The 68,512-nt window shown below is 50.4% G+C and overlaps 3 protein-coding genes and 2 long non-coding RNA genes across 9 annotated transcripts in view; 2 read left to right on the top strand and 3 right to left on the bottom strand.

Annotated features, from left to right (window-relative positions):
* FOXC2 (forkhead box C2) overlaps window positions 1–3,467 on the bottom strand; it is a 16,364-nt gene extending 12,897 nt beyond the window's left edge. The window contains exon 1 of the mRNA XM_068693559.1: window positions 1,115–3,467. Coding sequence (XP_068549660.1) covers window positions 1,115–2,479 — 1,365 coding nt within the window. The 5' untranslated portion in view covers window positions 2,480–3,467. The remainder of the gene's footprint in view (window positions 1–1,114) is intronic.
* Window positions 3,468–8,928: 5,461 nt separating this feature from the next.
* On the top strand, window positions 8,929–30,721 carry MTHFSD (methenyltetrahydrofolate synthetase domain containing). Of its 3 annotated transcripts, XM_068693080.1 has the most exons (10): window positions 8,929–9,033; window positions 9,204–9,307; window positions 10,190–10,249; window positions 10,350–10,463; window positions 11,058–11,171; window positions 13,243–13,333; window positions 14,180–14,292; window positions 14,457–14,582; window positions 22,637–22,836; window positions 30,332–30,721. In XM_068693080.1, exons 1-10 carry the CDS (start codon window positions 9,006–9,008, stop codon window positions 30,519–30,521), a joined length of 1,140 nt encoding a protein of 379 aa, XP_068549181.1. In that variant the 5' UTR covers window positions 8,929–9,005; the 3' UTR covers window positions 30,522–30,721. The 3 variants fall into 3 exon arrangements, with proteins under 3 accessions (XP_068549181.1, XP_068549179.1, XP_068549180.1); XM_068693078.1 differs by lacking the exons at window positions 10,190–10,249; window positions 30,332–30,721 and having other exon boundaries at window positions 22,637–25,286; XM_068693079.1 differs by lacking the exons at window positions 10,350–10,463; window positions 30,332–30,721 and having other exon boundaries at window positions 10,190–10,303; window positions 22,637–25,286.
* Window positions 24,738–33,314, bottom strand: LOC137861695 (uncharacterized). Of its 3 annotated transcripts, none has more exons than XR_011099782.1 (3): window positions 32,976–33,314; window positions 31,271–31,379; window positions 24,738–31,079 (listed from the first exon to the last, which is right to left on the bottom strand). It is a non-coding gene; the product is annotated as an uncharacterized lncRNA (long non-coding RNA). The 3 variants fall into 3 exon arrangements; XR_011099783.1 differs by having other exon boundaries at window positions 24,738–31,076; XR_011099784.1 differs by having other exon boundaries at window positions 31,293–31,379.
* A 784-nt stretch (window positions 33,315–34,098) lies between these two features.
* FOXF1 (forkhead box F1) lies at window positions 34,099–38,616 on the bottom strand. Its single transcript, XM_068693076.1, has 2 exons — window positions 37,416–38,616; window positions 34,099–35,561 (listed from the first exon to the last, which is right to left on the bottom strand). The coding sequence occupies exons 1-2, from the start codon at window positions 38,476–38,478 to the stop codon at window positions 35,401–35,403; spliced, it is 1,224 nt and encodes a 407-aa protein (XP_068549177.1). The 5' UTR covers window positions 38,479–38,616; the 3' UTR covers window positions 34,099–35,400.
* A 637-nt stretch (window positions 38,617–39,253) lies between these two features.
* On the top strand, window positions 39,254–59,653 carry LOC137861696 (uncharacterized). The gene is made up of 3 exons (XR_011099785.1): window positions 39,254–40,024; window positions 56,705–56,856; window positions 57,888–59,653. It is a non-coding gene; the product is annotated as an uncharacterized lncRNA (long non-coding RNA).
* Window positions 59,654–68,512: the final 8,859 nt, after the last annotated feature.

Here is a 68,512-nt window from a genome sequence, read left to right as displayed (position 1 = left end):
CACAACGAGTGCCACGTTTTTCCGCGTGAAGGAAAGGTGGAGGGAGAAAACTTGCAAAAAACACGTATATACACACACAAGCGCCAGACTTGGAGCAGAAAAAACAGCATGGATTTATTTTAAGGTAAGTACAACAATTAAGACCACATAAGACAAACGAACTTTGAAGCAGGTTAAAGCAAATAGTCCTTAGGAATGGTCAAGGTGAAATCTATTATACAAAACATCACACGTCGTAAATAATAATAAAAAAGTATCAGATACTTTGTCTTTTTCTTTCAAAAAATCCACCAGCAAAAAATAAATTATTTCCTCGTCTTGCGCAAAGAAGAGCTCTAAAACGAAAGAAACTCTATTGCATAATTGTACAGAGAAGAAGAAGAAATCACTTGTCATTAATTTGGAAGTTAGGAATCGTTGGGCGCGACAAAAAATAATCCAGTGAACTCAACTTTAAATATTATATTAATGGCTCTGAAAATTAGCCTGATTAGAAATCCACACATTTTTTACAGCACAACAGAGAACTTAAAAAATACCCAGGACATATATTTATATATATATATTTATATACCTTTTTTCTTTAAAATCGTATAAATGGTCGTTGCGATATTGGTCCATAACTTATTTTCTGAGACCCCCTATACTTTAGCATATAAAATTTGCCACTTTGTTTAGATAGACATATATATATATAATTTGTTTTATTTTTTTTTTAATTTTATGTTTTAGGAGAGATCCCCTTTTCAAGTAAAATTTACTTGCATTTCAGGAGGCCCGAAGAGGGGGGGGAAAGGAGGGGGGCTTGGGATCTCCCAACGCCGTGGCTCGCAGGTCCACAGAGAGGCTGTGAGGTCTGTCCTCAGTCTGAAGGGTTTGGTGTGGTTTTATTTCACCTGATTTTTGATTTTTGGGGGGAAGTGTTATTATCGATTTTTTCCTATTTTTTTTTTCCTTTCTCTCATTTTTGGGGTTTTGTTTTGAGGATTGCCCTAGAGGGAGGGGGGTTGGTGGCTACTCAGTACTTAGTGCAGTCGTAGGAGTAGGGGGCGGCGTGGCGATATAGGGACGGCGCGGACCTGTAGGGGAGCTGACAGGCGGAGTTGCTGCTCACCTGGTGCTCGCTGAGCGAGGCGCTCTCCATGCCGAGCCGGTGCGACGTGAACATTTCCCGGACGTTGGGGAAAGTCTGCTGCTGGGTGCCGAAAGTGTGCCCGGGCAGGTGGCTCAGCTCGGCTCCGTGATTGAGGTACCACGAGGCTGCGGGCTGCGCCGCCCCCCCGCCGTGAGGATGCCCGGCTCCCAGCGCTCCCTCCTGCCCCGACGGCAGGCTCAGGGCGCCCAGGGGCGACGGGGCGCCCGTGGGGTGCTCGGCCAGGCCTTCCTCCAGCGGCGCTGGGGGCACGCACATGTGGCCCGGCCTCTCGCCGCTGTACAGGCTCATGGCCCTCATGCTGCAGTGGTAGCTCCCACTAGCGTCCAGCGCCTGGCTGCACGCCGCGCTGTAACCCGACGGCTGCCCCGACGGCGGGTAGCCCAGCGGCATTGCGGCCCCCGTCCGGCCCGAGGCGGCACTCACCGGGCTCAGATCCCCCGGGGGGGAAGTCCGCAGGGTCATGATGTTCTCCACGCTGAACCCCCCCGGCAGCCCGTTGCCGGCGGGGTGATGCTCGGGCAGGGAGCCCTCGGGGGAGGCGGCGGGAGGCGAGGCGGCGCTGCGGGGGCTGTCCCGCAGGGCCCCGCCGCTGGCCGGGCTCAGCGTCTCCACCTTGGTGATCACCGGCAGCTCCGGCGATGCCGTCTCGCTCTTGATCACCACCTTCTTCTCGGAGGCCGGAGCCGAGGCGGAGGAAGAGGAGGAGGAGGAGGCTTCCTTGGAGAGCTCGGAGCCGGGCAGCCCGGGGGGTTTGGGCTGCTCCTTCAGCAGCCTCTCGCGGGCCTCCTCCTTCTCCTTGGACACGTCCTTCTTCTTGAAGCGGCGCCGGCGGCGCAGGAAGCTGCCGTTCTCGAACATGTTGTAGGAGTCGGGGTCCAGGGTCCAGTAGCTGCCCTTGCCCGGCTTCTTGTCGTCGCGGGGCACCTTGACGAAGCACTCGTTGAGCGAGAGGTTGTGGCGGATGCTGTTCTGCCAGCCCTGCTTGTTCTCGCGGTAGAAGGGGAAGCGGTCCATGATGAACTGGTAAATCCCATTGAGCGTGATCTTCTTGTCGGGGGCGTTCTGGATGGCCATGGTGATGAGGGCGATGTAGCTGTAGGGCGGCTTCACCAGGTCCTTGGGGGCTGCGGGCTGGTGCGGGTGGTAGGGCCCGTAGGAGCGCCCCATGCCCGCCGCGTACTGCTCGGCGTGGCCCGAATAGACGCTCATGGGGTTGCCCATGCCGCCGTACGTCCCCGCCGTCCGGTAGTAGTTCTGCTCGCTCAAATAGGGCACCACTCCCAGGGCGTTGGGGTCCGAGACGGAGTAGCGAGCCTGCATCATGGAGAGGGCTGCCCGCGGGGAGCGGAGCCGCGGGGGAGAGGAAGAGGAGGAGGAGGAAGAGGGGCGCGGGTGGAAGGGCCTCACCCTCGGCAGGGACCCCTCTGCGGATCAAGGAAGAGGGGAGAGAGGGAGAGAGCGAGTCCCGGACACGAGCTGAATCCCAGCGTGTCCTCTAGCAGCGGCGCCGCAGCAGCATCCTTCGGGTCGCCGGGGGCAGGGTGGTCTCTGGCGGCCTCTCCCTCCCTCTTTATGACTGTGATTCTGACCTACACACCTAGCAGTACCCCGCGGCGGCGGCGGGCGCTGCTGCGGAGCGGGATGCCGGCGGGAGGGGAGGGGGAAATACGATATTCTCGCGGAAAAATAATTAAAAAAAAAAAAAAATCGAATAAAAAAAAAAATAAAAAAGGGGGAGAAAAAAAAATTAAAAAAAAGAAGAAAAAGCAGCCTTGCGGAAACCCAGTTCTGCTGACAACCAAACCGCCCGAACTCTTCCCGGAGCCAGCAGCAGGAGCAGCGGCGGCTCCCGGCGGGCGGCGAGGGGTGCGCGGAGCCGCCGAGCTCCCGGCCGCGCTGCGCAGCGTTCAAACCCCGGCCCGCCGCCGCCGCGCTTTTACTCCCCGCTCGCCCCGCCCCGCGCCGCCGCCGCCAGCCAATGGCGTGCCGCGCCGCCGCCGCCGCAGCCAATGGGAGGGCGGCCCCGGGATGCGGTGGCGCGCCGGGCATGGCGCGCGGGCGCGCGCCCCGACGCGCGCGGCCACCCCGGCCGTGCTGTAATCTATACATCCAGCCCTATAGATATATTTTTTTTCCTCCACTTTTGATGTCTTTTCTTTTGAATTTGTTTCTTATCAAAATGTCTTTATTCTTGTTAAAATGTTTTATGCTTATTGAAGTATTTTATTCTTATTAAAATATTTTATTTGTGTCTTAATCTTTTATTACTATTATTACTATTATTTATTATTATTTCATTAAAAGGGTCCCCGCTTTGCTCCCTCCTCGCCCTCCGCCCGCACTCCACCATCCCATTTTTTTAACTTTTAAGATCATTTTCAGCTCCGTGGCTCCCCAGGACCGCGGTTGGGGATCCCACCTCGTCGCGCTCCGTGCCGGCCGGCTCTGCCCCTGCCTCGATAAATTTGTTTGCGGTGAAATAGCCCCGCGGCTCCCCGCCTCGGTCCGCCGAAGGCCAGCGGTTCCCTCCCCGGTGGCGGCGGAGAAAGGACCCGGCCCCTGGTTTGTCCCCGCTTTGTCCCCTCTTTGTCCCCCGTTCCCGGCCCGATGCCCCCCGGGCACCGTTTTTGGGGGCTCAGAGGTTCCTCGGCCTCTCCGGGACACTTTGAGGGGGGCATTTAGTTTTTCCACTGCTCTTAGGTGTTTTTTTTCGTTCCGGCCGTTGAGGCGGATTTTCTCGTGCATGTGAAATCCGCCCCTCTGCCTCTCTCTAATGATTTCATTAGAGGCAATCAGAGCGGGACAATTAGGGACGCATGGTGGCCAAGTGTAAACTCGGGTGCTTGGGGTTGCTGCTGCGAGGTGCCCCGGGCTGCCTGAGCGGAGACATGAAGGTGGGAAAGAGCCAGTTCCCCCCTCCCTGCTCGGCCACGAAAATAGTCACTGCAAAATCGATTCGAGCCCGGTGGGAGCAGATGAGACCGGAGTGAATTCGCTGTCACCTCGGTGGGGCTCCTTCCCTGTGCTTCCCCCAGCCCGGTTGCTCCTGAGCTGATTTCTGAGCTGGGAATTTTTTTGCTTTCTCACCCTATAATTCCGCCTTTCCCTCTTTGCGATTTGTGGGGCACCGTGAGGCTTTAAAAAAAAAAAAAAATTGATTTTTTTTTCCCAAAGTCAGAGAGGGATTTTGCTGGCTGAAATGTCCCTTCCCCGCTTCCAGCCACCGCGGACGGGGCGAGACCGCAGCCGGCTGCGGCCGTGGGAACGCGGCGGGGCCGCCGATTGTCGGTGATTTTTTTCGTACCAAAGGAAACGATTTTTTGCGATTGCCGAAAAAAGAAAATCAGGGGCAGCTCCCCTGCAAGGAGGTATCGCTAAAAATTATCTGCGATGGAAAAGTGGTCGGGAAGTTTTCGTCGGACGCTTCGAAATTGTTATTCGATTTTGATGGAAATAAACGGAAATTTAGCCGGAGGGTTTCATCAACTGTGCAAACTTGCAGGATATTTTTTGGGAAAAAGAAATAGTAAATTCTGCGAGATCTGGTTATATTTTTTTTTGTTAATCTACGACTATTGAGAAAACTTTTTTTTTTTTTTTCTGGAATAATTTGCGAACGACTTCATATTTTCATCTTCAGTTTTCAAACAAGTCATATTTCTCATTAAAAAACTGGGGCGTTTTCTAAGCCTAGATAAGCACACGGGATTTTTTAAACAATGCCACTTTTTAAAAGCCAGCAATTTTTAACTGCAAAAGCTTGACCAAAGCAACCCCGTCCTGCGGCGTCCTAGAGCTGTCCCTTCCTAGAAGCCTGCTCCGCTCTCGAGAAATAACCTGGGTTGAATCTTACCTCTCCTCAGCTGAAAACTTTACCGAGATGAATTGCTACAGAAAACCGAGGAGCGGCCGCGGGGCTTTGCTCGCTGCAGCTGGGAACTTTAGAGAGACTAACAACAAGCTCACAAAAGCCCGAACTTCAACCGCGGGGAGGAAAAAAAAAATAAAAAAGAAAAATCAGCGTTATGAAAAAAAATGCTTCCGAAAAAGGAGAGAACAGAGAGGAATCCCTGCAGGCACCAGGCAGGGGCAAGCATTCGCCCCCCGGGCATGGCCCTTTTTTCTTTTCTCCCCCCTCCGGGGCTCCGGTAGCGCCGTTTGCCCGAGTTCAGCGGCCCCCCGGTTTTGCTGCCGGTTTTTCTTTGCCTTTTTGTCCCGGAGCCGAGAGCCTCAGCCCCGTCGGTGCCTCCCGTCGGGGAATTTTCCCAGCCCGGCTTCCCCCGGCCCGGCCCCACCGCCCGGTGCCGGCGCTGCCCGGTGCCGGTGCTCGGCGCTGCCCGGTGCCGGCGGGCGCTCACCTGCCCGGCGGGAGCACTGCGCGGCGTGTGCTGCCCCCCAGGGGGCACCGGGGGCTCTGCACCGCCCGTCCAGCACCGCACCGGCACCGGCTGCCCGTGGGAGCCGGAGCTGTGCTGCGGGAGAGGAGCCGGAGGGTGAGGGATGGGGAGGAAGGAGAGAGGGGAAAGGAGAAGCAGAGGGAGATGGGGGGAGAGAGGGAGAGAGAAAGAGGAAGGAAGGGTGAGAGGGAAAGGGAATGGAGAAGGAAAAACGGGCAGATGTGGGACAGTGGCAGAGGGGAGAGAGAAAGATGAGAAAGGGAGGAAGAAAAGGAATAGGGAAAAAGAGGAAAAAGAAGGAAAAAAGGAAAGGAAGAAAGAGAGAGAGAGAGAAAAGGAAACAGAAAGAAAGAAAGAGAGAGAGAAGGAAAAAGAAGGAAAGAAGGAACGAAAGGAAAAGAAAGAGAAAGAGAAAGAGAAAGAGAAAGAGAAAGAGAAAGAGAAAGAGAAAGAGAAAGAGAAAGAGAAAGAGAAAGAGAAAGAGAAAGAGAAAGAGGAAAAGGAAAAGTGAAAAAGAAAAAGAAAAAGAAAAAGAAAAAGAAAAAGAAAAAGAAAAAGAAAAAGAAAAAGAAAAAGAAAAAGAAAAAGAAAAGAAAAAGAAAAAGAAAAGAAAAAGAAAAAGAAGAAGAAAGCTTTGCCTTGGCAATGCAAACAGTGGCACCACCCCGGAAAGCCCCACTGATCCTCCTGGCTGTACACTCACACCCCAGTGTCACCTCTGTGCTGGGGACTGACGCCAGGAAGGGAACCAGGGCACTGACACAAACCCCACGGCTGTTCGCAGCAGCGGGTAGGGATGCTGGGCTCAGGCAGGTTGGTCCAGGCCAAGACACCAGCCCCAACATCCCTCCTTTGGGGGGTTATTTAGTAAGCGCAGTGACTCGGTCACAGGCTGTTTATTCACACGTGGAAATCCATTTCACAGTGGTCAGAAATTGCCAATACCCCAGTTAATGCACCTGCAAGAATGAATTTATCATCAAAACAGCTTGCCTTAAAAACTTGCAGCTGATTTTTAATTTCAATATTGAAAGATGAACATACATAGATTAGCATTCATTTTCGGGTACATTTTGTCCATTTTCTGTGGCTGCCCTTACACGTTCAGTCTGTACTCCAGGCAAAGACTGCTGCAGCACAAGGAGTTTCTTTCTGCATTGTCCGCAGTGCACCCCAGGGTCTGTAATCCCAGCCTGCGAGAGGCAGGCACTCCCTTTTCTAGGATTTTCATAAATTGTGAGTGCTGCAAGCAAGAGCTTTGTCTTCCGTATGAAATGCTTGGATCCATTTTTGACTTCTTTCTAGGGGTCAAACCAGAGTTTTTTATTCAGTTGTGCAAAATGAAATCTAGAAGTGATGCAGTCACCTCGAGTAGACTAACTCCAGTAACACGGGGTGTTGGTGGCCCTGCTACAAAGGGACTTCCCAGTGACATCTGTGCGAGCCACGTGAGGCTGTGAGAGCTAATGGGAAAGGCTGCACCAAAAAAAAAAAAAAAAAAAAAAAAAAAGATGCCCTGGAAATGCAATTTGGAGTACACAGGATTTCAGAGCCATGGAATCAAAGCGGAGAATTGAAGCAGTTGAAATAAACGTCACCCAGCAGCAGAGTCCTAGGGCAAATATCCCGATTGCTGCAGGGCCAGCTCATTTTGGGAAGGCAAATCCACATGTGGGACTGAGCGGCCTGCAGGGAGGTTGGAGGGAGCTGTAGGTGGTTTGGAAGCCTCCCCTGACCACTAACGCATTAATTATCATGATGCAGTTGCTCTCACTCAATTTCCCTTCCTCATAGGAGAGGAGGAAGAGTATGGCAGAGCCGCATCCATCCCGGGAGCTGCAGCGTGGTGATTTTGGGGTGACAACGGACAGTGCTGGCTCTTGTAGCCCCGATGGACACGAGGAGAGCTAAATGCCACCCCGTGTCCCAGCACGGTGAGCCCACGTGAGGTCCCTGTGCCCTCCCGGGAAGGAGGACGACGCTTCCATTTCCTCTGCCGGCAGCGCAAATTGCGAGGCCGGCTTACAGAGAGGCCGTAAATGGCTCACCAAAGGCCCAATCCCGAACTCCCCGCTGAGATATCAAAGTCGCTGGGAGTTTTCCGTGAGTAGGAAGTGGAGGAATGAGCTTCAAACATTTAGGCCCAGCTCCACATGGGTGGTCTATTATGCCTGGACGGATTCCCACTGGCTCCAGCAGCACTCGGAGGTAGTGAAAAGGCTCCTCCTCAGCGCACCCCATTGCGGAACCAGGGCTCCGCGTTCTTTCTCCAAATGCTGACGAGGGGTTTCAGTGGGAAGGTGAAGCCCAAGGCACACCACAACGTTTAGCCGACGTCCACAGTATCGGTCTGAGCTTGAAAAACACATCGCTGGAGGGGGAAAGGCTCCCGGGCCCAGCGGAGCCGTGGCCTTTGCTTTGCACTGTGAAAAAAACAGCCCAGCAACCGACAGCAGCCCCAGAAAGAAAATGCGCTCGCATCTGCCCGGCGATACATCTGCAACTATTCAGAGAAGAGCATCCTAATTTGTTCCGCTTTTTTGGCTGGCAGAGCAACAGTCAGCTCCGGCCGTGGACGTGTATCGGCAGCGCCTGAGCTGAGCAGAGCAGAAACCGAACCCCAAAGCCATGTCCCATCCTTTTCTGACAGGATTTAAGACAAAGCTGCATCTCGTCGCTCCCACGGCCCTCCTGTCCCGCTCTGCTCTGCTCGGGGTGGTTGGGGAATGTGTCTGTCCCGTAAATAATAAATCGGATGAATAAATCGTTTGCTGTCCCGTTAAATGTGGGAGCGAATTGTGCTTTGTGGGTGCTGGCGGGCCTGCAATGCCACGTAAAGGCTGGGTCGTGCTTCATGTATGACTGGGTGACTTCAAATGGAAAAATAACTGATTAAATGACTGATTTGGGAGTTTATTTTATGAGAAGCGTGCTTTTTTTCCAGGTATAACACATGACTGAAAGGAAGCCTATAGGATCCTTGGGGGCTGTGCCATGCTGTTCCCGTACAGAAGCTCTCCCTGATTTCTGCTCTGAGCTTTACGTCAAGATGTGGCCCCTCGGGGGCTGGCAAGGCACGGGGACGTGGCTGGGATTTGGGGGCACATCCTGGGGAAAGGCCCCTGGGTTGGGGCTGGCATTTTCCTCACAGCATGTAGCACTGCAGAGGGGGCTATGGCGGGAGAGGGGGGTTGTTTTGGGGGCATCCCTATCCCTATCCCTATCCCTATCCCTATCCCTATCCCTATCCCTATCCCTATCCCTATCCCTATCCCTATCCCTATCCCTATCCCTATCCCTATCCCTATCCCTATCCCTATCCCTATTCCCCCCCCCCATTTCCCCTTCGCCCTCGAACCTTTTTGTCCCCTCCGCCCCACCGTAGCCTCCGGGAGCGGCGGGTGGAACCAAGCCGTACCCGGAAGCCCCTCCTGTGGGCGGCCCTGGCCGCCATGCAGGGGGGCGCGGGGCCGCGCGTGGGTGAGCGGCGGGGGGCGGGGCGTGACGTCACGGCGCGGGGCGTGACGTCACGGGGGGGCGCGTTACGTCACGGGGAGGCGCGAGGGCGACCGTTGGGGGGCGACGGTTGGGCTGAGGGGAGGGGATGGGGGGGGGCGGTGGGGGCTGAGCGCTGCCCCCCGGCCCCTCAGGGACATCCAAGGGCGGCGTCCGGGAGCTGGTGTGGGGCTACCTGGAGAGCAGCGGCCTGGCGGACGCACCACGGCCCGTGCATGGCCGCATCCCCAACTTCAAGGTGCGGGGGGCGAGTTTGGGGGGTGGGGGGGTGTGAGGAGGGGCTGGGGGTGTGCGGGCTGCCAAAGGGAAGCAGGCAGGGAGAGCTCGCTGCAGGGTTTCAGTGCTACAAGGGGTGAAAAATAGGGTGGAAGGGGGCTCTGCTTGGGCAGGTAGTGGTAGGATGAGGGGGAAGGGCCTTAAACTGGAAGAGGAAAGATTTATACTAGGTGTTAGGAGGAAATTCTGCACTGTAAGGGTGGTGAGGCACAGGGTGCCCAGGGGATGTGGCTGCCCCATCCCTGCAGGTGCCCAAGGCCAGGCTGGATGGGGCCCTGGCCAGCCTGATCCTCTGGGTGGTGTCACTGCCTGTGGCAGGGGGTTGGACCTGGATGATCTTTGAGGTCCCTTCCAACCCTATTCAACACATGCTGTGGCAGGTGTGCGCTGCGTTTTGTTCATGCCTCACCGGGTTTTTGCACCTCACTCTAAGAACTTAATTTCTTGAGTTCAGTGTACATGTAGTCTCTGCAAAGAGCGACTCATCCAGAAAGTGGTTCATCCAAAACCAGCCTCTGTGTCTTGTGTTTAAAGGAACCTGTTTGTATTTGTCGACTATGAAGGGAAATTGCCCTTGAGCTTTGAATCGGTTGTGAACGGGACCAACTTAGGCAAAGTGAGCATACCCAGATCCCCTTTTTTTTCTGTGCCCTGCAAGATGTTAGTCAAGTCTTCAGCCACTGTTGGTACACGTTTCCTTCCCATAGAAAAGATCACAAATTTAGCAGTGTGTCCCTCGTGTTTCAAATCTGGGGAAGTTAGCGTCTCTACAGGATGAAAGAGTAAAAATTTCCCCTCTCTGCTTTGAACTCCTTGGTGATGCACGGTTATTTTATGAAAACAGGGTGCCTCTCATGCTGCGACAAGGCTTCTGGCTTTACAGGAGTTCAAAGCTGCCAGTACTGTAAAAATAAATCCCGATGCTCCCCAGAAGAATGCTCGCTTTCTAACACTAGAAGTAAGTGAATGCATTCCCTTCTCTCCCAATTCCTTTCTTCACACAGGGGTCCCACCAGGCTTGCTGCTCCATTAAAGAGCTCGATGCATTCAGCAGAGCAAGTGTGATCAAAGTGGATCCTGATAAGCCTCTGGAAGGTGTTCGGCTAGCCGCACTGCAGGTAACTGAGCGCCTTGACCCCTGAGGAAGAGGAGGAGAGTGGGACAACGGTGGGGTGCTTGGCAGCACCTCGTGGCCAGCTCCTGCCATTTTTCCTGCAGGAGTTTTACCGGTCCTGAGCTCCACAGGGCTGATTATGTCACTGTGTCCTTGCCTTTTGGGCAAACTGCAAAGGTGCACATAGAGTTTTGGTAAAGTAGTACACTTCTGCAGACCGACAGCTGTTCCCATGGTTTTGTGGTCTAATTCCCAGAAACACATCAGGTGGCCTTGCCTCAAATTGCCATACATTTATCACAGGACGTATGTCAGACCTATGACTGTTTGCTAGCTTATTATCATGAGTAGCTTATTTGTGCACACATACTTTAGACCAACAGACGTGTCTTGCCCTGTATTTTTTAAATAGATCCTTGTCTGAAGCTGTACTGTAGTGGAGAGGATTCATCAACCACCACTACACAGTCACCGATGCTAACAACTCGTAGCAAATAAGATGACTGGCCACATGGAGATCTATGGGACAGTAAAAATGTTTCTTTGGTGTAAAACGAGCCTGCCTCATTTTAATGTGGTAACTTTTTCTGTTTCACAGGCAAGGAAGACTTTGCTGGTTCCCACCCCGCGGCTGAGAAGTGGCCTGTTCAATAGGATTGTTCCACCTGCAGGTGCCACCAAGGAGATTCTGCGGATATGTTCTACGTCTCGAGTAGGGACACAAAATGGGCAACATCTGAATTAGCATGTGGGAGAGTGTTGTGTTATGACAGTCCAACTAGGAGTTGGAATACCAGCTGCTACCTGACAGCTTGTTCTGTTAGGGTGTTGCTCCTGGTGGTGTGTACACAACCACACATCTTTTGGCAGTATTTAAGTCATGATGCAATTTATTTTTTTCAGGTCTACTTAATTTATGAATAGAACAGCATATTTTGTGAATGCTTTTTGGAACATTATGAACAACTTTCATAGGTGGCTTGGATCTTTAAGCTTCTAATAAATATTATTCCTTTATTATTTCTGCAGTTTTAAGCTAGTAAACCCTATAAGGAGTATGTTAGTGTTTATGGATTTTGCCTGATCTGGTCAATAAAATATTAGGAGTTACTCAGTAGGAAACATCGGTTCTTCCACGGTCTTAAGTTTAAAGAAACAATAATTCTGTGTTTTGCCTCAACTGACGGTATAAAAATGTGTATGTAGTGGGTGCGTGGTGGTGTTCTTTGAAACGTGGTGTGTTGCTGCCCTCTGGTGTTAAAATGTCATACTGCACAGCTAAAGTCACTTGGCAGGGAAACCTGTGTTGGTTTACATGCATCGTTACTTGATGTGATAATTTAACTTTTACAGAAGGAATAGTTCTGCTATATAGTTTTATTCCCTTCTTTATCTCCTCTGAAGGCAATAAAATTCTAGAGTAACCTAGAATACAACCAAGGTTTGTAAGTGGATGGTAATTAGTAGCAGCTTTCTTTGCTGGAAGTTCTATTAAGGTCATTAATTACGCTTTTCAGGATTGAAGAGCACCTTTTTGAAAGGGACCTTTCTTTTGACCTGCTTCAGGCCTCATGCCTGATCTAGGATCTTACCACCACGTCTGTTTCTTCCCCAAACAGGCTTACTAATAAATAAATGCTATTAGCAGTTTATATTGACAAAGCACTGTGCAAACTGATCTTGGTACACTACTGTGAAGTGGATAGTGAGCCTTATTACTTGGAGTAATACAAAAATTACCAATTTCCTTGGTTTTATGCTTCACCCTGAAAATATTTGGTTTTTTATATTGTGAGGATTAACTTAGCACAAGGTTGAATTGGTGTGAAGAGGATTTTTTTATGCTGTACACATATATTAAGAGTGAATGAATACCGAGATATCTTTTAAGTTCTAAACATCTGACGTTTGAAAATTAAAATAAAGCTCTGTTTTTAATTTCTGCAACTCTGGACAGAATTTTATTAGGACATGTCCTTTAGAGAGGATCCTGAAGGGGGCGAGGGGGCAAGAGGAATTAAAGAAGGTTGACAGGGCTATGTAAGGGTTTTTTTTTTCCTCACTTGTCAGGAACAATGTGTTTTTCTGTTCATCAGTGTTGTAGTTAGGAAGTTTGGGTAAAGATAGCTTAGCTTGGCAGTGGTACATCCTGAATGATGATCACACAGCAAAGCGTTGAGGAATACAGTCTCAGGGAACACATAGGCATCTTGAGAATGTGCTTTTAAAGATTTGTGTCTGGAGATGCTGGTAGTGCTGTGTATACAGTGTGAAAAAGAGAGTAATCCAGCATCTGTACCTTGTTGTGCATTTTGGGTACAGTTTAACGTCTTCAGGCTGTAGCCGTCTGTCTAAATTAACCTTGTGATTTGTATGTGAGAGTTAATTTAAGAATTTGTACTGCTCTGGCATTGCTCGTGAACATGAATCTATATCTTATGTAGGAGGGTAAGTTTCATTTGCCCTCATTTTCAGAAATAGATGCTGAATCAAGGGATTCAAATGTAAGGTTTTGATCCTAAAAAAGCAACCTTGTTTAGAAAATGGCCCACCTCCCTTAGCTCTCCCTGAAGTGTGCCAGAATCCTTGTCACTGTAGTAGAAAATGTATTCTAGGATTCCCTAGAGGGAATCCCTTTCCAGACATTTACAACTTGGCTATACATGGAAGAAACACTTAGAAACATGGGGAGTCACTTGGATTTATCAAAATGCTTTGGATTTTGGCCTCACTGGTTGGAAGACTCTGCAGTGTGTGAACCTAAAGCTATGTTTTTCTTGCAGGGTATAAAAGAATACAGTGTGCCTGTAGGTCTTGATGGGAAAGTACGAGTGGACCTGGTTGTTGTAGGATCAGTGGCTGTCTCTGAAAAAGGTAAGATAAAACCTTGTAAGCTTTTCAGGAGGAGGGTGTTAAGGTTGTGATTCACAGTGTTATATCTTCATTTTGGCAGACCTGAAAATCTCCTTGGAGCTTAATTGTGGCCTTAAGTTCTGTCTTTTCTGTGTGTCAAATCACTGATCCCAGTCCAAGCAGGAAGATTCAACGCCTGGTTTACAACAATGCTGCAGAGACTTGATGGGCAGGCAGCAGTGTGGTTTAGAGCATGCAGGCCACTGTTCTGGCCTTCAGGAGAATTACTCAGGCAAGCTTTTCTTTCTTTCTTTTAAGGAAGAAGGGAGACCAATGTGTTCAGAGACCTGTGCTGCTCTAACAGGGTGTATAAAAGGATGGGTGTTGCAGCTGCTGATTCAGTACCTATTTGGGGATGAGATTTTGCATTTTCTAGTCTTTTGAAGAACCACTGGTGGTGAAAAAATATCTGTTGACTTGACCCGTTGCGTAAAAATAAAATGCACTTTGTATGTGACCCAGATTCCTCTTTACTTACATGAAGTTAAACTGTGCTTGATGTGAGTAGGTGGTTCTAATTACAGTGGGTAAATAGGTTGCTGTGTTAACCAAATTAGATTGGATTTGGTTTGTTCTCAGTGGAGGGATCCTGGCATCTTCCAAGTGTTTGTTGAAACTAATGTTTAACTTTAATTTCAGTTTTAATTCCAAGTAAAGTTGCATTCTGTGAAAGACATTCATCTGAATTCTTGCTAAGTTACAACTCTGTTGCAGGCTGCAGAGTTTAATCACATGCTTTTGACAGTTACCATTCGTTCCACTGTGCTGTTTGTGTCTACCATCACCTTTTGCTTTTGTGTGTTTTAGGCTGGAGAATTGGAAAAGGTGAAGGCTATGCAGACATGGAATATGCAATGATGGTGTCAATGGGAGCAGTGAAGGAGGAGACACCTGTAGTTACAATTGTGCATGACTGCCAGGTAAGATAAAATATCTGCTCTGAAGTGACAACTTGGAATGATTTTGGGGTAGCAGCTTTACTTTGTTTCCAGGGTCACTACTAGATTTGCATATGTTACAAGACATCAGGAATTATGCACAATTTTAATGAATTTGTTTTTAACAAATCTCTTTCTTCCTGTAGGTGCTTGACATATCAGAAGAGCTTCTTGATGATCATGATTTAACCGTTGATTATATACTCACACCAACAAGAACTATCAAGACTAATTGCAAACGACCGAAACCACAGGGAATAATATGGCATAAGGCAAGTTACCTCTGTTAACAATGGCTTACTGGTACCAACACTCTGTTGATAATTTCTCCATTTTTAGTCCTGTAGGGAAAATTACATATAAACACATTTGTTACTTTGGAAATACTTGGAAAAGGAACAAATGTGTTTGTTAGATGAAACAAAAATACAGTGTAAATGTTCAGTGGTTTGTAGATGGTGATAGTGATGAAGTATATTATTGAAGCTGAAGTTTTGGTATCAAATGAATTATAGGGTGAGAGTTGCCAAAACCATCGTTCGTGGAGTTTTAAGAGAGGCATCATTTCTTGTAGTTGTTTGCAATATAACAGCTTATGTAAGCCGAGGGACTTCTCCATTTTGTTTTATATCTAATTCTTGAGTGCTTAATAAAACTGCCTGCCTTCAATTTATGAAGGCAGTACTTTGGAGACAACTTTATGGCATTAGACTGTGCGGAATGGGTGGAATACTCGCTGCTCCAGTTCTAAAAGAAAAGCATGACTTAGTGGCTGGTACATTGCTGTTTACATAGCGAATGTATGGGGTTGGCTTCCAGAGGACAGAGCTCATTTTCAGGTGGAGGAACAGTGACTTAATACTGCTTTAAATCACGTATCATTATTTATTGACAATGATTGTATTATGCATTTGGATTTCTTTGTTGTTTTTTTTTTTTTTTCTTCTTCTGGTAATTGTCAGAAACTTCAGTGGTTTCAAAAACGGTTTTGGAAAAGCATTTAGGAAATTATTCTACTGGAATTGCATTCTGGGAAAACGTTTTCTTTGTCATTAGATTTTCATTCCAAAAGCCATCCGGTTAGGGAGAAGACCTAATCCTGCACGACTGGGTAGCAGTATAAATGTTAAAACGAGGCATAGCGTACCCTTTCTCTGCAGAAAGCTCTGGAGGAATACCGCTGAATACTTCTAGGGAAATCAGTTGTTTGGCAAGCAGTGAACAAAGTAAAAAGTTGCATTTGTTAAGGTAATGTATCTACAACAAACAATTCTAGCCAGTACTATTTTTATTCCGATGGTGAGAGAGTGATTTACCCTGACTGTGGTTGAGGATTTGAGGTTAAAATTAAATAAATAAAAGCTTTCTCTGTTCTAGTGCATTTTTTCCATTGAATTATTTTTGAATTATAATTTTTAGGGTATTATTGAATGTAATTGTTTTGAAGGCCTATTCCTTGTGCTCCATCCATCTTGCCAACATACTTTTGATTATAGTCTGTCTCTCTTAGTGTCAGACCAGTCTCAGTAAGCGGCCTTACTAATGCTTCCCCCTCCACCTCCTGTCTCCTTCCTTTTGCTAGAAACATTATTTAAGGGTCTGGGGCACAGTCTCTTGCAGTGGCCCTTGAATCTTTTGTGTGGCTTTTGCCACTGGTAGAAAGTGAAGTCAGTCCCCAAGCAATTTATCAAATTCAATGTTTCTTTTGCATTTCTTTGCTTTGCAAAGAAAAAGTCGAGATTTGTGTTACAGAATGTTGCTCAAAAGCTTACCAAGTATTTGTCTCAACCCCTTGTTCCTAAAGCTTGAGGAGATGCTTAGTAGAGTTTTATCTAAAGCCTGCACCACATTGACTTCAGCTAGTTTGTGTCTCGTAGTGAAATTTTTTTTCTGTACTAATCTCTGCGTTAGTGGTGGTGTCTGAAAAATGCAGCTCTCACTGAACTTTTTACAGCTTTTACTGAGAACAGAGCTCTTTACATGACCAAGCTTTAAGTGTTTGAGTGTTAATTTAACATATAAAACAGCTTTTGGCTGTTCTTCAGAGCTTGTGTTGACTAGATAATATCAGAGAACACTAGTCAGTGGGGATCATTATGTTTCTGTTGTTTTGGGACAACAACAAAGTGTTGTCTGTATGAAGAAGAAATAATTTAGCATTATTCACGCACAGGGAACTGAACAACTTGTATACGTGTTGTTTGTGGCTGTGGAGGTAACTGTGATCGACTCCTGCACAGAGGGTCTTGGAGGTGGGAGGTCTAGTTAATTGTCAGGTTGCTAAAAAGGTAGGATTTGGTTGGGGCTATTTAAGTGTTTGTCCATCAGCTTTACCTGGATGCTACTACATTATTTTCTCATCCTTTTCTCTACATCCTTTTCTCCTTCAAATCCTGGCTTTGCTGTTGTATTCCTGTTCCTCCCTGCAAAACTAAACGAATCAAGAGGTAGTCAGTAAATAAATACCCCACTTCTGAATATGGTGTTTTGTCAACAGAAAGTAGCTTAACTGCTTTCAGGTGGGTGATGTGTAAAGTACATTGCAAAAAAAAAAATCATCCTTCACTGGATCAAGCAGAGACAATGACTTACAAAATGAATTAAAGGTGTTTGCAAACATGGGATTACTGCTAAGAATTGCTGCAAAGGATGTGCTTTCCTAAAGCTGTTAGGATAAATAGCCATTAATAGGTACCCTCTGTTTTCAGCTCATAATGAGGTAAAAGGGTACCTGCAGAGTAAACAAAATGCATATCTCCAGGCTAGGTTTCTGTGCTCAAAGAGGCACTGTGTTTTCTTGGAGTGTTTGTGGTCCTTATGTGCTGTGTGGGAAGGAAGTAGTGAGTCAAGTATGGGAACAGGTGCAAATAATTACATACTGTGATTTTTGTCGTAGAAATGCTGATTTTTTAAAGACTTCAAAGGACGTATAAGAGCTACAGTGTTAGTACCAGGGAAGCATTATCAAAATAAGTACTAGGCACTCTAGAAACACATCTAAATTACGAAGGCAATACTGGAACTTGTATACAGGTAAGCTTTCTGCACTGGAGTTGAGGGGTTTGAAAAACGTGTAAGTGCTCTTGGAGGGCAGCAAGAGCCGCTAAGAGCTGAGCACTCTGGAAAACTTTATTTGGATACCAGTGGAGAGTTATTTGGCTTCATCTGCCTAGAAAATCCAACCCATTGTTTCTGGGAACTCTAAATTCATGAACCAACTTACTTTCTCATTTAGTATTTTGTATGGGTAGCTGTGATCTTTATCTGCAACGCTGTCAATTATGTGTGTCACAATTGTGAAGTTATTTGTGCTGTGCTTATTTTAAATTGAAACTGTACAGACCAATTAAAATACTTGGGGGTATGAAGAGAGAAATGAGAATGGTTGGTAGAAAAATCACTAGATTCTAGCAAGCATTTCCTTCTGTTTTTTTTTTTTTTTTGTGGTGTTTTTTTTAATCACTCTTTTGCTGAGAATTTTATAGAAGTAGGAAAAAATTTTCCCAAAATTTAATGAACTAGGAGCATCCCTGTGTCTGATGTTGGAAGAGTTTAATATGCAGTGGCAGAGAGACACTGACAACAAACAGCTTTTGATTTGGATCTGTGATAGAATGTTTGGAAAGTAAAATAATGCTGGTTCAGAGCTCAAAAAATTCACACACTCAAGCTGGCAAAATCTTTAGCAGGGACACATTGCCATCAGAAAAAAATTACTGTTGGTTTAGCTCAGGCTTTTTGTTTTGTTTTTGGGGTGGGCTTGTTTTGAGGGATGGCGTGAGCAGGGCAGGCTTCCACGCGTGGTTAAACATCTCGACACCTTTGCAAATCTGACCCTTGCTGCAGAGTCCATGGACTCGGTTTTTGCTGATGGATTCCAAATGTGGGTTGCATAAGTTTCTCCTGAGGGACGCTCGCAGACTTCATGGGCTGCCAGCTCCCAGAAATATGCCCTCGGATTGCGTGCACATATTTGGACATTTTATCATTCATTTGCACAAAATGTTCGACTGTGCTGGCCCGTCCTAGCTGTCTTGGCTTTGTGCTTTAAACCCCTGTGAGCAGAGCACTCCTTGAAACAAGCAGCTGATGAAGGAGACAACGTGAGAAGTGGGCTCTGTTCTGGAGGCCTTTATGAGGAGTCTTGGGTCAGGCATCGCCCAGGGCAGAAATTAATCTTGTAAACATTTTTGGCCTTCCAGCCTTGGTACTTGGAAGGGTTGGTAGATCTGCTCTACTAAAGATCATTTGGTCTTGCCCTCAGCCTTGCAGGGCAGGGCAGCAACACCTGTATCCATCGTGAGCCACGTGTTCCTCTATCATTTGGTGTGGCCAGATGGGTAGCTATGAGAAGCAGAATTAAATAACAGACTAAGCATCCTCTGCGATCTATAACTGTCCTTGCCTTATGGGCCCTACATCAGAACTGCACTGCCTTTGCTGCCAGGGAAATCAAAGTGGTGTTTGGCTTGGCCTGCACTGTATCAGGGGTCAGCATTACTCATTCTGTCAGAGGACAAACACATCTTTCATTTTCTCCAGCAAAATATTGAAAGTGGCTACATTTGCTCTTCTGGAATAACAGTGGCTGAGGAGAGCCCCGACGTTCCAGCAGAGGCTTTCCAGAAGTCCATCTGCCACTACGTTGTTTTGGGACCAAACCAGGTGTCGTAAGAGTGGATGCTCAGGGTTAAGTGCTGGGAGATTTTTATTGGCAGGCAGCATCCCAGAGTCTGTTTGCTTCAGGTTTCTGTCAGAGAGGGGCCACATTTCCCTTCTCAGCTCCTTTCCCATAGCCCGGTAATTGTGTGCCAGAAGAATTCATCTACCCTGCTGTCCTCTTTCCCCAAGGCTCTCCCAGCCATGGCAGGGAGTAGGCAGGATTGTTAAATGATTAATTGCCTTTGGTGGAGTTATTTTTAACCTGAATCACTTCAGTTACTGAGTTCATAGCACAGCCCCAGAAGCGCTTCTGGTGTCCGAGCCCAGAAGGCTGAAGCGTGGAAGCGGCCTGGGAATTGGTGGTCAAGGGATAATAGGAAACTTCTTCAGCTGGCTTCGCTGCCAAAGCCAATCATCTAAATCCCAACACTCAATACGAAGTTTACAAACATCAATAAATGGCTTGGCTCTGACTTTATAGGGAAAGGGGGAGCGAGGGAAGGAGCTTCCGCCACTGGGGTTGCCCAGGTCTGCATAATGGGATCAACAAAACGCGGGGCAGAGCCCGAGTCCCTTGTGTCCTGGCTTAGCTCTAAGTGCTAAGCAAGGCTAGGGAGGAGTGACCAGCCGGCACAGGACCAAGAAACGTGCAGCTTGTTTGAAAAAGAGAAGGAATATCTTTGGACTCTCTCCACATGGAAATAAATCATTGCAATCCTCCCCAGCTCACAAGACAAAAGAAACTTTTTTTTCGTGATCGTAATTAGCAACACATTGTACTACCACAAAGGAGTTCTTTTGTTTGGTATTTTGCAACAGAGCAGAGCAAGTTTTTTCCCCTCCTGTGCCACCCACTGCCCCTTTTGCCCTTTTGTCTCTCACCCCCTGCGCCCCAAAAAAGGTGGTGAAATGATATTCTGAATTCCCAAACTGAGTTTTTCTGCCATTCTTTGACATAAAAGGAGCGAAAAATAGAGAAGGATTTGAAAGCTTTGGCCCAGATGAAAATGTCTCCTAGACTCCAGGGAAAATAGTCTTAAAGGTAAATTCTCTGTCACTCTGTGACAGAAAGATGTCAGTTGACAGTATCAGAACTAGTTTAATGTATTTTTTTGGTTGGTTGGTTGGTGGGTTTTTTGTTTGTTTTTTACAAACAAATCTAAGTGCCAAATCAACTGCCTTGGCTGCTTAGAGGTTTCTCACTGGTATGCCTACCCAGGGCTTTATTTCAGGTAATGATAGGTTTGCTTTGTGGTGTTTTTTGATGATCAGAACTTCAGCTCTTAGAGAAAATTAGTTCATAGTCCTTCTGAAGACATACATGCTATTGCAAGTACATCTACCTGAAGCTGCAGGGACCCTGAACCAGGAGCTCCAGGCAGACACCAAAAACTGCTGGTCACTCCAGTGAGAAGAGAGACTGTACTGCAGCCTGGCCAGTTGAACTCTCCTTTAGAAAGTATGCTGACCCTGGATTATCTAAATCTTCTCTTCAGTTTGTCCTTCAGAGACTGGGAGTTCCAGCTCCATCCTCTGAATGGCCCTGCTCATCAATTCCCTTAATCTGCTAAGCGGGTGAGATCTCACTCTTGGTAGTATTGCTCTTTCTTGCTAAACCCCCATCCATGCCTTAGGAGCTGAATTTAATTTCAGGGCGAAAGGAACTGTGCACACACTTGGTAATAGGTTAAGGTTGTTCTTTGGGTCCAGGAGTGATTAGTTGCATGAGAATAGAAAAATGTTTTTCCTGTTTGGTTTAATTAGCATAGAGCTTACGTTTCACATAGAAATGTGACAGAGGACAACAAATGTTCCTAATTGTTGGCCAGTAAAAACAAAGTAAGATGGCTTCAGCCATTGGTTTGATGTTGTATCGCCCAGGGAAGGGGAGTTTGCCATCAAACCCAGCAGTCTGAATTCCTGGCTGAGAAAAACAAATTAGTCCAGGAATCCACAGAGCAATAAGTCTTCAAAATCTGAAAATGGCATGTACCTTTCAGAGTGCTGAGGCTCCCAGAGCCCCAGAGGAAGTCCTTGCCTCTCTGTACTGGCTGCCAGATCAGGCCAGATTTGTACAGAAATTATTCTCAGCCGTAAAGTTTGCTTGTGTAAAGGGCCTGATCCCAAACACCTTGACTCTGGGTCTGCAGTGTGGCAGAATGGAGGTTGCCTCTGCCCGTGATGGTTAGCTCTGCTGTTTGATATTATATTAACGAGGCGGAGCTGGGCTGTATGGAAATGTATGTATTTAATTTCAGCCTGAAGTCAAGCTTGCTTGTTTGCTCCTCAGAAGAGGAGTCCTGCCTGGAAACATTTAAGGAACTCCTGCTGACTGCCTTTCCTGTTACCTAAGCCTAGCATTGCCCCCACCCTGTCTTCAATTTTACTCCAGTCACGTCAGACTTGGGTTCCTTTCCCTAGAGATCTGTGAATTTTAGACTTCTTGTGGTGCAGTCAGATTGAAGCTCCCCCTGACAGAATTGTAGAACCAGGAGTTCAGGAGCTCTGAGCTGAGCCCTGCAGGTATATTTTGGCCAGGGTACACTGGTGCTGGTCCAGGACAGCCTGCTGAGGTCGTGGCTCATACTCTTGGGCACAACACCCTGCGAGAGTGGCTTGCTCGCACTGTGTGGGCTACTAGCTTGGGACTCTGCTAGCTCAGGCATCACTTCCCCAGGCTCTGTTTTGCTCCCTAAATTTAAGAATTGGATCTTGTGTTGATGGATGTTCTGCTTGTCCAGCAGCCAAGTACGAATTACTGCTGCTTCCAACTGCAGTCTGCAAGCCAAGAGCTAGACCACATTAGCTAGGGAACCACTGCGTTTCCTGCCAGTCACTGAGTGCAGCCTGGGGCATCTCATGCCTGAGATGGATAGGGTTCAGCTGTTGAGAGGAAGAGCCCTTCCAGAAAAGCTGCTTATGAACTGGGGCTGGATGGAGGGACAGAGAGTTCACAGTTTTGAAGTAAGTGTTTGGACACTCTTCCGTTCTGTGATCCAGCCCAGCAGAGTGGTGTGGGATCTGATGAGTAGCTGCGGGTGGTGCGTGAGGTCAAATGGCAAGAGAGGGGCTGTGGTGATGTGCCACAACCAGAGAACGTGCCTCCAGCTGGGCCCACACTCGTAGGAGCCCCGCTACAAGGCACGCTCCCCAGCTGCAAGCTAACACCATGGTCCCTCCCCATTGTACGACCCAGCCTACGGGATATCCTGTTTTGGGGGGAAAAGAAAGCAAGGAGGTCTGCAGAATGAAAGTGCCTGATGGTCTGATGAATTGTAGGCATGTAAGATTCTGCCAGAGCAGGAGCACAGGCCCTCGGTCAAAGCAAATATTAAGGGATAACAATGAGAATGCAAATCTGAAAACGCCCTGATAAATAAATGTCAAAATCACATAGCTCTGGGTTTGGTTTTGATTTTCCTGCTGGATCTACATTGTATTGCTTGCTTAAAGAGTAACTAATGTTTATTTTTGTCCTGCAGTGTGTATTTAGGGAGCATCTTCAGAATCCAGCCAACAATTAGTAACATTGTGAATGCTCTGGCACTTCAAATGGCAGCAATATAATAAAGTTCCGCTCTTTTTATGGTACAAATGGGCCCTGATGGTCATCTTTTTCTGGAAGAAAAATCTCATAATTGTATCTGTCTTCCTCCTTTTTTAGGTCAGCTATGAGATGCTGGCAAAAATCCCCATCCTAAAGAGTCTTCGATACAAAGAGAAACAGACAGGCAAGGATGTTACCCTCCAAGACGAACATCCAGACTTGGCAAACGCCAACGAGTCAACAGCGTTAAATGAGAAGGCAATGCCTGGAAATACAAGACCACAGGCTGCAATGGGCTCGGCTCAGCTGGGACAACAGTATGTTGAAAGTGATTCTTTAAGTCCCAGATTAGAGGGATCTGGCACGATTACTACTGTGTATGTGGGGAACATACCTCCCAACGTAAGAGTGAGCGAGCTGAAATATGCTTTAAGGGAATTCCATGCAACTCCTTTAAAAGTGAATTGGCAGGGAGCACAGCACAGGGCTTTTCTCGATTACAAGGATAAAGCAGCCGCAGAGAGTGCTGTATCCTCTTTGAAAGGCTTGAGCCTTGGGGGTAATACTTTGCGAGTTGAGCTGGCCAAGAATCAGAGAAACAAAGGGCAAGTAGAAATCAATAGTCAGAAATTAATTTGAATGGAGGAAAAAAAAAAAGGCGTGTTTTTATTGTTTTGCAAGAAGCTGACCTAAGTTTTCAAGGTTATTAGTATATGCGCTGATCTCTGCAGGCCAAACAACAAAGGCAAAGCCAGCTTTTCAAACAAATGAGGCATACATCTCACAGCTGACTTGCCTGCCCCATTCCTGCAGTTGTACATGCAAAGTGCGTTTGTCAAGATGGATGACAGAGGAGCCTTTTCTCTAAATGGTTGTCCACAAACTACCCACGTTGCGTATATTTGTTTTTCATTGGCCCTGGTTTGATTTGCTGTTCAGAGTGTACATCTGTTAGGCCTGGATCAAAAACCTGCCCTTTGGTAGCTGCGTGCAGCCACATGGAGCGAGGTGGTTATGTTCTGTCATCTACAGATTGTACCTGCAGATTTGTGCTTGTGAGCTTTAAAGCCAGCTGCAGAAAATCTGTCTTAAAGGTTACAGTTATGTTTACTAAGAAACGGTGTTTGCCTGATGCGAGTTTTCAGCATATTTTTCGTAAAAATGGGGGAAGGGACCTTGGCCTATTTGTGCTCTTGAAGAACTGCTGTAAAAACACTGGCTCAGCCCCCAAGTTCTAGTAATAACTATTAACATCAGGTGGAAGAGAAGGTAGCCCCCTTCTCAGGTTTGTTTTGTTAATTCAGCCCTCTCTAAACTTTGTATGTTTTATTTCAGTCTGGGAGAGGAAACTTTTTCTCTCCTACTTCTCCCCAAAACACTTCAGGTGCCTTTTTGATTGATGTAGATAATTATAAAACAGATTCTTTTCCTGATTGTCTTGTCTCTTGTAATGTGGTGTGATTCCATTGCCTCTGTGAAATTACATTAATAGATGCTCATTGTAGTGGAAATGAAAAGCAGACAAACCACAGTCAAAACTTGTTGATGATTAGTCCTAGTTCTTTGAAAAGTTGTTGGAGATAGCAGCAAAGCCCGGTCTTGCTGTGTTTTTGTCACCACCAGTGTGGTCTTCCTGCACCCACAGCAGCAGACAGCGATGAGCATTAGGGAGCAGCACTGACAAATTTTATTTGCAGAAGTGCTATCAACTACTAGCTTAAAGTAAGTTTTTAGACGCACATGAACACTTCCAGTGTAGAGGAGAATGATGATTTATGTGGTATGGCTTTTATTATAATTTTTGTTCAGTTCTTCATTCCTGAAAAACAAGCTGAATTTTGGCTGAACCATCCTTTCTAAACAGAAGCAGTTTTGCCATTGATGCTGGGCACATAGTCAAAGTAAGCATCCAAATGGATTTTTTTTTTTAATGTATAAGTTGGAAACTCTTTTTAGCCAGAGGGTACTGTTAAGTATATTTTAAGTACATTATTATGCCTCAAGGGTCAGACATTTCATACAGTATTAAATAAAAAATTCTGTTATCATGTGCTCTGCACAGGAGGGACTCAAGGAAAGCATTGCTTCAACTTCCTGTAAGGTCAACGTAGGATAGGTTTCTGAAGTAGTGCTGTGCTCTGCTGAGCTCTCTTTTCCTCCAGCTCAAAATTATTTTCAGTGTCACTTAGTATGAATTCAGACATGAGCACTTCAGGGGCCTCTGCATCTTGTTTCAGTAGTTGCATGCTTCAAGGATAGGAGTCAGGGGTTATGCTACTACTGCAACATACTCATTACATCATTGGCTTAGAAAGCAGAGGAAAGAAAAACAAAAAATAATTACACATCACTGCCTTCCTCTTCCAAATGATGGCGAATTAAGTAATATGATCATGTGATGTTCTTTTTGACTCTTGCAATACTGCTTGCGTTGGTGATGACGCCCTGGTGACCTCAGCAGTTAAAAAGCATTATTCTGCCAGGGAAAACTTCAGTTGTCTTGAACTTCCCCTGTTATATTGCAGGTTGAACCAGCCTTCTATGGTCTGTGAGAATTTCATCCTCTGATTTTTTTTTTTTTTTTTTCTTTTAATCTCTGAAGTTTCAGTGCAGATAAGAATAACCACTGTTGACCGCTTAGGGTTTTTGGGGAGGAAAATAATGTTTTTTTGCTTTTCACTGAGGCAGAATGAGTTAAAAGAAATTTATAAGTGATAAATGATTTGTATGCATGTGTAAATAAATACTTGAAGGTATTCCTAAGATATTTTTTTTGCTAACCTTGGTCATCTGTTTTTTGATTGCCAGAAACCACAACATATAGTTCCAGGTCAGCTGACCTCCAAAGGTAATGGGAAAAAAAGGCATTCATACGGGTTTTCTCTGTCTTCTGCAAGTAAAATCTTACATTATGCCAAGGGATTTATGTTTGTGGTTCCATCGCATAAGCTGTGCTAGATCTATATCCATGTAGCCAACCTCTGTAGTTATCTTCCAGCCTGTCACTTTTTTCAGTCTTATGCTTTGTGAGGCCACATTTCACAGCAATACGTAATAACTTGTTACTTTCCCAAAAGGCAATTAACAGTCCAAACCACACTACTGGGAAGATATTAACTAGACAGAGATATGTAACTGCAGTTAGGCTCTGAGAAGAAAAATAATTACTGTACGCTTAAGATAATGGACCATTCATTAGCAGTTTGAATGAACTGGAATAATATTGATGCTGTGATAATATCCAATTTAAGTAGTCAGTTTTGATCCAGGTTGTTAATAAATGGCAAGGTCCTTTGGGCCTTGGCATCGTAAAGTCATTAAAACTTGTTTTTAATTCAAGGTAGCAGCTGCTCCAGGCTAGAGTTTGGCAGCCCACTGCAAATCCATCTGTATCAGCAGCTTCAGCAAATCAGTAGTAGCTAGCATGGGTACAAACTCTTGATGCAGAGATGACAAATGAACAACATCATGCAGGAACAAATCAGTACAGGCAGCTGCTGAAAACAGAACCTGCTGCTACAGAAAGCTCACCAGGGTTCAGAGCCTCTGTGGAGGGTTTAGCAGTAAGAGGTTGTTACATGAAGGCAGAGCAGCAGTCATCAGAACTCAAGTGTGGTCTCCACAGTCCTGCAGGCTTAGCGTGGGTGCTTTACTTTCACCAGGGTTTTCTGTTGGCAAATATGACTCAAGAACATAACCTCTCCCTTTTAGAGATGAAAAATCGTCATGAGTCCCAGCACATCTACGGATTGATATAGGATTCCCACAGTGAGAACCAGAAGTGATGTTGTAGGAACTTAAGTATTTACATTTTGAAAAGGAAAAAAAAAAAAAAGCAGCATGACTTGCAGCAAAGCTGTTCTGCAAGCTAACCTGTGAGGTACACCACGGAATAGCTCATGCTGTTTGGAATGCATCATATATTAACACATTCAGCAGGAGTTTGACCTTGCACATGCTGAAGTCAATGTGATTCCTGTCTTGGCCAGCAAGAGAAGCAGTGACAAGGATGGTACCCTTACTGCCACTTGGGAAGTTGCTCATCTTTTGCTAAGAGACATTTCAATGCAAGATGCTAAATTGCTGTTTAATTAAGTAATGTAAGACTGCCCAAGGCACACGCCTACATGGCTTTCTGGCATCTCTAGCTGTATAATGTGGATTTTTTCTTGCAGGCTGACCAAAATTCTACTTGGGGAGACAGCAGATTTTGAAGAAAAAGTGAATGGGGCAGTTTGCATCTCCTTAGATCTATTGTTTCAGGCTCTCTGCACGCTCAGGAAGACATCAGTTATACATGAGTCACTTCTGACTTTTCTCTGAATCCACAAAACTGAAATGTAATGCTTTTTAGTGAATCCTTAGACTCTGATCTCATAATGAAACTCGAGGAACCGAAGCCTGCTTATGTTTCACTTTGGCCAGATCAGGACTACACAAGATATTTTAGCAACAATCAAACCACAAAGTCCATGCCCTGAAGAATTTACAGTCTGAATTAACAAGCTTTAAAGATGAGAACCTTTACTAAAGTAGTAACTCTTCATTTTCTGCTGGTTATATTTGTGGCCCTGCTGCTAGCACCTAGGATGAACTTGGCTACATACACATAGATAGGGTTTGTGCCTAATCTCAGGTGGATATTGGCCCCTGAAGTCCCTCTTTGTTGCTGTGACTGAAGCACTAGTCTAGGGCTGCAGAAGCCTCAGTGCTTCAACCCTGTTCTCTGTAATTGCCTTTTGGTGACCACTCATGGCCAGAACAATGGAGGGAATGTAATTCTAGGCGCTTAACCCCCAGCCTCCTCCTGTATGAATGGTGGGATATCCTTGCTTTTTATGACTCTCATGATAAAAACATTTACAATGAGAAAGAAGTGCCTGGGTGCTGAAGAAAAAGAAGTCTAAAATGCCTGTGATAGATGTGCAGTCTGCATTTAATAGGAAATGAAGTGATCCCTAACACAGACTTGATTTTAGTTCACTTGCAGCAGCAGAAGAGCCTGTGTTTCACTGCTGTGTGATGAGAAGAAAAGTTCAGCAGTACAATGGGAAATACTTTACTGAGCCAACTTTGTTCAGAAGTAATTAAAAATGAGGTCTTTCTATTCTCTGTGCAGCCTGATGTCCTCGCTTGTCATGTGGTTCGATGCATTCTTTCCAGCTCCTTTCATGGCACAAACAAGTTAGGATGTTGTTATTGCATGCCCCTCTTTTTAAGGGTTCAATGGGGAAAGATGCTGAACAGCTCCGGAGGCTGGTCAGCGTGAGCAAACCCAGCTCAACTTCCATGGCAGCTGAGAGGGTGCAGAGTCCGGCAGCGACCACCCTAGGTGTTACAGCGTGTGTATGAGCTTCCCGGAGCAATTCTGCCCCCTCTGCTCCTCCTCTATCCCCACTTGTGGGAGAGATGCAGAGAAAACAGTATCGGATGAATGGAGCCTCCACCAGCTCCACTAGGCTGGAGAACATGGTCACTTTGGAGGGGTTTTTCTTTTGTTGAATGATATTAGTCACAGCGTGGTGTGTGGCACAGAGCAGCGAGGCAGCATTGTGATCTGCTAACAATAAAAACGAGGTGGCTAAATGCCACTCGGCACTGAAAACTATACAATCATGAGGGTTTTCCTTCAGACAGCTATGTCCATGCATTTCCTGGAACAAGGACAAGGCCACACAGCTTCAAGCCACCAAAGACAGCAGCGAGTAAACAAGCCATCTTGCTGTGGAGTCTCCTCTGAGTGACAAGAGTCAGAGATTGTTTGTTTCCATGGAGAGAAAAGGAAGAAAAAGTCTCAACATCAGGGTGGGAAGACAGCAAATCCTGCTCCTGTGTCACAGCCAGGTCCCCATCCAGCCCTCCAGCGCCTCCATTCACATTTGTCCCTGGTTCCCTCCCAGAAAGCAGTCTTTAAGGACAGAGGACTTAGCTCATTATCATTGGAGACCAATAAAATATCTGGGGAAAGGGATGGTTAAATACTGGCTTCAAGTCATGTCTTTTTTTTGTTTTAAATTTAATCGTCTTATAGTGCTCCAAAGGGAGAAACAAACATTTTTAGGAAAATGCTTCCATTGAAAATCTAGCACTGGCTCTGCATTTTTCTCTACAACTGCAGCAAGGGTTGAGGAGGGGGAGGAAAAGCATGCGCTGGGATTTCTCTCATTCCGGTTCCTTAGAAGGAACAGCCCCATGCAGCAGTTCTGGCTCTGGAGGAAACATCTGTGACTGTGACCATGTTAGTCAGGGAAACGTACCCCTCTGTGAGGTAGGCTTTTGTGTATGAATGCCTCTATTTCCTCATTGCCATCTATTAAAGATTATCTCTATACAAGAAAAGTGCGCCATTTCCCATGTTTTCATGTATAATGTCTGCAGTGTCTGCTGTAAACATCATGAAAAGTTTCTCTGCCCCTCCACTGACATAGGTAGAAAAGTCACTGCTTTTCATCTTTCAAAGCACTGCAGAAATGTTTAGGGTCGTGTATCCTGCCATTGTTCTGGGCTGGGCATCTCACTGAAGTCACTGGGAGAAATGACTTCAGGATACGGACCTATCTAGTCAATCTTTATGGTGGCCCCAGTAACATCCAGGTTTTACAGATGGAAAAACGAGGAAGGCAGAGCTGGCTCCTGCTAGACCAGATGCAACTGGTAATTCCCAGCACTTGGGGAAACAACTGGCGGGACAGGTTAGAAACTCATCAGAAGCTCTCTCCCTCAAAAAAGAAAAACAGCGTGGTGACCTTTTGACTTTTTCTACATGACAGGTGGGCATCTTGTATCTTCCCAACAGAGCTGCAGCATCGCAGCCACTCTGCTTCCACACAGCCCTGCTGTGGTTGGGGATGCTGTGATCCAATAGATCCTCCTGCTCCAGAAGAGCCTTCTGGTCAGTCAAGGCACTCAACTGCAAGCCTGTCTCCAGTCCAGGGACATAAATCACTGCGCTCTCACCCCATGAGACAAGATGGGGAACAGAATCTGAGCTCCTTTCCCTGAGACATGCCTCCTCCAGAGGTCTAGCAGATCAGCTATGTTGTGGTCCACCCTTCCCATGCAGAAACATGCGGGGCTAAAGCAGGGCAATTTTTTTCTTTAAGAAATAAGGCAAACATTCAGGACTGTTAGATGAGAGGAAAAAAGGGGCAGGGAAGGAAGTGAAACATTCATGAAAGGTTGCAAAAACCTCTACATTTCTAGGCATTAGTGTATCCACTCCTGCCACTCCTTAGTATCTTTGAGCAATCTGTTAGAATAAAGTTAATCATTCAGACAAGAGTAATACTTACAGTTTTTCCAGGGGGATATCATGTTTTCAGAGTCTTTCCAGGCACTTGCACTGCTCAGATTCCAAAGTCTGGTGTTTCCACCTCTCTGAAGGAAGCGATTACTCAGGTAGTTGATCTGCAGCGTCTTTTCTTTACCACCATATAGGAACACAATCGCTGTAATAAGTCCAGCTCCAAGTGAACTCTTGGTACTCTAAGTCCCTGCAAAACTTTCCAGGCTCTGACATACTGCTTTCTCAGGTGTGTTTGCTTATTTTTTCAGTAATTAGCCTGAAGCTGAGCTGAGCCACAGAACTGCACTTTCTGTACCATTCTGGGTCTTTCAACTCCCGCTGCCTCAAATAAAGAAATGACTATGTCCAGCCTCTAGTATTTATGTCACTGTAAGAAACACTGAAGTGAGGTGGCACTGCCAATACCCACCCATCTCAGTCCTTGATCAAGCAGATCTGATCTCTAGGACTGACATTTGCTCTGATATATGTGCCTGTGACCATGAATTTCAACCTCTGACCTACAGGCTTCTTGGGATCTCTCAGAAAACCTACAGGAAGTGTCTGAGAAGAGGAGATTCATGTTTGCCTCAGATAATGGGGAACTGGTCTCGAAGAACCTCTCATAAGCCTGTGCAAATAGACAGCTGTCCGTCCTGGAAGATCAGTAACAATGAGTTTTATTCCTTCTTTTATCGTTCCTTACTAATATTCTGATTTTAGTTGCTTACTGGGCAGGAGGAGTACTGGCAATGAAAGTTTTTTTTAAAAAACAACTGAGCTGCATGCCTCTCCTCACTTCTTGAGCCAATCTGATAATTGTGGCTATGAATAACATCAGCTCACGATTGCAGAGCTGCTGCTAGCACTCTGGGCATCTCCTGCTCATCATGGGGGTCTCTGTCAGCCAGACACACTCTCCCCTGCATCATTTATGTCCCTGAGATTGGACTGCCAGTGCCAAAGATTTTTTGGCACAAACATACAAATGCCAAGCCTGCAGGAACAACCCTAGCACTGTCTTCCTGCAGAAATTGGTATCAGGCAGGAATTAGGGGTGTAAGCACGCATGGAAAGTGAGCAAATGTCCAGCTTTGGTCTTCCAAAAGCATGTGGTCTTCCAAAATAAATCAAAGTCCCCTTTTGAAAAGTTTGCTTTTGAAAAGTGAAAATTACTGTCACTGATGTCCACTGATGCTTGTAGGTCCCAAATTTATTGGATTCAATATAGAAGTCAGGCACTCAATTATCCTGATGGATCTGAGCCTTCACCTGCTAAAAAGTACCGACAAAACTCAGAACTTGGCCTTCTAAATACCCGTTAAAGATTCAAAGGATCTGTTTCCACCAGCAAAGTCTCCAAAGTGCCTGTTTTTTTGCTAGTCTGCATAACCACCCCCATCCAAGAGCATCATGTGCTGAGTATACACGGGATTCTCCATGCCATGTATCCCCATCTGCCCCACCTGGGGGTAGAACAGGCCTGACCCCGTTTGTCCGATGTGCTGAATCGCCAAAGTTTCGACGGTAAATTTGAAGATGCAGGAAAAGGGCCGTTCTCTTGTGGACCTCCGGCTACCAGAAAGCGGAAGGAGAAAATAAAATAAATAAATAAATGGAAAGGAAAAGGAAAAGAAAGGAAAAGAAAAGAAACCCCAAGCCTGCAGCACCCACCCCAGCAGGGCGCACGGAGGGAAGGGCGGACGCCTCCCGGAGCGGTGCGCGGTGCGCGGCACCAGGTGGCGCTGCCGCCAAGGGAACGGCTCCGCGCCGCCCCCGGGCCCGCTCCCCCTCCCCAGGTGCCGCCCCCCGACCAAAGGAGCCCAGCATCGCCCCCCGACCCCCTCCCCCGGCGGGGACCTCAGCCCCGCACCGCCTCTCGTGGGGCTCCCAAGTGCAGCTCTCGCACCCTGGGGGCTTTCTGCGCCCTGCCCGTGCGGGACCGCTGTGTGCCCCCCCCAAAGCATGCAGCCGTGCGCACACGAGCGTGCAAGGAACAAGGCAGTAAGCGTGCACATCCAGCTCCGTGGCAGGGGAAGGAAACACCCGGGAATCATCGGGGCCACCAAGGCCTCTTGCCACCCAAACGCTCTGCAGTGGCACCACCTGGCCCTGGTGCCTGGGGATTTTTGGGTTCCCCTGTGCCACATCTGGTTGGAGGCACCAGGCCTGTTTCTTGCTGCGTGCCGAATTTCAGCACAACAGCTTTGTATAAAGCTCACGGACCACTGCAGGGTATCAGCAGTGAGAAACTCTCCCGTAGTAGAAACACCAAAAACAAAGAAAACCAGGTAGTTTTATCACCTGTGGATGGGGCAGCGGGTGATGAGGAATAGCGAGCGGATCCCCGATGCTCAGCGGAGCCACATCATCTGACCACGGCTCAGAACTGGGCAGGGGGAGGCCGTTACGTGAGCAAATACCATATTTCTGAGCAAGCCTATTTCTCCTCTCCTCTTACAAGGCTCCATCAGTGTTTCTGAACAAGCTTATTTCTCCTCGCCTCCCAGCAGAGCCCACCCGACCACAAAGACATACACGCAGAGCTGCTGCTACAAAGGGACCGGTTGTGATAGCAGCTAGGTTTTTTGCCATCCCCTGGGACACCGCATGCAGGGAAAAAGCGGGTTTGTCTCGTGCAGAACAAGGGCTGGGGGCAGGAGCCCGTAGGGTTTCATCCTCTCCTCCCCGGTGGAGGTGTCTGAGATGGAGAGCTGCCTGTTTAGACTGCGCTCACTGGCTTGAGGAGTATGTGGCGTCCACGGTATGCGGTGGTTCTGTTTTTCCAGGTTTGGCGGCATGGGGCAGGGGAACCGATGGGAGGGAGGAAAATGAATCATGAGAACCTTTGTTGGGGACCAGATATCAAACCTTGCTCGGCTTGGACCCACGGATTGCAAGGTGTTTGTCTGCCCTTTCCATCCCCTGCGCGCACCAAGCTGTGAGCAGATCGATAGTACACATAGAGGAGCAAGTTCAACATGAATCTGAAGGATGAAACGAATCTTAGGAGTGATAGTGAGATTTCAAGGAAGGAAAAACCACTTGGCAGAGACTGAACTCCTCACCCTGAGCCTCTATCTCAACCACACCTAGCACAGATATGTGCGTCAGGAGCGAAACCTCAGCCTTCAGCTTGTACGTTAAAAAGATGGTAACAACACAGCTCACCTCCAGCAGGGACGGTCAACAGTGCAGGGAACAGAGGGAAGGATCCGTCCAGAAAGGCGTAAAAACAGTGGAACCCCAGTAAATGTTGCACGTTGATCACCACTAGCCTACCCAGACCTACCCTTGAAAAAGAAACACCCAAAAACAATAATAAGAAGAAAAAAATCTGGGAGAGAGGCCTCCACCAGCTCTGAAAAAGCCTTTCCCACCTGCCTTAATTAGAAGAACAATTAGATATTTTGTTGGTTTGTTACCGGCTGAGTTTCTTTTTAATTAAGCTCATTACATAAAGCTGGGCTAATTAGCACACCATAACCTAATTTGCCTGTAAAGAGAAAGAAATACCCGACGAAGGGATCAGATTTAGCCGTATGCATCTCGGTTTTTATTGGTTTTGCTCTATGGATGGCTTCGTAGTGTAAGCTGATGTGGGCGCGTTGGCCTCCGGGTATCGTAAAAGGGGAATTGCCTTGGGAGAGCGGGTAACAACCCCCCCCCCTCCGCAGCCACCAGCCTGTCCCCATCCTTGTCCCTATCCCCAGCCACCCGCTGTCCCACAGGCGCTGAGGGTGCGGGTCTGTCCCTGCCGAGCGCAGCGCGGTGACCCCTCGGGAGTCGCTCCAGCCCCCTGTTCACCCGCTTGAATTTCTTATTTAGATTTTTGAATTATTTTTAATTTTTCCCATGGCGAGGGAAAAGCCTGGGGGCGCCTCCACGGCGCTGCCCCAGCTGACGCGGCTTTGCCGAACCGGCCCGCGGCTGCTCTCCCCTTGCCGCGGAGGTTCCGCGGGTGCCCGAAGCCGCCGGGGTCCTGGCCGGCCCCGAGGAGGAGAAGGAGGATGAGGAGGAGGAGAAGGAGGAAGAAGAAGCAAGAAGGAGCCAAGATCTGGGGCTCTGCAACGACCCGCCACGTCCCCGAGCAAGAAGCAAATTGCTGTCGGGCACCGCGTTTCGCTTTCTCCTTGGGCAAGGCGATAACTCCAGCAAAAATAAAATAAAATAAAAATCGCCTCCGATTTGCCTTCCTCCTCTCTTTATTCTTCTCGGGGTTTCTTGCCCCAAACACCCGAAAGTTTCCGCGGCCGGGCGGCCCCTCCGCGCCCCGCGGAGCCCCCAGACTCCTCAGATATAATTACGCGTCTTACACCGCATGCTCGTTTATTTGCTGCTCATACAGTCGTGAAGCCCATGTACAAATAACATACATGTTTTATTTCGGTTCGATTTTTTTTTTTTTTATCCTTAGGGACGAAACGTACACAAAAGGGCAGGGTGAAAAAAAAAAATAAACCAACAAAAACAAAACCAACCACATAATTACAATTTTATACAGTGCAGAAAGAAATTAAAATAGGTGACACCGAACTGTACAAAGGAAAAAAAGAAAAAAAAAAAAAAGAGGGGGGACGGAGGGGAATAATCCTTCATTATATATATATTTCTATAAAAACATATGGAAGATTGTCTTTACACAAAGACCATGATCGGTTTAAAATTTACAAAGGTTAACTAAAAAAAAAAAAAATCTATATGGCAAATATTGCCAACAGAGCTCCACCGCTTTAATACTGATCAACTGAGACTACTCGTGTCTCGATTATTAGCAACGACAACAAAAAAATGTAGAATAAATAACAGAATGAGCATGGCTGTCTCTTTTCAAAGTGCCTTATTCTCTCTGCATAGGGTCTGATCCTGCAGTCTTTATGCAGGCAAAAAAAAAAAAAAAATTATATATATAGTTAAAAAAAATCCCTCTGAGAGATTTTTGCCCGCTGTGTGTTTGCCGGCAAAGAAACAAAACTAAGAAGATATTTCTCGGAAGTAGGGGCTCGAAGTGAGACGGGACCGAAGGGCCGGGCCGGGAAGCCCGGAGGTGACCGGGGGGGCAGCGCGGAGCGGCTGCGGGCACCGGGGGGGTCCCTGGAGCCCCCGGCCCGAGCCGGCTCTGCCCCTACCCACCGTGGTGGTGGCATCGCTCAATGCACTGACTTAGAAAACATGGTTAGCAAATTCTTTTTTCTTCTTTCTTTCTTTTTTTTTCTTTTTCTTTCTTTCTTTTCTTTTTTTTTTTAAGGAAATAATCAAAACCTCATTTGTCAAACTCTTAACCCAAACTCGCAGTCGGGGATTTCGGGTGAGAAGGCGACAGCGGTGGCTGTTTTCGGGGGGCTGCTTTTGCTTTTCCTCTCACCCCAAGCCGACCCAAGCGGAGAAGCAGAAGAAGGCAGAGACCGTCTCTGATTGAAGACACGTGTTGGGGCCGGGGCCGGTGCTCAGCCGCCGCGCACGGCGGTCCCCGGGGCTCCCGGCCCTTCCTCCCGGCCCGGAGAGACCCCCCTGCGCCCCCAGGGTCCGGGGGGGGGGGGGTTCGGTGCCCGGGTCAGGCCTCGGCGGCCCCGGGAGGTGGCTTTTCCGCCCCGTATCACATAACGCACGGCTTGATGTCCTGGTATGTCACTTGTTGGTGGTAATAGGAGCCGCTGCCCGCCGAATGCATGGAGGAGGAGGCCATGGCGTTGAAAGAGAAGACGAATTCCTTTCTGTCGCACATGCTCGGAGACTGGGAGTGATACCGCGGGATGCCTGCGGGACAGGGGGAAAAAGAAGTGTCAGCCGTCGTGGGTACAGTCAGTAAAAGAGGTTGAGCACGGCGGAGAAGCCGCCGTCCACGCCTCGCACAGCCCGGTTGGCAATTTGGGGTTTTGGCCTTCAATATTGGGGCAGGTGGCGGCTAAGAAACCTCCTCGGCCTCGGCTCTCTCTTAGCCGGCCCGAGGAGACTTCAAGGAGATGGTCTGGGTTTTGTCTCGGGTTGCTTTGATTTGATTTTATTTTTTCCCACCAACTTTTTGCGCCCTGGATGGTGCCGGGTGCTCCCCGCGGGGTGTGGAGCGGGGCAATGCGGCCGCTCTCAGCCCAGCCCCGACGGGCCGGCCCCAGAAAGCGGCCGGAGAGGCCGAGGGCGAAAAGCAGCCGAGGGCGGAATTTTTCCTGCCTTTTCTGCAGCCGCCTGGGGACGTAAAAAGGCCCCGAAGTCTTGGGGTGCGCTCGGGAGGAGCCGCGGACCCCGGGACGGTGCTGGGAACCCGGGCGATTTTTGGGAGCCGCTGGCCTCACGCCGCGGGCGGCCCCGGCGCCTTCTCCGGGCGGCTTTTTGCTCCTTTTTCCAGCCATATGGGGTTCGTTCAAGGTGTTTCCCAGCGAGCTGTGTACGGCAGATAACCACCGGCTCGGTGGCGGAGCGGGGACCGAGGCTGGAGCCCGGCGGGACCCCGCAGACGGCCGCTGTCCCCGGCACGGCCCGGCTCGGCTCGGCTTTGCTCGGCGCTGTGCCCGGGCCAGGCCTCGCTGTCCTCCCTCCAGCGCCTTTCCGCCTTTCCCTCGGCGCTCCTGCCCCGCTGCCGCTGTTTTACAGCCTGCCCGCGGGGCTTTTCTCGCTCCCCCGAAGGCGCGGGGATGCTGCGCAGCCCCCAGCCCCGCTCCCCGCACCCCGACAGCCTCCCCGAGGGGACTTTGGGCCTCGGCACGAAGGCCAGCCCCGGCCTCCACGGCCCTCCACAAGGCCTCCGTGGTCCAGCAGAGGCCGTAAAAAACGACATCTCCTCTCCGGGCCAAGGCAAAGCCTCCTCCGGGCAGCAGCAGCGGGGCTGCGGGGGGGCCGAGGCCGGGCCGAGGTTGCGGGGCGCGGGGAGCCCCGGCCTCTGACTTCCGCATGGGCGGAGGAGCAGAGACCGGAGGGAGGCGGCGGGCCTGGAAAATACAGCCCCGAGGAAAACCCAGCCCCAGGAGGAGCGGATCGTGGGGGCGGCGGGGGCCGGGGCCGGGAGGAACAGAGTGGTAGGCACCCCAGGGGGGAAATGCCCCCCATTTCTCCCTCCGACGTCGCTGGGAGCCTCCGGAGCTCTCGATAACCCTGACCCTAAGGCCTCGATAGAGGTCGAAGACAGGAGCTGAGCTCCCCGTCAGTCTCTGTGGGGCTGCCGGCAGCCCTTCGTCCTCCCCCCTCGCCCCTTCCCTGCCCCGTCCCCACCGCTCTGCGCTCTCCTACCTATTCGCTCCGAGCCCCGGCACCCCCTGCACCCATCCCTAGCCTCGCCTTCCCGCAGCCCCCGCTCCTTCCCGAGCCCACCAGCCCTAGGCCCGGGGCAGCTCCGGCCGCGGAGCAGCCCCCGGGGGAGCGGAGCCCGGGCTCGGCGGCTCCCGGCCCCGCAGCAGCGACGGGGCGAGCCCCGACGGCACGAACCGCCCCGGGCAGCACCGCCGTGGGGCCGGCCGGTTCCCCCGGGAAAGGAGGCGAGGAGAGAGGGCACGGCGGCCTCTCCCGGGGCGCGGGGGTGCCTAAAATCGGTCCCCGATCCCCTTCTCAGCTCCGCCGGCAGCCCCCGGCCGAGCCGTCGCGGCGGGCTCGGGGCTCTCCCCACGCGTGTCCGCGCCTCACCTTGCAGCTCGGCGGTGTTGTGGCTGTTCTGGTGCAGGTAGGACTGGTCGAGGGAGTGCGTGGAAAGGCTGGAGGAGAGCGGGTTGGCCGTGGGGTTGCAGGGCGACAGCGGCTGCTGCTTGATGTAGGAAGCTCCCGTGTTCAAGGCGGCCGAAGCGGAGGGAGCCCACGCCGAGGCCGAGCTGGAGTAGACCGAGTGCGGCTCCATCACGCCGCCGCCGGCGAGCAGCGGGGAGGCGGGCACGGAGCCGTCGTGGTGCGGGTAGTCCCCCGCCGAGGAGCCGGTGCAGCCGCCCATGTAGGAGTGCCCGCCGTTAGCGGGCAGGTGGGGCACGGAGTGGCCGGCCAGCCCCATCCCGTCCACGTTGCCGGCCAAGTGGCCGTTCATCATGCCCAAGCCCCCCTCGAGGGAGAGGCTGTTGGGGGGGCACGAGAGCCCTCCGGCCGAGCCCTGGAAGCTGTAGCTGTCGGGGAGGTGGTTGAAGCTGAGCCCGTTCATCATGCTGTACATGGGTTTCAGCGCCTGGCATTTCCTCCTGAAGCCTCGGGGCCGGCGGCGGAACGAGCCCTCCTCGAACATGAACTCGCTGGCGGGGTCGATGGTCCAGTAGTGGCCCTTGCCCGGGCGGCCCAGCCCTTTGGGCAGCTTGATGAAGCACTCGTTGAGCGAGAGGTTGTGGCGCACCGAGTTTTTCCAGCCCTGGTAGGAGCCGCGGAAGAAAGGGAAGCGGCTCTGCAAGAACTGGTAGATCTCGCTCAGGGTCAGCCGCTTGGAGGGCGAGCTCTGGATGGCCATGACGATCAGGGCGATGTAGGAATAGGGCGGCTTCTCCGGCCGCCGGATCCCCGCGTTCGTTTTCTTCGCTTTAGGGCCGCCGCCGCCGCCCGCCGCTCCGCCGCTGCCCGCAGCGCTGCCGGCCGGTCCGGGGGGGGCCCCGGGGGCGGCGTCCATGGCCGAGCTCTGCGGCTGCTTCTCGGCCACGGAGGACATGGGGCCGTAGCTGCTGTGCGCCGGAGGAGGAGGGGGCTGAGAGGACAGAGCCTGCTGCGCTTCTGCAGTCATCTACGGCCAGGTCCGCGGCGGCCAGCCCCGGCCCTCCTCCGCCACCCCCCCCCGCGCACCCCCCCAAAAGGCCACGCTGCTGGGGGCTCGCCGCGACGGCCCCCCCCCCCTCCCTGTGCCCCCCTTCCTCCTTCTCCTCCTCCTCCTCCCGGCGGGGTTTGTTTCCACCGGGAGACTTCACCCCTCGGCGGCTAAACAAATGGCAGCGACCCCCCCACCCCCCCCTTTTTCCCTCCTCCTCCCACTTTATCCCTAAATCCGAGCCCGGCGAGCGAGAGGCGGAGGGCTGGGGGGGAGGCTGCCGGGGCCGGGGGGGGGGAGAAAGAAAGAAGCCGGGCTCGGTGCTCGGAGGAAGAAGCCGCCCCCTCCGCTGCCCCCCGGGCTGCCGCCGCCGCCGTCCGCGTCCCGCCGGGCCCCCCCCCCCCGTTTAGCTGGGCCGGTGCCTCGGGGAGCTGCTTCCCATCGCCGTGCCTGCCGAGTCTGCCCCCGGCCCCGCCGCTCGCCTTTTACTTTTTATCTCTCGCCGCGGCCGTCTGCCGCTCCTTGACAGACGTAAGAGCGCCCCAGCATCTCCCCGCCCCGAGCGGCTCCCCCACGCCCTCCCGGGCGGCCCCCTCGGCCCTGTCCCGGCCCCCCTCCGCCGCCCGCTCCCCGCCGGGGGGCAGCTTTTAAAGAGCCCTTTCCGCGCCGCCCCTGCCGCATCCCCGCCTGCACAGCGAGGGGGGGGCTTTGCCACGCGTGACCGTGGCCGCGCGTGGGGGGGGCTCTCCCTTTACAGCCCCTTGCCCTGCCCCATTCTCCCCCCCTCCCCCGGTTTCCCACCATCACCATCACCCCCCCCAGAGCCTCCTCTGCTGGAAACCACGGGGGGGTGGGGGGAGAGTGGGAAGGGCCCCACGCGTGTCGCGGGGAAAGGGGCCGGGACGCGGCAGGCCGGGCCCGCGGGGCAGCGCGCAACTTCCGCGGGGCGCGCAGGGAAGCGGCGGCCGCTCCCCGGGGGGGGCTCGGCGCAGCGCGGAGCTTCACCCACTTGAAACCCCCTCTTCGTGCGCTCTTTTAAGCTCGGCGGGCCCGGGCAGGATGTTTATACTGCGCAATGTAAACACGGGCTCGGGGGTGCTTTAATAAAAAGAAATCGGCGAAAAGTCCCCGCTGCCGCGCGAAATGCCCTTCCCTGCCTCCGCCGCCGGTCCCGGGATGGGAACGGGCTTCGGCCCCCTCGCCCTCTCCGAGGTTTCTTTAGGGCTGGGTTGTTTTGGGTTGTTTTTCTCTCTCTCTCTTTTTTTTTTTTTTTTTTTTTGGAGGGGGGGTGTTGTATATAAATCTGTGCTGAACGTTTGCTGTTGAATGCCAGGAGCCTGATGCTCAGCTCCGTCGGATGCCCCAGGCACACACACACACACATGCGAGGGGTGTGGGGGGGAAGGAGAATGGGAAGGAATAGTCCTCAGCCCCCCTTTTCTCCTCCTACCCCTTCCAAAAAAAAAAAAAAAAATAGCCCCTGTGAGCATCTTCCCATCGGGAGAGCTGTCACTCGCTCATCAAGGTAAGTCCCTTTAAAGCTTTGTCACCTTCTTGCTCGTGGAAATCTGCGCTCCGGGGGGGTGCCGGGAGGGTGGGGGGCACGGCTGCAGGAATCTGGGCTTTGCCGGCTGCTGGCTAGGAGCGGAGCAGATGTGCTGGCTGCTACGGCGTGCTCGCTCTCAAGATTGGGGAAAGGAAGAGAGAAAGGAAGGGAAAAAAAAAAAAAGAAAAAAAAAAGAAAAAAGAAAAAAAACTGCCCCCCCCCTTGCAGGCCGCACCGCAGGGCTGTGGGTCTGCCCCGCTGCAGCCTGCGCAGCGAGAGAGGGGATCCCCCCAAACTCCCCGTCCTCCAGATTCGCTTTTAACGTTTTTTTATGATAATTTAATACCTTTTAAAAGAAAGATAGATACCGATCGGGTTTCCAAACTCCCTTCGCGTTATTCGCGGGCAGTTGTTAGCAGCCTCCAGGGCGCCTGTCACATCTGTGATACAATCAAGAGGGATTTAACATCAGGGGCTTTTTTTTTTCTTAAAAAAAAAAAAAAAAAAAAGCCTCTCTCCTTCCCCTTCTCATCGTCTGCCCCCTCTCCGCCAAATAAATCCTCCTGTTCCCGGGGCAAACGAGGAGCTTTGGGGATGGAGACGGGCAGGGCGAGCCCGCAGCGCCGTGCGGGACAAACCCCGAGCCTGGGGAGGGGGGGGAGAAGAAGGGATGCCCCGGGGAGGGGGTGAGGGTTAAGGGGGGGCTGCTATTGCTGGAGCTTTTCGCTGCAGGCAGAGGAGAGGAGGTTGCTCCGGCTGCCCGGCCCGGCCGTGGCCGCTGCTCCCTTCCCGGCCGGGGCTCGGAGCTCGGCGGCTGCCCGGGGGGGGCTCTGGGGGGTGCTTTGGGGCATAGCACAGACTCTGAGCTTCGCTCCGCATCGAATGCCGCCCCCCAGGCCTCCCAAAAAGGGGCTTCTTTGCTATACGATGCTCTGAGACTGAATTCCCCCCATCGCCCCCCAAAACACCTGGGGATGGAGGTCGGAAAACGGCACAAAGAGCTCGCGTAAAGCCCAGCACCGCCGCAGGCAGCGGTTCCACTCGGAAATAAACATCTCCGAGCAAGAATCTCCCCGTGGAAATCAAACCACCCCCTTCCAGACAACCCCAGACCCCGCACGAACGCCCTTTCCCCCCTCGCCCCGTCTTTTCGGAGTGTGAAGATTTGATTTCCGATGTATTTATTGTGGCCAGCAAGCATTAAAATGGCAATATATTGCTCCCGGTTTTATAGGCCTCGCAGTGGGAATAGCAGAAAATTTTGGAGCGTTTTATAAGGTAAACCGAGCCCGTGCATTGGGGAAAGGAGAAATTTGGGGAGGAGAAGCCGGGCCGCGCTCTGCCTGGGGGCTGAACGACCCTCGGCAGCGCTTGGGGGCATAACGGGGACAGGAACACGCCGCGGGGGGGGGACCGACGGTGACACTTTATTGCTTATAAACCCCCTCGCAGGTCCCAGCGGCACTTTCAGATTCCGGATCTGCCTCGGACGGCCTTTTCGGAGCCGCAAAGCGCGGGTTGGGGCCAGCCCCGCAGCAAAGCGGGACGCGCTTTTGCTCTTGTTTGCTCTTCTTTCGGGGGTTTTAATCGGGCCCGCCCCCAGCCCTCACCGCTGGGGGGGGAGGCGAGCAGGAAAAAAAAAAAAAAAAAAAAAAAGGCTCATCAGGAGCAATTAGCCCTGCGCTAATCCCGGCACCGTTTGGGGCCCGTTTTGCCCGGCACGGCCCCGCCATTCACCCCCCCCACCCCCGGCCCGGCCCCGTTGCGCTTCCCAAACGGCCCCATCCCTCCCCCGGGCCGCAAGTCGGCCGTGTTTTGTGTAAAAATAGACAAATCCGAGCTTTCTTCCTTTTCCTGCGCCGAAGGTATTTTTACTAGCTAATTGCTTAAGTGAAGTCAACTTTGCGAGCAGGCCGTGTGTAATCCGAGGCTGGAAATGTATATAGGTGGTATTGTTAGAGGCGGGCTGGGTGCTGCTCCGAGAGGGGCCGGGGTGTTCCTGCGAGCCCGGACCACCCAGGGCGAGGGGAGTGACCGGCCCGTGTCCCCCTCCCCGCTGCCCCTGCTTTGCATTTCCCCCTCCCGGAGGACCCCCACCCCTTTCCCCGGCACCGGCCCTTTCCCTCGGCTGCTTTTTCAGCCATCCATCCCCGTGGCCGCCGGCCCCTAGCCGGCTGCAAATTGATCCCTAAACGTTTATTTAAGGCCGAAGGGGTGCGTCCGAGAGCGGGGCCGGAGGCAGGGCAGGAGGCCGGGGAGCGGAGCCCGGCTGCGGAGTCACTGCGGAGTCACTGCGGAGCCGCCCGCAGGCATCGGAGCGGCTTTCCCCGGCCTCGGGAGCCGCTGCGGGCTGGTTGGCAGCACGGGGGGGCGAGACAGGTTTATTCATCCCTCTACAGAGTGGGTAGCAGGGCCCCAGCCTCGTGAAACCCCCCTTTCCTTAAAATCGAGCCAAGTGCCCCCTTCGTCCGCTTTCCTCCTGGTTCCACCTGGGTGCAAAACGCCCCCTCCCCAGCCGTTCCTGCGGGGTAGGGGGCCCGGCACACGGTAACAATTCGCCCCACGCGTGTCCGTGTACGCAGCTCGTGCCCCGCTCCCGGGAACCCCCAGCCCGGCCTCCGGGACCTGGAAGAGTTTTTGGGAAGGAAAAAGCCGAAATCGGGAGCGGGTGCAAAGCGGAGCTGCCGGAGCGTCTAAGCCGGCTGCGGGGAGGTGCGGGCTGTCTGTCAGCCGCCGTGTGACGGGCAGAAGTTCAGACTTTGGTCAGAAAAGAAAAAAAAAAAAGAAAAAAAAAAGAAAAAAAAAAAAGAAAAAAAAAGAAAAACCTCACACTTTTCTCCCCCCTCTTTGTCTCTCTTTCCCCCCCTCTCTGCCCCGTCCTCAGCCTGCCCCCCACCCTCCCCAAAAGAGCCCACATTTTCCATGACGTCCTTCGATGAAATATTGCAGCGCAGGAATTTACAGCCCTCTTCAGCGCAGGATTTTTTAGTTTTCTGGCAGCACCCACTCCCCGCGATACAAATCGGTTCCAGCGATAATAAGCTCCGAGCGCTACCACTTAGACACAATCGCTTCCCACAGAGATCTTTAAAATATCTCCGGGTATTTATATCCCTGCGCAGGGATGGATAGCTAAAATACTTTCCCGGAGGGATGCTTTGTGGCTGGCTGGGACTCAGAGCCGAGGACCAGGAGAACCAGCGGGGCTTGAGCCGAGCTGAGCTGGGACCAGGCTCGCTGCAGCGGGTGATGCTCCCGGCCATCCCTATTAAAAGATTTCGCCCTAAAGGTGGCCCGAAGTGTAAATCCAGGTGTAAATCCGGGCTGGCATTATCGTTGGGGCTTTCTCTCACACAGTTTCCCTGCAGGGTTTTCTTCCAGTGCCTCCGATGGGAGCTGAACTGGAGGTCCAGGAGGTGCGGCGGGGGCTCAGTGTGGGTCTTTAGGGAGGAGAGGTGGGGACATCAGCCACCCCCGACAGAAACTGGACTGCTCTGACCGATGGGCTGCAGCAGAAAATGCTCGAGAATTATCCCCCCTCGCAGCCTTTCCCGGGCACCCAGCCGCATTGTGGCCGACAGCCCCCCGGGGGGCAGATAAACAGGGACCCCCCGCAGCCCCCTCCGTGCCAATGCTTCTCCAGCTCGCCCCGAGCACCGGGAGCCCGGAGCAGGAGTCGGATACAAAGGGGCCGGGGATTAAAAGGACCCGAACAACCCCCCGACGGGAAGGCATCCCGCTTCTCCCAGCTCCTGCTCGGAGCGGTGTGGTACGCAGACAAAACGCAGCTCCTGGGTAGCCATTTCCAGCTTTTCTAGCCCCAAACTCCGGAGGGTGAGAGGCAAAATGGGGACGTCGATGCCTGCTAAACATTTCGTTCCTCCGAACCGTTTTTTTAGGTCAGGGAATTGCCTCCGCTCCCCCCGCCCCGACGTGTCCCGGAGAGAAACGCGCGGCCGGGTGAAATTGGGGAAGTCCCCTCGGACCGGGGACGCCGAGGGGCTTCCCTGGGGCCGGCCACCCCGTAAGCCTCAGCCTTGTTTCCAGGCTTATTCACCTCGATTCGTTGTTTTCTTCCCGTCCCGAAAGTAAAATCCCCGTCGAAACGGCCCGTCGAGCCACAGCCCCTTCTAGCACAGGGAAGGTGAGGGCCATCGGCCCCCTCGACGGACTCGTTTCGGGGTTTCCTACAAAATTCATCTGCGTGGGGCCACAACGGAATAGCCAAAATAGAAGGGAAAAGAGATTTTTTATTGCATGGGTGCGAAACGCCCCGGGGACGGTGTAATGCCAGCCTAAAAAACACCCAAGCGGGCAGCTTCGTGTCCTCCTGAACAGCGCCGGGAGAGGAGGAAAATAAATGGGATATGGGAGGGGGGTGGCTTTGCTCTCCCGCTGTGCTCGGTGCCAGGGGACAGCGAGGACACCGGGCTCCAAGGGAGGAAAAAAAACGGGGGGGACCCGCACGGTGCAGGGGCCGTGCAGCCTCCTCGGTGCTGCGGGAGGGGTCCTCGGGGGCAGAACGCCTTTTTGGGGAATCATCACCCGACTGCGGGGGGACAGCGGGTAACAACCCCAGGACAAGTGTCCCCAGCACAGGGGTGGAAAATAAAACCCACGCTGAACCCTGTAAATCAGGCGGAGTCCCCTCCTGGGGAGAGGGGTGAGGGCTCAGGGCTGTCGCCGCATGCTAGGTGCTGTGTCACCTGTCGTGACGAGAGGGGCGACAGGGGTATAGGGATCCGGGAGGGCACCCGGCAAAGTGACCCACGCAGGACACGGAGGTCCCCCGTGGGGGATGCTGCAAGAAAAGCGGCTTCCAGGGAAGGATGCTAAAGGCGAGGCGAGCCCGGTGCCAGGCTTCCCGGGGACCTGGTCCTTTGGGGAAAGCCACCGCCGGGGCTCGGTGTGCCGGGAGCCCCCCCGTGCACCAAAGAGGCTTCGTCCTTTGCCCCCTGCCCGTGGGGTCCTGCTTTGTCCTGCCCGGGGACCGGCCAGACCCGCCGCCACCTGCCAAAACTAAAGTCGGGGCATCCCTGGGGGTTTCAGGGGGAACAACAATGCCCTCGGGCCAGGGAGAGGTTTAAGGTTAGGGTTAGGGTTAGGGTTAGGGTTAGGGTTAGGGTTAGGGTTAGGGTTAGGGTTAGCAGCCCCAGGGCATGGGGACGCAGAGGGCGGGTGGGGGTGCCCCGGGCAGGCAGAGGCCAGCGGGGCTTTGTCGGGCTACAGCCGAGGGGGGGACCCGTCAGGGGTTTTTAACCTCGCTCCTATAATAAATTTCGCACCTCAACCCGTTTTCATTCCCCCCACTCCACAGCCCAAAAGGGGAATGTGTTTTAGGGACTGTTGTTCATAAACAGGGAGGAAAACCCCGCTGGAAACTATTGCGACTCTCTGCTCGCTTGGCCCCTCTTTGCGGAGAGGTGCGGAGAGCTTCCCTTGGGAAAAAAAAATATCTATTTTCCAGTATTCTTCTTTCAACTATTTAATTCCCAATTAACGATGTATTGCTTAATTGAGGAACCCCAGCAGCTCTATAATGCACCAGCAGGCTCTGGAGCCATGTTACGTGATGCTGCAGGTTCTTGCCCCCTTCTTTTCTTTACGGTTATCAGCGCAGAGTTAAAAAACACTAAAAAATTGTTAATCACCTTTCCCACTTTATTAGAAAAACAGAAGAACAAGTCGTAAAATAATCCCTTTTGCAGGACTGGTCCCTAAGCTAAATATTATCAGCGATTTTTTTTTATTGGAGGGCTTGGGGGGAGGTTTTCAAAAATATTCTGCAGGGAGCAGCGAGCTCGGTTGGCATCCTCGGGAAAGGTGCTCGGTAAAAGCCTGAAGCACCCGACCCAAGGTGGAAAGGCTTTCCGGAGCAGAGGATTATGCCCTGCAGTTACAGGGCTTCTGCAGCAAAGCAGCTGCTTTTGAGTGAATCAGGCTGATAGTGGGGACGGGGACATCCATCGTCTGTTTTTTGGGGAAGGGGGTGTACGTGTGTGAAAGTCGGGGAAGGAAGGGGGAAGAAATCTCTGAAAAAAAAAATCAAAAAAACAAAACCAAAAAAACAATACCACTGCGCAGATCTCTCTAAAAATTCGAACAACGAACCCATGCATTATTTTGTTTTTCCTGTTTTCCAAATCTCTCGCTGAACCATAAAACGTCGCAGCACGTTTTGCAGAACACCCTCAGCTCCGCACTCTTACTCTCCTTTATATTCCAGTTCTTAAAACGTGCAAAACCATTTTGCATCTAACCCCGGTAAAATCCGTGAAAGAGGGAGCTTCTGCCTTTCTTTTCCAGAAAGGGGCGTTCAGCGCCTTTCTCCAGCAGATTTTGGGGGGCTACCTGCGAGGAAAGATGCCGCCCCAGGGCCAGCTTACCGTGTAAAAAATCTCCTTACAGGATTATTCGTTTCCCCTCTGGAAACGACCTAACTGGGAAGCTCAGAGCCCCGCGGGGACTTCTCCCAGGCGGAGACCCCCGGGCTCAGGGATTTTGCTCCGACCCCAGCGAGGGGCGCAGAGCTCCTGCGGGTGGGGGCCGGGGGAGACCCGGGTGCCCTGGCCAGGAGCAGCCCCGGCCCCCCCGTGTTCCTCCACGCGTGGGACGGGGAGAGCAGCCAGGGGGGCCGTCGGGGCACGGTGCTGAGCCCTTAAATCGCATCGAAATCTGGCGTCCGTGGTGCCCTGATTTGGGGAGATGGAGAAGGTCCGACCCGCGGGGGCGTCCAAACGCCCCCATTGATGCTAAGCCGCGGGGACGAGCAGAGGTGCGGGTGTGCGGGGGAATTAGCGCTCGCACCTCGGGAGCGCCTTTCCCTGCCTTTCCCTGCCCTTATTTTCCTTTCCCTTCCCGGGAACAGGGAACCGAGCTGCAGGCGGAGGGGGCCAGGGGCCAAATTGGTCATAGGTGGGGAGAGAAAGGGTCCTGGGGGAGAGGAGAGGGGGAGAGGGGGAAATAAGGGAAAGGCAGAGAGACAAATGGAAAGGGCTAGGGCAAGGTAGGGAAAGGGAGAGAAAGGGAATGAAAGAGAGAGAGACAGAAAGGCAAACAAAGAGAAAGAAAGAGAGAGAGAGAAAGAGAGAGAAAGAGAGAGAAAGAGAGAAGAGAGAGAGAGAGAGAGAGAGAGAGAGAGAGAGAGAGAGAAAGAAAGAAAGAAAGAAAGAAAGAAAGAAAGAAAGAAAGAAAGAGAGAGAGAAAAAGAAAAAAAGAAAAAGAAATGGAAAGAGAGAAAGAAAGAAATGGAAAGAGAGAAATGGAAAGAAAGAAATTGAAAGAAAGAGAGAGAAAAAAAAGAAAAGAAAGGGAGAGGGAGAAGAAAGAAAGAAAGAAAGAAAGAAAGAAAGAAAGAAAGAAAGAAAGAAAGAAAGAAAGAAAGAAAGAAAGAAAGAAAGAAAGAAAGAAAGAAAGAAAGAAGATAAAGGGGAAAATAAAGAGAAAAATAAAATAAGAGAAAATAATAAAGAAATAAGGAAAGAAATAAAATACAGAGAGGGAAAGCAGAGAGCAAGATAAAGAAATAACAACCACTGTAAAGAAAGTAGAGAGAATAAGGAAAATAAACAAAGAAAACAGAACAAGAAATTAAGACAGGGAAATGAAGAGAAACAGAACGAGAAAAAGAGATGGGGAAGGAAAGAAACGGAAACGGGAAAAAAAAAAGGAAAAGCAAACAAATAAGAATAATAACGAGAAAGGGAAAAAATAGAGTCAAAGAACGAACATGGGAAGAAGGAAGGAAAAAAGAAAAGAGTAAGAAAACGGGAAAATGAGAGAAAAAAATAAAAATAAATGGAGAAAAGGAGATAGAGGAAGAGAGAAAAAGAAAGCGAAATGGAAAACAAGAGAAGGAAAGAGGGGAAGGGACAAGGGTGTCCCGCCGGGCACGCACACGGCGGCGTTTCCCTGGCCCGGGGGGGACAGAACAACCCCGGCCTCGGGGCTTCGGCTGTTTGTTTTTGGTTTTTTTTTTTTTAGCTACTCGGAGCTTTTTGGCCTCGCTCATCTCCTCCCGGAGCGGGGACGCGAAGGGGTCCCCGGCCCCAGCCCCGCTCCGCGCAAATTGCGCGCCCCGCGCAGCGCCCGCTCCGCGCCGCCGGTGCCCGCGCCGAGAGCGGCGGGAGCGGCTCCTCGTTTACTTCCCCGGCTTAGTAGGTGGCCGTGTATATTTTTGTTGAAGTAGTGTTTATGTTAATGAAAAAGGCTGAGATTACAAACAGACCACTGAATGCCCGGGATGTTGCTGCCGGATTGGTCTAAGCTGTGTACTTTAAACCTAATCAGTTTCTGGGAGCAAATATGATTTTTTTTTTTTTTACTTTTTTTTTTTTTTTCTTTTTTAGTAGAAACACATTTGGGATGTTTGGGGAGCCCCGTGCCACCCCTGCCCCTTCCCCTCCAGTTTCGGAGCTGCGTTTCCCGGCGCGGCGGGGACGGAGCAGGGCTGCAGGGAGAAGCATCAAAGCAGCTCGCCGAGAATTAGCCGTAAAAACAACGAAAACGAGCCCTCGGCTCCCGGAGGCGGACAGGGGAAGGGGGGGCTCAGCTCATCCTCCCGGAGCCCCCCCTGAGCCCGCAGAGGGGTTTCTGCGTCCTGGTGCGCATCCCAAAAACCTCGGCTGTGCGGGCTGGGGCATTGCCGGGGGTTTTCCTTCCCGGGTGGAGCTCAGAAAAACCTGAAATCTGCTTCAAAAAATCCCCGGTAATTTACCATTTAGAATGGCTAAAATATATATAAATTTAAAAATATAATATAAAGAATTGCATATAATGCAATACAATACAACGCAATACAATAAAGTCCAATACATATGATACATATATATATAATCCCAGTCCTTTTTTTTTTTGTGCTGAGCAGTAATCAATTAATCAATTACATAAAAAGAAAAATAATTTTATTTTTTTTAACGTTTTTTGGGGTTGGAGAGAGCAGTGACTTTGATTTCAGAGGCTGAATTTTGGAGTCAATTCAATTCTGCTTTTCTTAACAAAAAGATTTCTCCAAAATTATCCCTGGCACCCCCTCATCCGTTTCTACCCCGCCTGTATTTTTGTGCGCTTGAGCTCTTGCTAGCGATAGTTAAAAAATCGGATTTTGACAGCCTTTCATCTCCCGGTCGATAATTTGCCAGCTTGCAGGGATGCACCCTGGGTCCCAGCGAGAGGGTTTCTTTCCCCCCCCCTCGCCCCGGGAGCTCGGCGAGCAAACGTGCGCGCAGCTTTGGCATCTCCCTCCTTTTCAACACTTTCCTTTTGTGGGCAAAAGCTCTCTGCGGAGCAGCCTCTCCGGCAGAGCCAGGCAGACCTGGAGGATTTGTACGCTCGGATGTTTTACTACTGTTATGATTCCTCATTGACCGAGGTACAAAGACAATCGCAGCGTAAACAAGTTGCCCTCTGAAGGGGGACGTGAACAAAATTTGGGGCGAGTGGAGCTTTAGCAGGGAAGGGATGTAAGGAAACAAGGGAAAACGTGAAAACCCTGCCCCAAGGTTTCCCCATGCAATGGCAGCTTCACTTCAGAGCTGCAGGGGGGAGACTTTTCTCCTTGTTTTGGGCGGCAGAGGAGAGCCCCCAAAACAGCTTTTTCTCCCTCAAAATATCTGGGGAGAAATCAAACCATCTCCCAGTGGAAAGGAGAGATTCCCAGCACAGGGCTTAGCACCAAGCCAGGGGGGTTTCTTTGTTCTCTCCTGGCACCTGGAATTAACCTTTTTTTTCATGATGCTTTTCTTCTTTTTTTGGGGGGAGGGGAGAAATATTTTTCCCCTGGCGACATTAAGCAATGCAGTGGAGGGCTTATCAATGCAAATAAATAAATAAATAAAAGAATACAGCAGATGGCTTTGGAGAAAACATCACAGTTAGGGCCAGGTAGGCCCTGTGGAGGTGCCTGGGGTGGGGGCAGCAGGGTGGGGGGCTCAGGTTCCCCAAGGCACTGGGTGCTGTGCTGGCCCCTGTGCCCCTTGGTGCACGTAGTCCCTGCGTGGGGACCAGCCACAGGATGTCCCCTGCCCTTGCACACCCACGTGCAGACGTTCTCAGGGATGCACGCACATGTGCACACACGTACCCACACACACATGTATCCGTAACACACACAAACCCCCCCCCAAAACCCCGCAGCCGAGCGCGCCGCTCTCCTGCAGCCCTAATGATGCTGCAGAGCAGCTATGCGGTGTGAGGCGAAAGCAGATGAAAGTGATGTCACATTAATGTCAGCTCACAACTCGAGCCCACACAGCCTTGATTGCTCTTATTAATCTTGCCAATTTGTCTGTCAGCACTTGGCTAATCCCTAAATAGCCTCCCAACAGGTGCTTTATGCTTCCGCCACATCCCTGCTCCCCGGCACCCCCCCGGGAGCCCCGCTCGCCCTCCCCGGTGACACCGGCTTTCTCCTGTCCATCTGGGAGCGGCTCCTTCCCCCGGGAGGGCTGGAGGGGAGAGAGGCGACTTTGCAGATGTTGTTTAGTCTGTCCAGAGGGCTCAGAGCTGTGGGCTTCCCAAAAGGAAGGGAGGAGATCCTGGAGAAGCCGGAGGGTGCTGGGGGGGGGGGCATTACCTGGTGGTAACTGGGGGTGAACCAGCCCCTGGCATGGGGTCAGCCCCATGTTGCTGTCAGAAAACACATTTTCGGCACCCACTGCCACGATTGCTCCATGATAACAAGTTGTGTTCCTTTCGTTTGTCGTGGCTTTGGTGGTTTTATTGAGAAGGGAGTGAAGGTTAAAAGGAAAGGTCCAAACTGGAGCTGCAGTGGAAAAGCCACATTACACCCGAAGAGTTTTATCCTGCAATTAAGCGGAGGGTCAAGTATTTTCTTTCCTACACTATCAGAAAATCCACTGGCTTATTACAGTGTAAATTTAGCCAGAAGTACCCACAGAGCATTGAGAGGAAGACTGAAATTATTGTGCTGCAAGGCTCAATCTTCCTTGCACTGCTATTTAGCACAGTAGCCTTAAACACAGGTTTTGTGTGCAGGAAACCCTACTGACTACTAGAGCGGAGCCCGAGCCGCTTTCCTCTCTCCGCATTAAAAACAAAAAAAATAAAAATGTTTTATTTTTATTTGGCAGCTCAGCTGCACGAGAGGGTTCGCACGCAGCCTGCAAGCCCTGCGCACCGCTGCGCTCTCCTCCCCATTTCACCTGGGAGATGCTCTCCGCTGGAGGAAGTGCTGCCAGAGCCGGCGGAGCAGGCTCCCCTCTCACATCCGAAGTTGGCTCAGGTTATTTCCAACCCCACTCTCCGCACAGCAGGAAGGAAGAGCTCTCGGGAGCATCTTCAGTCATTTCTCCAAGAGCCTGGTCCAAAGTGGTCACCAAGGGAAGTAGATCCACTAATTGAGCTCAGGGCTGGTCGCTGTTAACCCTTGGGTGCTTCAGATCCGATCCTAAAAGCTCTCTAAATGTCCCATACATGACTGCAAGCTGTTTCGCTCCCTCCTGACCTGGATTTATTATCGGCAGACAGATAGATTTTTTGTTTCTTTCCCCCCAAGCCATTTATTTCCACCAATAAGACTATCCATCACGGGGCGCTGGAACCGACCTGCAATCCGAGGATATTCTTAGATACGCAGCATGTCAGGAAACGGCTAGCAGCCCCACTTGATGCAAATATTTGGACGACCGAGAGGTAGGAAGGATTGTCCAAATGTTTACTGAAGGCTGTTGATAGCCTAAGGATTTATAACTGGCGTATAATGTCTGCCCCCACACAGCTCCTCTAGCAGGTGCATCCAGTTTCAGCGTGACACATGGTATGTGTGCGCTCTGGGAAAGGGGATGCAGGAGAAAGCAGCTTCGCAGCTCTCGCCTCCCTTTTCCCATCTCCATTAAGGTTTGGAGGCCAGGGAGAGGCAAGATGGGAGCCCAGGATCAACCCCAGTGGTGCAGAGCCCTGACAGCAATTCAAACTGCCACTATCATCTAAAGACAAAACGCAAGCATTGAGTGTGTTTAGTTAGAATTTCCTCAGTGAAACCAAGGCTCTGAATTATCGGGGCCCATTGGTATGTTCCCTGTCGCAATCCTGCAGTGCTGTGGTGCGGGGAATTCATGACATCGTTCTAGTAATTGTTCTTGCCATTTCACTTCCTAATTTCCACCACCTGGACTGGATCTCTTTTGTTTCACAATAAGCCCTAATTATGGCACCTCAGAGTGCTAACACATTGGCTTTGACTGCTGCTGGTGTCCAAGGAGCTACAGCTTTTCGGTGGCTTTCAGGACCCTGATGGAAAAGCCCCACTGCCTGCAGCCCCGTAACCTCACTGCCCTTCCCTCCCAGCCCAAAAAGCCCATCAGAGACGGACCAGGCTGTCTGCCTAGAGCTGGAAATATAGCCAAGGAAAGTTTTAGTGCTTTGCCCAAGGCCATCAGGTTATTTGATGGCAGAAAGGGAAAGGTCAGCCCTGTTGCCTCGATACCCCATCCTATATAACCTATAACCTGTATAATGCCACCACCTCGGCATTGATCCAGGGGATCCAGAGAGACCTCATGGTGCTCCCAACCAACCCCTGCTCACAGCAGGTCCGTTGCCAACGTGAGGTGGGGTCAGATGTGGCTTTGTTTAGCTGAGCCTGGAAAACCTCCAAGGACAGAGCCCGAGAAGCACAAATCCAGGGCGCCCAGGCAGCAGAAGCTGTCGGTGCCCCCGTGTCCATCCCACCAGGCTCTCCAGCTCTGCCGTCAGAGCGGCCGCTCCAGCTGCAAGCATTCCTGCTACCACATTATTGGGAATCCTATGAAACAGGAGAAATGAGCACAGAGCTGAGTCACTCAAGTCTGCTAATCGCCTTTCCCTCAACTATTTAGTAAATTTGACTATGCTAGGAACATGAACGCATGCATTTAGCATGCTGCAGATGCCCAGACAAAGTGCTTTTCTTAGTAACGAGCAGCAATTGTATCTGCTGCAGAAAAGCCTTTAATTCATTACAGCCCCGGACCAGCAGAGTTTGCTGACTGCTCAGACGGGGAGCACAATGGCCCTATTGTTTCGCCAAGGGGAAGATTTCCTAGTTGTACCCTGCTGCGTAAACTACATGTTTGCTATTTGTTACCTGATTCATTTCAGTGGGTTTCCTTAGGTAGGTTTAAGGCCATTTACAGCAGCGAGGGGAACTCTCCGGAGCTGTGGCCAGGTTATCAGCGTTACCTCTGCTGGGCTTGTTGGGATAGAAGGAAGAGGACTTGGTGTTCTCCAAGGGAGCAGAAATTGTGTAATAAGATATTTGGGGGAAAAAAAGTTGAAAGTGCTCAAATTCCAAAGTCATCTGCTGTGCTCGACGAAGGATTTTTTTTTTTTTTTTTATGTATTGAAAGAATTCAGCCCCGGTTTTGATGTCACATTCCCAGTGTGACCTTGAATGTGGAGTCGTAACTCAGACTAATCCAGACTCTTCCCTTCTTGAACCTATTTCTCAACGATGACCCAACGGAGTGGAAATATGTTTCCTAGGCAAAGATCTTGAGCCATCAGCTGGCTCCAGGCCCAAGGAAAGAACCAGCCACATCTGGGAAAGTGCCTGGCTGGTGGCTCCACATTCTCACTGGGGCTGGTGGCACCTGGACCAGGTTTCCCAGGGACCTGCACCAAAGGGAGGTAATTGCAACCTCAAACCTCTCCAGCAGAGCAGAGGACCTGCTGCAGGTCTTATTCTCCAGCCTGTGTCCAGCAGTTTTAGGAGAGGAAGGCCATGGATTTTGTTTTAGAGGGAGTCTGCTTTGCCCTTTTTGCATTCACTGCACTCTTCTCAGCTGGCCCTAAGCAGCTTCTCTTGGTGTTCACTGACTTTAGGTAGGTGTCTGCTCTCCGTGGCGGGGTGATTAATCCATTTTTTGAAGCCCTGACTTTCCCCAGGCCCCAAACAGGGACTTTAAGCATCCCAGCAGGGTTCTTCTCACTCGGAAGTGCTGCTGCTGCTTTTTGTCTCACCTTTTCTGCTGAAGCCCAACCAGGAGGAGGTTGCAAAACCAGGGGGATTTGAGCCAGGCTTAACCGAAGCAGAAATAAATTAGCTCAATCCCTGGTATGTTCCAGTGCATTCGGGCTTGGATGCTGTGAGCGATGGCTTGTGGTCCAGACCAGCATGGTGCTTTTAGCTATATATAATTAGATGTTTTTCTAAAGCAAACCATTACTGACAGATTGAAAGGGTTTTATTCCGCAGGATTTTTCCTGCCTCGCCTGCCAGGGAACATGCAGGCCTCATTCAAACTCCGCTTCCTTGGTGTAAATCACGGCGTGGGGCCACCTTATCTCCAGCAGAGAGCCAGTGCAGGAATGCTGCTCTGCCCAGCCCTCGGGCCACCCACCCCTGATCCCAGGCTCTAGCATCTGCTCCAGACCCAAGCCCTGACCCCTCACAGACATGTTTTTTGCAAGGTCAGGAGGTTGGGTGGTAAAAGGGGAGTGGGGAATAGCAGAGAGACAGTGGAGGCTGGCTCTGCAAAGAGATTTCAGGGGGATGTTTACACTGGCCATTAAGTGCAGACTCGGAGCCTGTTCTCCTCTCCAGATCCGCCGCCCATCTGCACTTCTGCACTGCTTGCATGCAAGCACATCAGGCACAAAGCTTCAAAGCCCTCTGGGTGAGGGTGGCCCATGAATGCTCTGCACCCTTGCTTTTGGGGCATGCAGTTTGGGCTAAGCAGAGCAAGGCAAGGCCAAGCGAGGCAGCCAGCCCTGATAGGCATCACCTTATCCCTTGGTCCTTTATAGGGTGACAAGGTTTTTAGCATGGCTAAAAAAAATACAAACAGAAAAGGCATACGAAATGGGGAAAGGCAGGAGAAACGGCTCTGTCAGACAGAAGGAGATGGATGTCCCTCTCATCTGGGTGGAGACACAGCTCTGTGTAGTGCTTTCACCCAGCACAGAGCATTTCTTTTCTTTTGGTGTAGTGTTGTGGTGATTCACCACATCGTAGCTTGTCAGCAGAAAGGATTAAAGAGGATACTAGTGCACCGAACGGACAGCCAGGGCCCGTTTCGTACGCATTGAGAAAGCCTTCTCTGTTGCATGGAAACTGTCCTTTGGAATCAGGGAAAAAAATATTTTGGGCGAAGTCTCTCTCTGAAATTTCTGTCTGCATCTGTTTGGAAGGAGCAAGTAACTGGCTTCATCCAAGACGTAGCTGCAGAAGGGTTCTCTGAACATGGCCTGTCCTGTGTCCGAGGAGGCTACTTGTATGTGCATCACACCAGGACGCATTTCAATAGAGAGACAATGTTCCAAGCCAAATTCTGATTTTCCTAAAACTGCTAAACCAAAAATGGGTCGTCACTTTTTGCACAGCCACTTGTGTATAAATTCTTCCCGAGCGAAGAGGAAAATGTCACTTCTTTTCCTATCAGGTCTGGGCTCAACATAGGAGATGGAGACTCCAGGCCATCACCCAGCAAAGTAAGGTTTCACTGTCCAACAGAGTGGGTTGCACGGTGAATTCTTCCCTAACTACTCATTAAAGCAAGCTATCCCAACTCCTACTGAGCCTTCAGAGCGAGTGGCTCATTTTCAGGACTGAATTACTAACCCTGCTGTCTGGGAAGCCAGCCCTGTCCATCGCTCAGCCCAGTCTGCACCTCCCCAGGACTGGGCACCATCCCCAGTGGTCCCGTCCCTGCCCAAGCGAGCAGCCTCGGGGCCAAGCCACCCACCACAGCGTCCCTGAAAGCAGTTCCCATTTCAGCCTTCGCTTTCCCCCCGTGACAGCGCATGGGAGTCTCCCTCCCTCTCTCCCTCCCTCCGCCCTCCCCGGCGGTGCAGCTGCTCGGCTCTGCGAGGGAAAGGCTCCCAGATGTGCTCGGGAGGGAGCGGGCAGAGCCCTGAATTCCACTCCGTGCCGGGCGGACTCTTTGTATATTTTGTTTTAAGGAGAAAATATGCATCGAGTCCTTGGAGAAAGGCTGGGGACCAGGCACGTCCCTGTGAGCACACCAAGCACAGGGCAAGCCATCCGCCCTTGGCTTTCCTCTGCCTGCAGGATGGCAGCTTTCAGCATCGCTGGCAGCTCAAATCCATCTGCATCATACAACAGGTCCCTAAAACCTTCCCTGGAGACAAATCAAGGCACCCAGACCCTCTGAGAAATTGGGAACTTCCACAAAAGTCAGCGAGCCCCACGGCACCTGAACACCAATGTTTGAAATTTGGGGTATTTTTGGCTCATGGAGCACATGCCACATCAGATCAATAAATACTCACACACTGGTAAGGGCTTTATGGGTCTGGTTTCCTTGCACTTCAAGCGCATTTAGCTGTGGCACTTGGTAGCTCCATGATTATTGCGTGAGACAATACGTTTATGAAGTGTCGGCCTTTACTTAGTTAATCACTTCATTGATGTGTAATATAAAAATAGTATGAAACTAATTGTTTCTATGGAAACAGGAACCCAGCAAATTATTTCATATCACAGCTTGGCAAAAGAAAAAGAAGAAACTGCTGTAATTGTTCCCATTAACGAAACGCGAAGGATTCATGCTCAATCTCTGCTACACTCTGCTTCACTTCTGCTGTGAATTAGGGGACGAGAAGTCAGCGCAGAACCACATAAAAAAGCCCTGAAACAAGCTGCGCTTTATTGAGTATTTGTAGTTCTGCCACCAAAACAATTTCCCTTCTGCTTTATAGGTTTCTGGCCAGCAACTCCAGCGACTGCCACAGCCACGCTGCTCATTTGGGGATGTCGTGCACCGAGCTTCGATCGGGTGCCAGCCATGTGGGGTGGAGGAAGCCCACCCCTACCCCACTGCGGGTGGAGACAGGAAAGCCCTCACACTGGGGTGAGTGCCTGGAGGGTGTAGGAAAAGCCAGTTTTTGGAGCAAGTGATGGGGGCAGCCCGCCTCGATGTGGGCAAGTCAGCCTGCGTGTGCCCCAGATGACCCAAAACTCATCTTTGTGGAGGTTTTCCCCTCTTCTATTAGGGCGTACCGATGGCAGAGTCAACTCTAGGGTTTGGTTGCTTTAGACAGACCCCAGTGACACAGCACTAAAGGAAAACTTGACTTTTTCAGTTCCCTAAAACTCCCACCTTCCTGAGATTTCCCCATCCTGGCAGGTCCCAGCAAGGTGCCTCATGGTCCAGATGCCACAGACCACCACCTGCACGACCAGCCTGCTGGTTTTAGTGGGATTAATGCCTCTACAATGCCATGGGGTGGCCCAGCTGTGCACTTTCTGGAGGTGTGAGCCTCCTGTGCATCCTCCCATCCCCAGGGTGAGGCCACCTTCACTCTGCCCGCATTTTCCCCAAGGCTCTGCCCCCAAACCCAGCCCCATCACGGTGATACAAGGGAACTGGCAGCACAAAGCCCACCCTGATTTCCAGCCCCATGGCCACCCAACCTTGTCTTCTCTAGAAGAACCGGGGGCGACACAGACCCTCTGTGCCCCAGGGTTACCAGGCTAATTACCGCTAATTGCCCCACTTTGCTATCTCACCAACCTCACCATGAGCAGGGCTGATAGGATATCAGCGAGATAAGGAGCACAGGTAACAGGGCTGCAGTGGGGTTATCTCTGCTGGAGGAGCTCCTCTGGGGGCACCACGGCCCTACAGCTGTGCAGAGGGGAGCAGGGACTGGCATGGTCCTCTGAGCTTTTTGGGAAATGCTACAGAGGGGTTGCTGGCTGCATATGCAGGCACTAGCAAAGCAAGCTGGCATTCATTTCATAGTAATTCCTTTAAATTTACTTAGCATGCAGTTTATTCGTTTGAGTTGTTTTTGCTGTTGTTAATTTAACACTGTGGAAATGAAGGCTTCATCATTTTTCCTTTTTTTTTTTTTTCTTTTTTTTTTCTTTTCCCCACAGAGAAATAAACTCTGTTCTTTGACCAAATGCTGTATCTCCCAGATCATTTATTTCACACCATCTCCGCTGGCCTACTTGTAGTAGTTCAGCTCCTAGACTGGCCTCAGCACTAGGTAGGAATTATTATTACCACCTGCTTGCCAAAGAGGAAACTTGGAGAAGGTGCCGTCGTGGTCTGGAAATACTTTTGCAATTAAATGCTTGAAAATTTTGCAGAGAAATCTTGCATAGGAAACGTATGTCATGCAGACTGTGTTGTCTCCACAGCAAGTACAGCACGTCACACCTGGCAGGTAAAGCCCACTGGTATGTGATGCCCAGTCACATCAATACCTACAATTTATCTTGTGCTCGTGTGTCTCGGCGCTTGCTGATGCTACAAAAACCTCGCTGCTGCATTTCCTAGATAAATCGGCAGAGTCAGGTGCATACACAGCTCGTGCACAGCTGTCAGCAGCAGCTGGGCACATCACGCACCTTGCACATCCTCTGGGTCCTCTCACCTGCACCTTGGAATATTTTCCATGTCCATTTCCACCTGGAAGAGCAACACAGGAGGCTCACACAGACGGGTAGGCAGGCAGACTGAGCACTTTCTTCCTCAAGGTACCTCCATCATCTGCTTTTCCTTTCACCCTGCAGAGTCCGGTCCGCTTTCACTTTGGTTCAAGTTACCAGAGTTTCTCAGCCTGTTACAATAAAGCTCATAACAGAGTCTGTGGCCAGCTCTTTCTTTGATAATTCCTTTCCCCCATTTGTTTATCTCAAGTACTGAGCTTTGTTCCAGGCCCAAAACCAAAAGCCTTTCTACCCTGTTCTCTTCTTGACTTGTTGCAGATGTAACGAAATAAATCTTTAGAAAGAACAAACCTTCACTTCCTCTCTCCCGTCTGATTCAGTCACAAACCCCAGGAAAGAAAAATAAATCACAACGTGAGCTCGCCCGCTCTCGGAGGATCCCACATCTCCTCCCGTAGGCCACCGATCAAACCGGGCGCATCCATCCCTCGGAGAGGTCAGCGAGTGCAGCATCAGGCATCAAACCAGCCCCCAAAACAAAGCCACGTGCACTGCCAGGCACCCGTTCCACATTACTTATCCCCTCTGTGGTCTGGTAGCAGGACAAAGACCTGGGAATCATGAAATATCCAATTTGAGCACGGCCAAAGCCAACAGTGGGTAAAAGCTTGCTGTGATTGGGGTTGAAGTGATGCTCAGCAGTGGTCGTGAGTGTGGCCACGATGCCACTGAGGTCCCAGGGCTTGTCCCTTGGTCACAGAAGGACAACGTGCCTCACCGGCCGGTCACACAGCCCCACTGGTTCTGCCCCTCTCATCTCCCCCAACACCCACCTAATGCATTTCAAACCGTCACCGGAAAAATCAGCTGCAGGGTGTGTTTGTTTTTGTAAATTGCCCATGGCAAAGACGTAGAATACACCTCCAAACAGAGTTCCTGCCCGTCCTGTGGGAAGTCTACATAAAGCTGTGTTGCTCGTCAATTAGCCACTGCAAGGAGGTCTCTAAATGCGACTAAGTTACAGTGACTGTGTCTCCAGTTGGCACGGGTCTGCGTTAAAGACAGAGTGGCTTTAAGTCAGGGAATGCAAGCTGTGTAAAAGGGACGACCTGGACTTACACCAGGCAGCATCTGGCCTGTTTTTTTCTGTTCTTTCAAGGATACTCTGGGGGAAATGTACAGAACCATGAGTCATGCTGAAGTCAGAAGATATTTAGATATTTGGGCTACCCTTCTGTCCCCAGACTCTTTCACTCTGGAGGGATGAACTGAGGTTTTTCTCCTCCTTTTTTTTTTTTTTTTTTAAACAAGAGATCTTTGCAGCTTTGAAACAACCCGTACAGTTAGCATTGAAGAAAGTGTAATTAGACACTTTGAGAACTGGAAGAAATTAACTCCAACCACAGACCGTCACTCAGACCATTATTTAATTATTCTTTCCAAATGTGCAAAGTACTTAGTTTTAGAATAACAGGAAAGAAGCCTAACTCCTCACTGGGAGCAAAGGCTCTGGCCAGGGACACGTGCACGGAAAGCCACCAGCTTTCCCAACCAGGGGACATTGACGGGGCCAGGTCCATGAGGGATGCAATTGCCATCCTGCAGCCCCGTGATGCTTGCACGGCTGGAACTGAGTCAACAGGAGCGCCCAGCCCGAGGTGCAACGGGCAGCAGGAGAGAAGATCGCCTTCAGTTTCCAACATGCCAAGGAAACCGCTGAGAAATTGCTGTTTTCCTTCTTCTACAGCACCGGGCAGAGCCGTCGGCTCACCCTGCGCTGGAGAAGCCCGGCTAGAAAGAGATTATTGTGATTTCTGCCTGTTTCTTTCCCAACTACAAAAGGCCCCATTCATCTGGGCTAATTTTGACGGGAGAGCAAGGGGTATCAGTAGCATGAACTGTATCTGAGCGTCTCGACCACATTTCAGCAAGCCACGCTTGTTGGCCAGTGCAGCCCGGTGAAATGGATACCCTTGCGTTTGAAACTTTTTAGTGGATCGTTTCTCTGCTTCTAAACAGAGGTATCTTTTCTGGCCGTGGCAAGTTTGAAAAGCCCTGACGAAGCAGGGACGGCCGTTTTCATGGTAAAAACAAGAGGCCATTCAAAAAGTGGGGAAAAGGCAGTCCTCGTGGTAGATCCATCCTTCTGCTGCTGCAATCAATGCACCTACATTCATTCACCCAAACGCACCACATATGTGCAATGAGGCCATGTCCAGAATGGTGAATCTCTGCCTTATTTCAAAGGGCTGAAAAAAATTATATTATTATTTTTTTCTTAAAAAAAAAGTATACGTGATGCTTGATTCGCTTAACCGCTAGTTTTTGTGGAGCACAACTGGGACTGCCTGTGTGTGTGGGAAGAGCTACAACATAATTGCTTTCAGCAGAATATCACTGCAGTCTATAATTAAAATATACGAGGTTGCCAGTTTCAAAATTTTTAAGTGATTTCATCTGTATTTGGGTGATCATGTCTCTCTGAGTGGCTCATTTAAAACGATACTTCCAGTTTTCAGTGCACAAAATGGTTGCCGGGTGAAAAACAGTTTTGCCCTCTCCTTCTTGCCAATCTCCTAGAAAACACCTCAGATGGGCTGGGAGGCAGAGCTCACACCTCGCAAACACATCCCAGCACCAGGGAAATCCTGGGCAAAAGCTGCTCATGAAGTGCAGCTCCAGAGATGGAGCGGAAGGTGTTGAGAAAGCAAATAAAAAAAAAAAAAAAAAAAAAAAAGGGAAAAAAATGACTAACAGAAAAATCTGGCACCTCCTAAATCAGAGTGACAATTTCAGCACTGTGTTTACACAGGGCAGTAAAATAAATTGCCTGAGACTGATTGTACCCACATGCCATTCGCCAGGCAACAGGGATGTCCCCCGGTATCAGAAAACAAACCTGAGGGCACACTATCAGAAACAATCCTCATCCCTGTGACGGCATCAGGGCCAGCACCGCTTTGTCCCCAGCATTAATAGGTGGAAACAGCAGTGGAAGAGGGACCTGTCACTCCTCCCTGCCACAAGGACCATGGACAAATGAGCAATGTGCTTTTAGGGTATCCTCAGGCTTTGGTAAAATAAGCCTGCACGCTCACGAGCCCTCGTGGTCCTGTTTGGTTTGCAGCCAGACCTTCCCCGAGCCCCAGGCAGAAGGGAAGGGACCTCTCTGCATCCTCTCTGCAGCAGGAGTAGTGGCAGGGGGGTGTCTGCTGTCCCCTGCCTGGCTGCAGAGGAACAAGGGCTGGTCCTTCCTTACTTGGGGAAGCACAGTTTCAATGTGGACACAGATTCAGGGCTCCCTTGCTTTAAAAAAAATATATAAAAAAAGAAAAATAAAAGGAGACAAACCACCTGGAGGAGAGTTTTGAGCAAGAGAAGACACTACAAGCACTCTGATTGCAACATGCCTTCGGGACATCCTGATGACACAGATATACCCAGAATAAATTCTGCTCATATTTGGGTCACTTTGGGGCTTTTGGATGCAAAGCATCTCGACACCACCTCTCTCAGCAGAGCAACAAACCAGCTGGAGATGAGCACGGCTCCCGTTGACATGGCAAGGCCAGCCGTGCCCTGCCCCAGGCAGCAGAGGTGCAGGCTCACGACTGCCCAAGGTATGCACAAGATGCAGAAGTTTTGATCAAAACGAGTCATGTAGGAAGGCGAAGACGATAGCATCACTGTTATAGTTGTAATGAGTCACAAATGCTATTTTGATGGCTCCCTTTGAAAGGAGTACCCAAAACCCAAGCGATTTAATTAAAGATCTCTGAGGCTTTGTAATCAGCACGGCCACAAATGAAGGCACATCTACTTTCATGTGGCAGAATACATGAGCAGTTTTCCTATTAAAATTAAATTAAAAAAAAAAAAAAAAAAAGAAAGAAAGAAAAAAAGGGAGAGAGAAAAAGACATTTTAAAGGGTTTTGTTTGTAACGACACCAGAACATGACATGAAGGACCCATGTCTCCCATGTGATAGAAGGACTGCGATTAGCTCAGATAAAGCACAGAGGGCTCTTTTTTTTTTTTTTCCTTTTTACAGTTTACGAGTACACGCATTACATCACACGTCAGCTTAACACTGAACACATCTCCAAGGAGTTCTCAGGCAAATGCATTTGGGAACAAGAAAAGGAAGCGACTCCCCGAGAGCCACAGATGCTGTCAGGTAGTGAGCAATGCAGTCCCTGACACCTCCCTGCCTCCATCCCTGCACCAGAGATTGGGCTGGCGACTTTTATGGCTGTAGCCAGTGCTGAAGATGAGTGGGATGAAGGCAAGGTAACTCTACCACAGCCCCAGGGCTGTGTGTTGGTGGCAGAGCACCCTGAGGGGCAGTTTGGAGAGGGGGCACATTTGTGAACGCATCACAGACAGAAATTTCAGGGGATTAGACAAAGAGGTTAGAATAATCCAGGATTAACCCAGGCAGAAATGTAAAAATTAATCATCCAGCCCACTCTTTGAGGCACAAATGAATCCCCAAAGCCTTTCCCTCTGCAAACTCCAAACGCCATCTCCTTGCATGGGGTGTTTGCGCTCAGCCAGCTCAGCTTCAGAAGCCCTTTCTGATTTTTTTTTTCAGAACCAATGCCTAAAGGCTGGATGCAGAAGCAGCCTTTGAGGCCGCTGAGATGTTTAAACCAAAGAAATAGGATGGGTCACTCAGCAAAACAGTTTTTCTTCTTGGCAAGCAAGCGCTGAGCATGGAGAAATTGAGCATTTTTTGACCTAAGAGCGCACGGGGCTGTGACCACCTGGGACTGATCTGCTTGGAGGAGCAGGAAACACCCTGCGGCTTGACCCGATAGAAATAGCTACTGTTTCCTTTGCATCCCATGGCCGCTGTGCCTGTGAGGTGCACACTAGCCCTGCGTGCATCCAACGCTTGCTGAAAAACATCAGGGAAATGGCGGGAGGGCAGATTAATCCCGCTTGCACTGAAGAAGCCCATGATTAATGCAACTTGGATGGTGCTGTAGGAAGGGGGATGGCTTAAAAAGATGGAAGGAAGTCTGTGGCTGTCCTTAGTTGATACTATATATGGTATTTGGTCAGTTCTGCTTTAGAAGCTGCAGCCAGCATCACATTTTTATTGTATTTCTTTTTAAAGCAGAGAAAAAAAGGTCAAATAACTTCACCGAGCTCAAAGAGCCCGTGGTGATGGATAGCGCTGCGGTGGCAGCTGCTGAGCTTCCAGCCCTGCTGGGGGGCACCACGGCCCGCCCTGACCCCTGCCAGACCAGCCAGCCCTTAGCCTGAGTGACCCATCTCCCTTGGGACACTTTTCCCTAATTTTGACCCCCGTGGTGGGGAGTGTGCTGGGTTTGACCCATAAAACCTCAGGATGGGAGCTGTAGGGTCTGAAGGGGACAGTCTGCTGGAAGGAGCAGGAAAGGAAAGGGGTTTCTTCTGCTGTTGTCACTGCCTGTCACTGTGGCGTGGGTGACACCAGGACAGTGGCAGTGCTAGAGGCTGTACAGGCAGTGATTGACGCTGTTCTGGCTGTTTGGGCTGGATGAAGACGCTGCTCATGGGCGGTGAGATAACTGATGGCCACGGATGGATGGGGACACGTGGGACAGCAGGGCTCAGACAGCAAGGAGACAGTCTCTGCCTAGCTGGGAGAAGTCCCAGCGGATCACAGCTCCTTCCCTGTCCCATCTCACTACCGAGAAAGCCAGAAGCACACGGTCATTTACCTCCAGTGCTCCCTCAGCCTGCACAATAACTCCAGCTCATTTACCAGGACAGGGATTTGCTGGCAGGACAGGTCCCCCATTTATTCCCACTACAAACTGGCCATGCTGGCTGCCTGATTTCTCAGGGCACACGCTATTTACTTGTCCCAAGTCCTCTCCAACAGCCCTGGCTTAGGCTCCATCGGGGGTCTGTGCTTTTTGCAGAGCCTGACAGCCCCTTCACGCTCTGATCCAGGCGGCACTGATAACCAGGGCTGCTGAAAGCGCAGGAACATCCCCCCTTCCCTCCACTCCCCTTTTACATCTGCTCTACATTTGCATCTCAGAAATTAGAGAACTTAGTTATGCGGAATTACATAGCTCGGGCTGGAGTATGGAACTGATTGGGTATTCAAGCTAAATAAGACGAGTTTAAAGATCTTTCCAGGAAATTGAGTGGAACACCCAAACTGACATTCAGTATTAAATATTATATTTGTGCAGTTGCTCTTTATAGCCCGTTGGCATTGAACATCTGGGAGCACGATTTATAACATACAGAAACTGAATACCTGCTCAAAATTATGCTCATCAGAGCTCAGAAATTAAAATATTACTGTGTACACTCCGAGCCAGTCCGTTCCTAAAAGGTAGGGCTATTAAAATATGATTAGTTGAGCCATATCTGGTCTCAGAAATGTCATACACCATTACAACTGAAAAGACTTTGATGCAATGCTATTGGCAAAGCCCCCTGCTCGATCAGCAGCGAGATGCCAAGGAATGAACCTTGCAAATACTTGCCCCAGCACCAGGAGGGAAATTAAAAAAGAGAAGGGGAGCTCTTGGCTGTAAGGACTGGTTTGGGGCTTCTCCTTCAGCAAGAGCTGAAAGCTTGAATGTTTTTTTTTTTTTTTTAACTATTTTTTATTATTTTATTTTATTTTCTCCTGATGTGAAAAGAGCCTTGCTGTACTTTTCTGCCTGCAGCATCAGGCTGCTTCACCCTCCCTCGGGGCAGAGGCGGGGGTCCTGTCGCAGTCCCCAGCCCCGCCACCGTCACGTCTCCAAGAGCGCCGCGCGCTCCATGGGTGGTCGGGATTGCATTTCCCCCCTCGCCGGGGAGTAAATCCAAGGAACAACCACAGAAAACCTGCAGGGACCGGGCTCAGGTTGGGGTAATTACCATCTTCCGCTTCTTGCAATGCAAAAAAATGATACACATATATAAAATTATATATATATAATCTTTTGCATTTTCATGATTGTCTCCCCTAATGAGGTGGATTGCCCGAATCACGGCACTGCACAGCATTAATCACTAAATATTTCTGTGCTGAAATCTCTGCGAGGGCGAATTCCTCCAGGGGTAGGGCTTGGATCTAGAGCTGGCCACAGGCTTCAAGGTAATCACCAGCCCAGGCAAAGCTGTGGCTGGGAGCGGGTGTGATGCTCTGATCGGACGGTGTGATTGCAGCAGCAGCAAAATCCCCTCGAGCCAGCCCTTGTCCTCTGTAACTGAAGACGTTTCCCATAGCTGAATGTCTCGTTTTATTTTATTTTATTTTTTATTTTTATTTATTTTTATTTTATTATTTTATTTTTATTTCCATTTTTATTTCCATTATCATTGATTTCAATTTTTATTTTATTATTTTATTATTTTTTTTTTAACAGACATCTTAGAAAAATGCAATTTGGGAAAAAAAAACAAAAACAAAAACAAAAACCACCCCCCCCCAAAAAAAAAAAAAAAAAAAAAAAATAGAAATGCTGATAATTTCCTTAAGGCCTCAGGACCAAGACCCCAGCCCAGTGCCCCCCCTTTTTTGTGCTCCCTGCCCTCCCTGCAGCCGCCCAGCACCGCCTGCCTCCAAGGCAGTGCCGTGCGCCCCGGCCCGGCGGGAGCTGCAGCTCCCTGCCTTTGTCAGGGCTTATTACTCCGTGTTTTCACACTTATCCCCAAGGTGTTGAACTCGCCCTGAAGGTTAATTAGTAATTTATTGCGCTGTCATCAGTTCGAGGCTACTAATGGCTTCAGTTTAGCCCCAGGGCTTTTGGTTTTTTCTTTCCTTTCCTCCTTTTTTTTTTTTTTTCTTTTTTTTTTTTTCTTTCTTCCTCCCCTTCCTTTCCTCCTGCCTGGTTTGGAGGAGCCGGGAGTTGCAGCACATGGGAGAGAAACAGAGCTCCCAGGAAAAGCACCTGGAAATAAGGTCCCAAGGGGCAGCCGAAGATGGGGGGGACCACAGCGGTCCTGTGTCCCCAGCCCAAGAGATCTACAAGAAAATGATTTAAAGCGATTCAGACAAAAAAAAAAAAAAAAAAAAAAAAAAAAAGCTGAGGCTGTGTCTGTGGGCAGCACCATCCCCTCCTGCCCCAGCAGGACAAGGGCAGCCTGCAAGGAGGGGGACACACAGAGCCCATCACCCCGGCCTCTGGGTGCCTGTTTTTGTGTTTTGCGCAGCTGCAAGGCTCAGCTGGCAGAGGAAAAAGAGCTGCTGTGGTTTGTGTGGTTTGATCCAGCGAGGGCTGGGGGTGGTGGCACCGGGGAGCTGTTTTGCCCTTCCCGTAACGCCCCTCCAGCGTGCCTCAGTTTCCCCGTTTATTTAGACAGTGGTGGCAGAGCCCAGCAGGACAAAAACTGGCTGTGGGATGCCTCCATCGCCTTTTATTTGAGAAAAACAGAACAAAACAAAACAAAACAAAATTTTGATCACTTTTCTTTGAGAAAAGCCCTCTGACGTGCAGCCCTCTGTGCAATCTGAGTAGCAAACCATTGCCTTCAAACCCACCCGGCAGCCACAAAACCACTCTGCCCACCTGGATAAAACTTAAATACTGCCCCAATCCGTTTTTGTCCTGTTCCCTGGATTTTTTTTTCACCCCTGCCATCATAGCAATACCAAGCAGAGCCCCGAGGATGGCACGCTGGCTGTCCCCTGCAGTGTCCCCCTGTGTCCCCACCAGCCCTGTCCTACCGATGGAGTGCTGCCTGCGAAACAGCCGTGCACCGATTTCTTTTTTTCTTTCGTTCTTTTTGGAAAATAACCACGTTTCCTGTGTTTATACAGGCCATTAGGTAAACCGGCCGCAGGAAGGGGAGAGCGAAGGGATGCAGGGTGGGGGTGAGGTCTGTCCGGGGTGGCTGTCCCAGCACCACAACCCACGGCCAGGTCACAGAGGGATGGGGTGGAAATGATGCACGAGGGTGTCCCATCAGGGCTGAGCTCTGTGGGGCAGGTGGCATGGGGTGGCCTCGTGTGGGTGTTGGGGACATGGGGGCAGCAACAGCGGGGTGGTGCCCGGGCACCTGTGGGTGCTGGCTGGGCTCCCTCTTCAGCATCCTCCCTGCTGGACCGGAATTCAGCAGGGAGAGGGTTTGGGAAAAGGGAAATTGGATGATTTTAGGGAAAAAAAAAAAAAAAAGATAAATTGAATCTTATCAAGAATACGGGGTTTTCTTTCAACCTAAAGGCTGTGGCAAGTCTCCCGCAGCATGTGCTGGGAGCAGTCAGGTGGCGGAGCAGGGGCAGCAGGACGCATGCAGCCTGCCCAGCCATGGGACCCCGTATTCTCTCGTGCTGTAGCCAAGGGATGTATCAGCCTGGGGAGGAAGAGGGAAAGGTGTGTTCCTCAAAGTGGTGTGACCTGACTGTCCACCGGAAAGGAAAAAGGTACAGACGTTTCTTTGGATTTTGATGAAAAAAATAAAATAAAAAAATCTATATTTAGCCTTCGACTTCAGACACAGTATGTGGATTCCTATAGTAACATCTGCTATTCCCCTCCCCTGTTTAATTTATGGCCATTAACTTTAGGGCTAAGGACAGTTTATGGAAAAAAACACCTGCTTTCTCCTACTCCCAGGGCAAGGGTGGAATTTTCTCTGACTCTGCATCCTAAATAAAGCTCCGTTCCAGGCCCCGATGATTCATAGCACGGCTCACGCACACATGCCTTATGTTAGGAGGCCCTGTCAGATGCTCATGCCCCTCTCTCGAGGACTTGAGCAGAGGCTCTGCGCAGAGCTCATTTGTACACATCACCAGGGCCATCCGCTGGGCCTGGGGGAAACCTGAGCCCCGGGGCTGGCTGCCCTGGTCTTGGGGTAACAGCAGAAAGGCTCTGTCTGCGTTATGATCACTGGGACTGTAGTTAAGCCACCTGGTTTTGGCTTGCTCATCTGTTTTTGCTGCGTTGTGCACCTAACCCAGCAGGCTCCATCTTTCCCATCTCTTCTCCAAATGCACCTTATGCGCACACTGAGCTCAGCCCTTGCCCTGCTTTCTCAGCAAGGCACTGTTTCAACACATACCTCTGGCTCTGCTGCTGTCACAAAACATTGCCTTCCCACGATGGACCTTTCACTCACTGCCACTCATCAAGAAATAAAAAAATCAGCAAGGAGAAAAAAAA

This window comes from Anas acuta, chromosome 10, assembly GCF_963932015.1.
Source record: "Anas acuta chromosome 10, bAnaAcu1.1, whole genome shotgun sequence".
In the NCBI taxonomy this organism is placed as follows: Eukaryota; Metazoa; Chordata; class Aves; order Anseriformes; family Anatidae; genus Anas; species Anas acuta.
Note: the sequence above shows the minus strand (reverse complement) of the source record. Positions and strands in the feature narration are given on the sequence as shown.

Bases quoted from the DNA above. Each gene is read 5' to 3' on its own strand.
- MTHFSD (XM_068693078.1), top strand. From the start codon at position 9,006: ATGCAGGGGGGCGCGGGGCCGCGCGTGG. The intron at 9,034-9,203 runs GTGAGCGGCGGG...CCGGCCCCTCAG, and splicing joins GGGCGCGGGGCCGCGCGTGG to GGACATCCAAGGGCGGCGTC. The intron at 9,308-10,349 runs GTGCGGGGGGCG...TTCTTCACACAG, and splicing joins GCCGCATCCCCAACTTCAAG to GGGTCCCACCAGGCTTGCTG.
- FOXF1 (XM_068693076.1), bottom strand. From the start codon at position 38,478: ATGACTGCAGAAGCGCAGCAGGCTCTGTCCTCTCAGCCCCCTCCTCCT. The intron at 35,562-37,415 runs GTGAGGCGCGGA...CCTGTCCCGCAG, and splicing joins CAACACCGCCGAGCTGCAAG to GCATCCCGCGGTATCACTCC.